Source organism: Rhinoderma darwinii, chromosome 11 (genome assembly GCF_050947455.1).
Source record: "Rhinoderma darwinii isolate aRhiDar2 chromosome 11, aRhiDar2.hap1, whole genome shotgun sequence".
Taxonomy (NCBI): domain Eukaryota; kingdom Metazoa; phylum Chordata; class Amphibia; order Anura; family Rhinodermatidae; genus Rhinoderma; species Rhinoderma darwinii.
In genome coordinates, this window is record NC_134697.1 from 98,089,639 (window position 1) to 98,150,586 (window position 60,948).

The 60,948-nt window shown below is 42.8% G+C and overlaps 1 protein-coding gene across 1 annotated transcript; it reads right to left on the bottom strand.

The window, feature by feature from the left end:
• Window positions 1-28,077: 28,077 nt before the first annotated feature.
• Window positions 28,078-59,846, bottom strand: LOC142663094 (uncharacterized). The gene is made up of 12 exons (XM_075841397.1): window positions 59,743-59,846; window positions 53,537-53,693; window positions 50,753-50,929; window positions 50,579-50,654; window positions 47,046-48,401; window positions 44,908-45,067; window positions 43,694-43,841; window positions 42,076-42,255; window positions 32,627-32,735; window positions 31,801-31,889; window positions 31,454-31,562; window positions 28,078-29,146 (listed from the first exon to the last, which is right to left on the bottom strand). Exons 2-12 carry the CDS (start codon window positions 53,615-53,617, stop codon window positions 28,122-28,124), a joined length of 3,510 nt encoding a protein of 1,169 aa, XP_075697512.1. The 5' UTR covers window positions 53,618-53,693; window positions 59,743-59,846; the 3' UTR covers window positions 28,078-28,121.
• Between the last annotated feature and the right edge of the window lie 1,102 nt (window positions 59,847-60,948).

A 60,948-nucleotide genomic window follows, 5' to 3' on the forward strand; every position in this document is an offset into this window, starting at 1 on the left:
GCACCTCCCGCAAATGTGGCATGCTCTGCAGTCAGCGAGGCCCCAGATACCGGAGACCACCGACCAGCACATTATTGAGTCACTCTCCGCCCATCTACTGCTGTCCGTGCTGCCCATGGCGGTTACTCTGGATAATAGCTGCTGGTCAGAATAATGGGACTCCACTGTGTATAAAGTGGCACTAGACCTGAAGGATGTATATCTGCATGTGACATTGGTTCACACCCACAAGCCGTTCCCGAAGGTGGAAATCAGGGTCAGATTGCCAACGTTTCCAATTGTGGGTATTGTCCTTTGGCATTTCCAAAGCCCCCAGGGTTTTTACCAAGCTTGTCCTGGCGATGGTAACCAGACTTTATCTGGAGGGCATAACCATGTACCCTACCTAAACAACTGACTACTCAAAGCCATATCAGGCACGTCCTCACAGAAACATTGTAGTCAAGCCATCACCTTCCTCTTCTTCCTAGGATGGATTCTGAGTCTGGAGAAATGTAACCTCAGTTTCTGGGGATCATCGTAGATTACAGAAAGTAGGACGCTCAACCTAACCGCAGGAAAGGCGGACGTGCTTATTCTCCAGGTTCTAGATATATTGGAACTCAGATCAGTATCATTATGTCTGTCTTTGGCCTCACATCAGCAGCTATAGATCGGCATCTCATACCCCTCCTGTTGAAAGCCTTTCGCGAGGTGGAAAAGATGGCAAAACTTGCTGGATCAGGTGTGGCTACTGTCCGAATAGACCAGGGACTCCCTCCACCGGTGAATAGATCCCCAGGGACCGGCAGGACTCTGATCAATCCTCAGTGTGCAGTCCTAACTACCGCCACCTATAACTCAGGATGGGGTCCTCACGACCTGGCGAGGTTGGCTTAGGGTCTCCGAACTCCATAAAAAAAGTACCTTGTTGTCCGAAGAGGATTGACTTGCAGAATTTACTGTAGATAAGTGTAAAACCATGCTTTAAATCAGTGGGAAAGCGACTGCGGGAGCTTCCAAAAGTGTTATGATCTAAACGTGTGTGTGTGTGTGTGTGTGTGTGTGTGTGTGTGTGTGTGTGTGTGTGTGTGTGTGTGCGTTTGACTGACAGCGTACCTGACTTTTCTGGTGACTTTTCATGTGTGTACTAGGGTTGCATGATGCATTGAAATATCCATACTGTTTCGATGCCGTGCATCCTGAAACGGTTCAATACCGCTAATTCAGGTCTTTCGATACTAAGCTGTGCGGTGGCAGTATTGTAACACAGATGTAGTCAGAGCGGGGCTGCGGCTGTGTAATACATCCATTGCCCCGTTCCTGACAAGTATGTGCGCGCAGCCAGCACTGAAGACAGAGAACATGGTAGGCGCACTGCAAAACGCCCCCATGTTCTACCTTCTAATGAGTGCAGCGCTGGCCACATCACCTCATGCTGACCGCAGGTGCACACACTTGTTGTCAGGAGCGGGGCAATGGCTATTTTTATATACAGCCCCGTTCTCACCTCTGATCTCCACCGTTATTCCTTCGAATGCTGTGATAAAAGCTGACCGAAGCATTCAAGGGGAAAAATGACAAAGTGAACCCCTGTGACGAGATGGAGGGACATACCATATATGGGCAGACAACCCAGGGTCCAGTGAAGTACCCCAGGGCTGTCTGACCATATTTCCTGTTGTTAGGGCATACTTAGGTAACAACTGCCTGTGTATTATCCATGTATCAATATAGGCCAGTACATTAAAATTAAAAAAATAAAATAAAGTCATGTTAAATTTAAAAAAAATATATGTAAAAACATTTTTTGTTTTACAATAAACATTAACATACGTCTCAATACATAAAATATACATATCCGGTATCATCGCGACCGTAATAACCTGCACAACAAGCGTCATTTATGATGTTTATGCTGTAAAAAAATCTAATAAAAACTGCTTTCTTTCACTTATTAATGTGAGGCACGAGGTGTGATGAATTTAGTACCTCCAATGTGTCTCACATTAACCCCTTCACGCACCAGGACATCCCGAGACGTCCTGGTGCAGGGTGATTAGTATGGAGCGTATCCCATACGGTGCGGAGGTCAGCTGTGTATCACAGATGACACCCGAGACTAACGGCCAGGAACAGCGATCTCGCTGTTCCTGGCCATTTATCCCCTCAAATGCTACTGTCAATCGCGACCGCAGCATCTGAGGCGTTGAAAAGAGTGGGGCGGCTGCCTCCGACGGCCCCAGGACGGCCTTCACTCTGCCTCTGTTAAGCTCTGCCTGTAAAAACGACAATATACGGCAATTTATTAGTATTGCAATATATTGTACCAGCGATCTAATGATCGCTGGTTCAAGTAGCCTAGGGAGCTAATAAACTGTGTCAAATAAAGTTTTTAGTAGTGAAAAAAAAAATTTAAAACAAAAACCTTCTAACCTACCCAATAATAAAGCGCCGGGTCCTGATGGTCTATCGACGGAATATTACAAACTATTGCCTGATATTGTACCGACATTGACGAGGACCTTGCAAGCCATCTTTAGTGGGGAGATCAACATGCCTGACTTTCATGAGTCCAGGACCATATTGCTTCCCAAACCTGATAGGGACCTAACTCTCCTTTCCTCTTACCGCCCGATCTCCCTCTTAAACCAAGACTATAAGCTCCTAACAAAGATTTTGGCTGACCGTCTCCAAACCATGCTAGGCCTGATCATTGCCCCAACCCAGTTAGGTTTCTTGAGGAATAGACATTCCACTAAAGGTATTCGACAGGCTGTAGCAGCCACGGTGTCTGCCCTAGACCCTTCCTCCCCAGTGACCATGTTGTTGGGACTTGACGCGGAAAAGGCGTTTGACTCACTTTCATGGCCATTTCTCACAGCGGTGTTGCAGTCCCGGGACTTTGGGGATAGTTTTCTAACCTTCCTCTCCTGCTCACAGGCCTGCTCTGTCACATCCCTTAACGTCAACGGGCTTAACTCGCCTCCTATCCCTATTTTCAGGGGCACGCATCAGGGGTGTCCTCTCTCACCGTTACTTTTTAACCTGTCCCTAGATCCCCTTCTCCGTCACCTTCAGTCCCTAGCGTGTTTTCAGGGTATACAAATTGGAGGCTCTCAAATTCAATTATCGGCATTTGCAGATGATATTTTGCTGTTCATATCCAACCCTGCCTCTACGCTACAACCAATCCTCCAGGATATCTAGTTTTATGGCGCCTTGTCAGGTTTTAAAATCAATATACAAAAATCAGAAGCCCTAATACTCAAGGCTCCCTCCAGGCCACTCTGGTCTTCGAAACATGCATTCAAATGGAACTCTGACTACATTCCCTATTTGGGGGTGCGAATAACGAGACGACCATCACGTTTATATCAACAAAATCTTACTTCCTATGTAGAATGTTTGGAATCCCAACTCGTTGCTTGGAGGCACTTTAACTTATCGTTTTTGGGTAGGGCAAATCTATTGAAAATGGTTGTCTTCCCTAAATTGTTATACTTACTACAATCTTTGCCTATATACTTGAGACCAGTGGACGTTGGGCGGCTGAATGCTCTTTTCCGAGGGTTCATATGGAACCAGAGGAGACCAAGAGTGAGTCTATGTATACTGCAACAGCGCCGTGAACATGGAGGGGTTAACTTTCCCCAGATTCATTTATACAACATGGCAGCTCAACTGCGAGTGATTGGGGATTGGATAACCGGCAGCTCCTGCTTTACTGATTCGACATTAGATCTACAATTTTCCAGACCCATTTCCTTAACATGCCTTCTACACACTCCCTACTCGGCCCTAACGCCTGATCAATGGGCTAATCCCCTAATCATGTCCGCCTGGAAGACGTGGACCAATGTCAGACAACATTTAGGATTAAACCCTAGATTCTCCCTACTCCTCCCCTGGACCCATAACTCTGACTTCCAAAACGCCAATCCCCATGTGGTTTTTCGTGGATGGGCTCGGAGGGGGTTGACATGTATTAGTCAGATAATTAACACGCTCACCCGCCGTCCCTATTCATTTAATGAACTACTTATTCAGTTTGATTTTTTTTGCCAACACCCCTTTTACTACATGCAGGCCTGTAGCTATGCTCATAAGGTCATTAGACAGTTACAAGACCAAGACTGGGATGACTTCTTCTGTCAATTAACTCCATCTCACCAATGCCGAAAGAGACTAATCACTACATACTATAATGTTCTAAGACAGCCCCTGGACTACGCTAAATCACGATCGGGTGTATCTTATTGGGTTGACCACCTAGATGACATCACACATGACGATATCTTATCATCTGTAACCACGGCAGCCAAATACCTCCCATCAGCCATGTACTGGGAGATGTCCTTTAAAATAGCTCATAGGGCTTTCGTGTCCCCTTACAGGGGCTTCCTCATGGGTAATTCCTCTGACCATTCGTGTTTGAAGTGTGGAGCCCCGCATGCAGACCTGTTACATTGCCTCTGGTCATGCCCAACTATTGTTGAGTTTTGGCGTAAGATTCAATGTTTTATGTCTAATACCCTGTCCATACACTGCCCCTCAACCCAAAAGTGGGGTCTCTTTGGGATCCTGCCGCCTTCCATGCTCTATATCCCAAACCATCACAAAAAACTGCTGTACTATGTCTCTGCGGCTGCTAGGAAGGCGATTCTCCAGGTCTGGATAACTAACACCCCTACACATCGTATCTTCCTAGAAAAACGATCCTACCTTTTCAGAATGGATTGGGTGGAAACCTACCTTCGGAAAGAGCACAAAACCGAGGGATTTTTTAAGCTGTGGGAGAATTTTATACCTCTCTTGCCACTTCACATTAAACAAAAGCTGATTGCATGTTTTGGCTCCTCAACCTGGTACCTGGAGCATCAGTTGTCTGGTGTGACACCAATCAGGCTATGAATCCTTGTACATCAGTGTGGAATTGTGGTACTGCGGGGGGTACACGTGTCCATCCTCTTCCCCCCCCCCCTCTTCTATCCTTCCTTTCCCCTTCTTTATGATTTCCTTTTTGTGTACATCTCCTATGAACATTGATACTCTTTTTTTCTTCTCCTCGTTTTTGGGGTAAAATCTCTCGTACCGTTTTAACGAGGATCATTTGTAATAATTTATATGACTTGTAGGATATATTTTCTGCAACATATTGATATCAGTGTTCAGAGATGTTATTGCCATGGGACATGCTGTTGAATTTTTGAATATTGGTTTACTTGTCTGTAATTGTTGAAAAATAAAAAAATACGTATTTAAAAGAAAAAAAAAAGAAAAAAACCTTATCCCATTTTTCCTCTAAAGTCATATAAAAAATAAAAAAGTCAACAAAATTTGCATCGCTGCGTCCGTAAAAGTTTGAACTATTACAATATAGCGTTATTTAATGTACACGGTGAACAATGTAAAGTAATGAAACATTTAAAACGGCAAAATCGCAGTTTTTTGGTCAACTAAGCTCCAAAAATTTTTTTTTATAAAAAGCGGTCATAAAGTTGTATGTACAAAAAAATTGTACTGCGAAAAATAAGCCCTCACACCGCACAATCCACGGAGAAATAAAAGTTATGGCTCTCAGAATGTGGCGACACAAAACAATGTTGTTTTTTTTTTACAAAAACTTGTTTTTTTAACCCCTTCCCTCTTTAGCCGCTTTTGACCTTCCTGACAAAGCCTCATTTTTCAAATCTGACATGTTTCACTTTATGTGGAAATAACTTCAGAATGCTTTCACCTATCCAAGCGATTCTGAGATTGTTTTCTCGTGACACATTGGACTTTATGTTACTGGCAAAATTTGCTCGATACATTCAGTATTTAAAGAGGCTCTGTCGAGACTTCCGGTTCCGGCGCTGGAGATGCAGGACGCGAGTAACTGAGCTCCCGCTCCCGTCCAGCCTATTTGCTTATAATAGTCGCTTCGGCGGCGACAATCAGCGGCGAAGTCACCAGCCCTGCACACGGAATCATCACAGGTGGTGCCTGTATGGACAGGTACCTCCTCAGAAGCGCGCAGAAGCCAGCCATGGAAGACTCAGCCGCGGCCGTGGTAAAGGGAGGTAAGATGGCGGCGCTTCCCGCCACTGCGACCCTGCTATACACACAGGAAGATGAGCTGCAGCACCATCAGTCCCAGCTTTCAAGCCCGACAGAGCACATAATGTCCGCTCTTCCTGCAGCCATTGATTATGTAGCCCTGGCCCGAGAAGTAGCCAAACAGATAGCGCCAGACCTGCAAAAGGCGCTGGAAAAAACGGTGCAAGATTCCCTACACCGCGTGCATGCGGAGCTGGCACAAGTCACTACCAGAGCTGAAGAGTTAGAGCAGCGTATGACGCTGCTGGAGGAGGAAAATGAGCGTCTGAAATCCAAACTCAGAGGGGTGCTGTCTGTTACTACGCAGTTGGGGGACAAGGTGGAGGATCTGGAAAACCGCTCCAGGAGGAGCAACCTACGACTGGTGGGTCTGAAAGAAGCGGTGATATCTTCTGATTTGCAACGAGTGTGTGAGAGAACATTGCCAGAAGCTTTAGGTCTTCCCCGTCCCTGCCGGGTGGAGAGGGCGCACAGAGTGGGGCCGGACCCCAGAAACCTCCCAGCAACAGACGACCACAGTTCGCTTCGTCCCAGACAAGTAATCTTTAAGCTGTTGGATTACAATGATAAGGTGGCACTTATGAAAGCTTTCCGCAGCAGATCGCGTCCCTTGGAAATACTGGGCATGAAAGTGCTACTTTTTGAGGATTTCTCGGCGGAAGTTGCAAAACGAAGGCGGGCTTTCAGCAAAGTTTGCACCGCGCTGTTCCAAGCGAAAATACGTTTTAACCTGCAGTACCCAGCAATCTTGCGGGTGTTTCAAGAGAACGGGCGGAACAAGGTTTTCACCACGCCACAGGAAGCGGAGGACGCACTTACGGAGCTTTGTAGGCGCAGACCACAGCAAGAGGAGAGTCACAGTCCAGTACAAAGTCCGAATCGCAAGTCGAGAGAAGCCAAACGGAACCGACTAAATATGGAGCGAACCTGGACAGAAGCTTTAATGCCCACACCTGGAAGATCCCGGGGGGGTCGAGACGGAAATGGAGGGGTACGCGGGACCGCACCCGATCCACGTCTCCTGATTGAAGGACGAAGATCTTTTCAGCACATTTTATTTAAGCTGATGTGATGATGATTTTGTGGACGCTGTAGACCAATTGCAGATTCTGACCAGATACAGATAAGTTTACAGATAATTTGAAAGTTTTGAGGGAGATATTTGGCGGTAGTATACGGCACTCTGTATCGGTCAACAGCTGGCCTATTGTTATAATGTTACAAGGTTATAAGGTTGAAATGTATGCACTCTGGTATTTCCCTGCATTTTCACTACAGGAGATTAGTGAGGGAGTTAGATCAGGCTCTGAGATTTTTCCTTGTGGGTGGGATTGACCGGGAATGAGACAATGCTTCCTCCACGCAAGGGATTAGCTGTATCTGTCACAGATGGCAGACTGGGGGAAATTGTGATAGAAGATATGGGAAAAGGAGGTAGGGAAACCTTGAGGCGAAGCAAGATTCATGTGGATATGTGATTTTAAGTCTGTTTGCATAAAAGTCATGAAGATATAATCCAAATGGACGCTAGGATGTTAAAATTGATGATATGGAAATGTATAAGAGTGTGCACAGGCGACAAAGAGGTATTGAGGGGGCAAGGGCAGGTGTTACTTCCTCAAGGAAGGAGTCATATGTGCAGGCTGGGGGGGAGGGAGGGGCGTGTTCTGACATAACAGAAAAAAGTGAAGTCACGTACACCAGTGGGTATGAAGGGGCTGCTAACCCTTGCCGCATGTGATTTGAGGGTTTCGTTAGATAAGGGCCGGTTGGCCTTGTTGGTTCTGGCTTATAAGCCGGGTTTTGGTTATGTTGTTATTGTTTATACATGGCTCTTGGAAAAAGACGGATCTGACTCCCCGAACTTAGCACAACTTTTAGGCACTTTAGCTCATCTTATACATGGCCCAATAACATGAAAATAGTCTCTTGGAACGTTAAAGGGCTGAGATCCCCACAGAAACGGACCAAACTTTTACGACACATGAAAAGATTGCACCCAGATGTGGCCCTATTGCAGGAAACTCACCTTACCGAGCCGGAGTTTAAGTATTTGCAAAAATTCTGGGTGGGGCAGGTTTTTGGCTCGTCGGCAAGGGAGGGTAAGGCGGGAGTTATAATTTTGGTACATAAAAATTTTGTGTTTACACTGGTGTCCCAGGAGCGGGATGACGAGGGCCGTTGGATCCATCTAGTCATGGAGCATGCAGGGGAAACCATCAGTATTCATAATGTGTATGGCCCAAATACGGTTAACACTGGTTTTTTTGGTCATTTGGAAACCCAACTCCAGCAGGATCGCACTAGGTTTTTGATTCTAGGGGGAGACCTTAACACTGTAAGATCTTCAAAGGAAGATAGGAGCGCAGGGACAAGTTCGCAGAGAAATAGAGATAAGATCTTGCCCGACTTTTTAAGACACACGGCCCTAATAGATGCGTGGAGGAGTCTACACCCAGATGCGCGGGAATATACACATTTCTCCCATGTTCATCAGTCATGGTCGCGTATTGATTACTTGCTAGTTAGTGACACATTATCGCGGCGTTTACGTGAAGCGACAATTGAAGATCTAGTCATTTCGGACCATGCTCCGGTTACCATTACCTTGGCCGACACAGTAGCTAGAGGAACGGATTTTATCTGGAGGTTTCCCGCCTTTCTGGCAAAGGATGAGGGCTTTATACAGAAGCTTAAGGGGTGGTGGATGGAATTTGATGGGGATAATGTATCACATCGCTCGGAACCGTCATTGTATTGGCGTACAGCCAAAGCGGTAATACGAGGGAAAATCATGCAATATATGTCTAATCTTAAACGTAAGACGACCGAAGGATACAAGGCAGCGAGCGACAGATTACGGTGTGCATACACAGCATTTCTACACTCTCCATCACTGCCATTGGGGGAGGAATGGAGGGAAGCCAAGCGACAGTTTGATCAATGGTTAGACAAAAGAGAGAGTATTTACCGGTCCCAATTTGATGCCGATTTAATGCGTTTCGGCAATAAAGCGGGCAAATTATTAGCGCGATTAGCAAAAGGGAGGTATGCACCGGCACACATATCAACGCTTAACGAGTCAAATGGGACTTCTACCTCAGACCCAAAAAAAATCAATACCATATTAAGTAAATACTACCAAGCCCTTTACTCAGAAACACCCATAGATCTCCAAAAAGGGAGGGAATTTTTGGAGAAGGTGAAGTTGCCAGGGCTCACCCAGGAGCAAAATGGTCACTTGAGTGCAGAGATTACATTAGAGGAAGTCTGGAGCGCCATTAAGACCTTATCTAACGGAAAAGCCCCGGGTCCGGATGGATTCACAGGGGAGTTTTTTAAATCTCTGAGAGAAGAAATCAGCCCTACCTTGGTGGCATACTATAATATTTTACTAAGCACGGGGGCTTTACCAGCAGAGGCTAAAGTAGCGCATATAAAGGTGCTACCCAAGAAGGGGAAGAATCCTCTTGACCCGGGGTCGTACCGTCCCATTTCGCTGATAGACCAAGATCAGAAATTACTCACAAAAATTTTGGCCAATCGGCTGGCCTTGTATCTACCCATACTGGTGGGAAAGTCACAGGTAGGCTTTGTAAAGGGCAGGGCAGCAGTGACGAATCTACGCTAAGTGTTGACAGTGCTAGAAACAGTCAGGCATGATCCCCAGCCAGGTACCAGGCTGGCACTTTTAGCGCTAGACGCAGAGAAAGCCTTTGATAACATACAATGGGAATGGCTGGGGATGGTGCTGGACAAAATGAACATTCAGGGAGACTTCCGGGTCTTCCTGAAGGGAGTCTACAATAGCCCGCAAGCACGTGTTCACTCCTCAGGGTTCCTATCAGATCCCTTCCAATTACATAAAGGAACACGACAGGGTTGCCCCCTATCACCCCTGTTATTCAATCTGGCATTGGAACCTATGGCTAGATACCTGGAGGAATCGGATATGTTCAGAGGCATTCAAGTAGGGTCTTGTGCAGTGAAATTAGCCCTGTTCGCTGATGATGTCATACTTTTTATGTCGAATCCTCAGGAGCATTTAGGGAAGGTTTTTCAATTTTTGCAGGAATTTGGGCAATGCTCGGGATATAAAGTCAACATAGCTAAGAGCGAACTGCTGGAGTTGGGCAGGCCATTGCCTAAGACCTTTTGGCAATCATTGGGTTGCGGGATATCACCGGTTGAGCATTGCATTACTTATCTGGGTATCAGAATAGGGAGGGTACCAGACACTCTGTATGGCCTAAATTATCCCCCGTTAATTAAAAAAATACAAGCGGAACTCACTAGATGGGGCCAATTGCCGTTGTCCCTCCTGGGAAGATGCCATCTGATTAAGATGGTTAGTTTCCCCAGATTGCTATACCCCTTTCAAACACTTCCTCTATTATTGAAGCATGTGGATGTCTCGAAACTGACGGCTTCATTCACTAAATTTATATGGGCAGGAAAAAGGCCGCGCATAGCACTTACCAAGCTCATGATGGGTAAACAAGAAGGGGGTGTGAACTTTCCGAATGTCAGGGGTTATAACGTGGTCTGTCTTTTTCGCCATGTAGTAGATTGGCTTCATGAAACAAGCAATTATTCCAATTTAGATCTGGAAGGGGAGTATGCCTCACCCTGGAACCTAAAAGCTTTGTTACATTGTAGAGTTGCTTCTCTTCCGTGCCGTCTCAAAACCTCCATTGTATTGAGAGATACAGTTCTAGCTTGGAAAGTGGTACGCAAACAGTTTGGGCTGCCTCACCTGGTCTCGAAATATATGCCGTTAAGCGGTCATCCGGAGTTTTTACCGGGAATAGACAAGGGGGACGGAATTGCCTCATGGGGGAGTGTAGGCATGGGAAATGCAGGGGATCTTATGCACACAGAGGAAAAGAGGTGGTTAACTGGGGAGGAAATCACCACTAAACTCAGACACATAGCAGGGAGGGTCAATTTTTTGCAAGTACTTCAGGTACGAGCATTCTGCACCTCCAGGCTCAGGGATTTGAGTAAGGAAGCTACTACGCACACTCTGGATGAGGTCATAGGTCCAACAACTGGGAGGGCGACCATTTCGGGACTGTATGGAGCATTGAGAGATGGTTTTGTTCGGCCGCAATCAAGGATTAGTTTTAAAAGCTGGGAACGGTGGACTCAGGATCCAGGTATAGGAGAGATCATACTGGGGGGTTGGGAGACGGTACGGAAGAGTGTGATAAATGAGAGCTGGAGGGAAACCTATTTTAAGTTGATGCATGCAGCTATATATGGCTTTAATATTCTGCCTTCACAATCTTTCCCTGACCGCATTACAAGTTGTCCCAAGTGCAATACACCGCTGACGAATTTGTGGCATGGAGTGTGGGGGTGTGTACATACGAAACGATTTTGGGGGATGGTACAGAAGTATATTGAGGACCATTGGAAAACGAATCTCCCAATGACGCCGCAAGCGGTACTATTCCATCAGGCGCGGCCGCCGGAGGAAGAGGGTGCTCGAGGAGTAAGATCACCTCCCTTGCTGGTGCACACGATTCTACTGGTAGCCTTGAGATGCCTCCTGAGTAAATGGCTAGAGGCAGACACGCCGGGGTTAGAACTGATTGTGTCGCGGCTGAAACAGTTATTGGTTCTTGAGAGGGTGGAGGTGGAAAGGAGGAAGGAAACGGGAACCAAGAAGCTATTTGATAAGTGGCAAACATTTATAGAATCGCAATGTACAGCAGCCGAAATAGCGGAAATTGTTAGGCCCTTCCAGTACACAAAGTGGTTTTGTACACAGCTCTTGGCAGGAACTTTAGGGGGGTTGCAACTCTAAATCAGCTGGGGGAAAAAGGATGAGTAGAAATTTATTGATGACCTAGGTCGTGTCGGGGTTGGGGGAAGTCATGCTTTCGGTCCATCTGAAGATAGACAATTATGCCATGTTCATGTGTTTATATGTTTATGTGTTATGTTGAAGTTAATTCAAAGTTAATTCCATGACAGTAGAGTGCTGCGCACTCATGATGTAACTCTTACGTGAAATGTTTGTAAGAAAATGTGAAAACTGATAATAAAAAAAGATATAAAAAAAAAAAAAGAGGCTCTGTCACCAGATTTTGCAACCCCTATCTCCTATTGCAGCAGATCGGCGCTGCAATGTAGATAAGAGTAACGTGTTTTTTTTTCAAAAACAAGCATTTTTGGCCAAGTTATGACCATTTTTATATTTATGCAAATGAGGCTTTCTTAAGTACAACTGGGCGTGTATTGTGTGCGTACATCTGGGCGTTTTTACTTCTTTTACTAGCTGGGCGTTGTGACTAGGAGTGTATGATGCTGACGAATCAGTGACGAATCAGCATCATCCACTTCTCTTCGTTACCACCCAGCTTCTGGCAGTGCAGACACAGCGTGTTCTCGAGAGATCACGCTGTGACGTCACTCACTTCCTGCCCCAGGTCCTGCATCTTGTCGGACGAGCGAGGACACATCGGCACCAGGCGACAGAGGCTACAGTTGATTCTGCAGCAGCATCGGCGTTTGCAGGTAAGTCGATGTAGCCTCTGTCGCCTGGTGCCGATGTGTCCTCGCTCGTCCGACACGATGCAGGACCTGGGGCAGGAAGTGACGTCACAGCGTGATCTCTTTAGGACACGCTGTGTGTCTGTGCACTTCCAGAAGCTGGGTGGTAATGAAGAGAAGTGGATGATGCTGATTCGTCAGCATCATACACTTCTATTCACAACGCCCAGCTAGTAAAAGAAGTAAAAACACCCCGATGTACGCACACAATACACACCCACTTGTACTTAACTTTAAACACGCCCAGTTGCACTTTAGAAAGCCTCATTTGCATAAATATAAAAATTGTCATAACTTGGCCAAAAATGCTCGTTTTTGAAAAAAAACAAACGTTACTCTTATCTACATTGCAGCGCCGATCTGCTGCAATAGGAGATAGTGGTTGCAAAATCTGAATGTGAAAAACACCAAAATGTAGAAAAAAATTGCAAACATTAGCATTTTTTTAAATTTCAATGTATCTGCTTGTAAGACAGGCAGTTAGGCATCATTTACACGAGCATAATATACGCGCGTGCTTTTCACGCGTGTCGTACGAACCTATATTACACTATGGGGCAGTGCAGACAGTCCGTGAGTTTTGCGCAGCGTGAGTGCGCTGCGTAAAACTCACGACATGTTCTATATTTCAGCGTTTTTCGCGCATCACGCACCCATTGAAGTCAATGGGTGCGTGAAAACCACGCAGGTCGCACGAAAGCACTTCCGTGCGAACTGCGTGATTCGCGCAACAGCTGTCGAACTCTGAATGTAAACAGAAAAGCACCACGTGCTTTTCGGTTTACAAACATCCAAACGGAGTGTCATAATGGTGGCGGCTGCGAGAAAATCACGCAGCCACGCATCATATACTGATGACACACGCAGCTGTTAAGTGCATTTTGCGCACACAAAACGCAGCGTTTTTTGCGCAAAACGCACACGCTCGTGTAAATCAGGCCTTATACTACACATAATAGTCGTTAATTAACACCCCCCATATGTCTACTTTAGATTGGCGTAGTTTTTTTTAACATCCTTTTATTTTTCTATGACATCACAAGGCTTAGAACTTTAGCAGCAATTTCTCATATTTTCAAGAAAATTTCAAAAGGCTATTTTTACAGGGGCCAGTTCAGATGTGAAGTGGCTTTGAGGTGCTTATATATTAGAAACCTCCAAAAATTCACCCCATTTTAAAAACTCCACCCTCCTTGTATTCAAAACAGCATTTAGAAAGTTTCTTAACCCTTTAGACGTTTCACATGAATTAAACCAAACTAGAGGTGAAATTTACAAATTTCATTTTTTGTTGTTGCAGTAATTAATTTTTAATCCATTTTTTTTGTAATACAAAGTTTTGCCAGAGAAATGCAACTGAATATTTATTGCCCAGATTCTGCAGTTTTAGGAAATATTCCACATGTGGCCCTAGTGCAGTAATGAACTGAAACACCGGCCTCAGAAGCAAAGGAGCACCTAGAGGATTTTGGACCTCCATTCTATTACAATATATTTTAGGCACCATGTCAGGTTTGGAGGGCTCTTGTGGTACCAAAACAGTGGAACCCCCCCCCCCAAAAGTGACCCCATTTGGGAAACTACACCCCCTCGAGGAATTTATTTAGGGGTATAGTAAGCATTTTGACCGGACAGTTTTTTTGAAGAAATTTTTGGAAGTAGGCCGTGAAAATGAAAATTTACATTCTTTCAAATAAAATGTAGGTTTAGCTAATGTTTTTTAATTTCCAAAAGGACTAAAGGAGAAAATGCACCACAACATTTATAGAGAAGTTTCTCCTGAGTAAAACAATACCCCACATGTGGTAATAAACGGCTGTTTGGACACACGGCGGAGCTTAGAAGGGAAAGAGCGCTATTTGGATTTTGGAGCTCAAATTTAGCAGGAATGTTTTTTGGAGGCCATGTCGCATTTGCAAAGCCCCTGAGGGACCAAAACAGTGGAAACCCCCCACAAGTGGCCCCATTTTGAAAACTGCACCCCTTGAGGAAATTATCTAGGGGTATAGTGAGCATTTTGACGCCACAGGTTTTTTTCAGAAATTATTGGAAGTAGGCCGTGAAAATGAAAATCTACATTCTTTCAAAGAAAATTTAGATTTAGCTAATTTTTTCTCATTTCCACGAGGACTAAAGAAGAAAAAGAAACGCAAAATTTGTAAAGCAATTTCTCCCGAGTAAAATAGTACCCCACATGTGGTAATAAACGGCTGTTTGGACACACAGTAGGGCTGAGAAGGGATGGAGCGCCATTTGGCTTTTGGAGCTCAAATTTAGCAGGAATGGTTTGTGGAGGCCATGTCACATTTGCAGAGCCCCTGAGGGGACAAAACAATAAAACCGCCCAAAAAGTGACCCCATTTTGGAAACTACACTCCTTGAAGAATTCATCTACGGGTGTAGTGGTCATTTTGACGCCACAGGTGTTTCATAGAATTTATTAGAATTGGGCAGTGAAAATAAAAACAATCCTTTTTCCCCAATTTTTAGCTTTAGCGCAAAATGTTTCATTTTGTCAACAAATAAATGAAAAAATGAAAACCCCAACATTTGTAAAGCAACTTCTCCCGAGTACGGCAATACCCCATATGTGGTCATAAACTGCTGTTTGGGCACACGGCAGGGCTCAGAAGGGAAGGAGCGGCATTTGGCTTTTGGAGCACAGATTTTTCTGGATTGGTTTCTTGACACCATGTCGCTTTTCCAAAGCCTCTAAGGTACCAGTACAGTGGAAACTACCCAAAAGGGACTCCATTTGTGATACTACACCCCTTGAGGAATTAATCTAGATGTGTAGTAAGCATTTTGACCCCACAGCTGTTTTATAGATTTTATTTGAATTGGGCAGTGAAAATAAAAAAAAATATTTTTTCCAATAAGACGTAGGTGTAGTGCAAAATTTTTCATTTTCTCAAAAAATAAAAGCAGAAAAAGAACCCCAACATTTGTTAAGCAATTTCTCCTGAGTATGGCAATACCCCATATGTGGTTATAAACAAATTTTTGGGCACACGGCAGGGCTCTGAAGGGAAGGAGTGCCATTTGGCTTTCGGACTACAGATTTTGCTGGATTGGTTTCTGGTCGCTATGTAGCATTTGCAAAACCCCTGTGGGACCAAAACAGTGGAAACCCCCAAAAAGTGACCCCCATTTTGGAAACTACACCCCTCAAGATATTCACCTGGGGGTGTAGTGAGCATATTAACTCTGCAGGTGTTTTGCATAAATAAATTAGTGTGCACTTGATATTGCAGAGTAAAAATGGGATTTTTCAATAGATATGCCAATATGTGGTGCCCGGCTTGTGCCACCATAACAAGACAGCTCTCTAGTAATTATGATATGTTTCCCGGTTTTAGAATCACCCTACATCGGGGACCCTAATCTTTTGCCTGGACATTTGACAGGGCTCAGGAGTGAAAGCGTACCATGCGAAATTGAGGCCGAATTTGGCGATTTACACAGAATTGGTTCACAATTGCAGAGGCTCAGATGGGAAATAATAAAAGAAACCCCCAAAAAGTGACCCCATTTTAGAAACGACACCCCTCGAGGCATTTATTAAGGGGTGTAGCGAGCATTTTCACCCCACAGGTCGTTTCCATAAATGATTGCGCTGCGGATGGTGCAAAGTAAAAATTTATATTTTTCCCCAGAATTGCCAATTCAATGGCAAGTATGTCGTTCCCAGCTTATGCCACTGGAGACACACACCCCAAAAATTGTTAAAAGGGTTCTCCCGGGTATGACGATGCCATATATGTGGACGGAAACTGCTGTTTGGGCACGCTGTAGGGCTCAGATTGGTGGGAGCGCCATTTGGCTTTTGTAGCATGGAATTTGCTTGATGGTAGTTTTGTTTGGAGTATTACTGGTATTTCAGTTTATAATGTGGGGGTACATGTAAGCCGGGCGGAGTATATAAGGGGCATAGTCAGGGGGTATAATAATGGGGTAAACAATAAAATAATCCATAGATGTGTGTTACGCTGCGAGGCAAACATTTCTGCACAGGCCAGTGTCGCACTGATATATGGCGTCCATTCTTATCCCACTTTTGGTCCACACTCCGCACCTTTGCAGTTTTGGGAATTTTGCTAGGAAAGTGTTGCCCTGGTATAATACGTGCCTCCCCCCTTCCTGGTTCCCTAATTTTAGGGCCCCGATAAATCGCCTCTTGAAACAGACTAAATGTTCCCCTCTGATCTGCACAGCTGCTTATTTTTATTTTCTGACTTATTGGAGCCTTAACTCATTTTATTTTTTCATAGACGTAGTTGTATGAGGGCTGGTTTTTTTTGTGTGACGAGCTGTAGTTTTTATTGGTACCATTTTGGGGTACATGCAACGTTTTGATCACCTTTTATCCTATATTTTGAGAGGCAAGGTGACCAAAAAAACTGCAATTCTGCCATAGTTTTTAGTTTTTTTTATACAGCGTTCACCATGCATTATAAATTACATGTTACCTTTATTCTGCAGGTCAGTACGATTCCGGCGATACCTAATTTATAGCACTTTTTTATGTTTTACAACTTTTTGCACAATAAAATTACTTTTGTAAAAAGAATGTATTTTTTCTGTCGCCAAGTTGTGAGAGCCATAACTTTTTCATTTTTCCGTCGACGGAGCTGTGTGAGGGCTTGTTTTTTGCGAGACGAGCTATAGTGTTTATAGGTACCATTTTTGGATACATGCGACTTTTTGATCACTTTTTATCTCAATTTTTGTAGGGCAAAGTGACCAAAAAACAGAAATTCTGGTATTTTTTTACGGGTTTTTTTTACGCCGTTCACCGCGTGGAATAAATAACATTATATTTTTAAAGTTTAGGCCATTACGGTCCCGGCAATACCAAATGTGTGTGGTTTATTTTTTTCAATAATAAAGGACTTGATAAGGGAAAAAGGGCTATTGTGCTTTATTTTATTACTTAAAAATGTTATTATATTTTTTACAACTTTTTTTTTACACTTCACTTTAATCCCACTAGGGGACTTGAAGGTCCAACTGTCAGATTTTTTTTTCTAATACATTGCACTACCTACGTAGTGCAATGTATTAGATCTGTCAGTTATTCACTGACAACAAGCCGATTATGCTTCGACTCCGAGCGGGGCCTAACCGGCCTCCGTAATGGCAGAGCAGAAGGCCATTGTTAGGTCTCCTGGTGTCATAATAGCAGTCAGAAGTCGTTGCAGGGCACAGCTGCCGATCTGCTAGCAACCACAGAGATGCAGCGATCGGATACAATCGCTGCATCTGAGGGGTTAATGGCAGGGATCGGAGCTAGCTCCAGTTCCTGCCGTTACAGGTGTATGTAACATACAGCTGACTTCCACCGCTGATGATGCCGGCTCATCTTCTGAGCAATCTTGCTGGCGGCTACGGAAGCCATTCAGGCCCCGCCTCCGGGCGGGGGCTGCAAGTTTTCCGTGCTAGGCACACCGGGAGGCCAGTATTAGACCTCCGGTTGCCATTGCAGCCACCGACACCCCAGCAATTTCATTGCTGGGGTTTCGATGAGCTGCAAACACCTTAAATGTAGCAATCGCTTTTGACGGCTGCATTTAAGGGGTTAATGGCGGGGATCGAAGCTAACTTCGGTCCCCGCCGTTACAGCAGGATGTCAGCTGTCAGATACAGGTGACATCCGGGGATGATGGCACCGACTCAGCTTCTGGGCCGGTGCCAAGCATTTGGCGTAAGTATACCACATTTTGTGGGAAGCGCTGGCTTTCCATGTCGTATACTTACGACAAATGTCGGGAAGGGGTTAAAGTAAATAAATAAAATTAATTTGGTATCACCGTAATCTTGAGCCACAGAATAAAGATAAGTTGTCGTTTTTACCGCAAAAACGAAACCCAAAAAACAATGGAGGAATCACAATTTTTTTTCCAATTCCAGCCCGCAAAGATTTTTTTCCATTTCCCAGTTCATTATATGGTGCCAATAGAAATTACAACTCCTCCCGCAAAAAAAACCCTCACACCACTCTATTGACAGAAAAATAAAAAAAGTTATGGCTCTTGGACGGCGGGAAGTGAAAAATGAAAAATCCCAAAAATGGTGCAGACCTTAAAGGGTGTCGTGAAATTTTTTTTTTTTTATATCAATTTGCTTTCAGTGTTTTATTAAAATAAATTTTATTTATTTGTGTTTTACTTTTTTTTTTTTTTTCTAACTTTTACTTCTCTATGGGGGCTGCCATTTTTTTTTTCATCTCTGTATGTGTCGATTAACGACACATTCAGAGATGGAATACGTCACATACATCCCCATAGAGAATGCGAACGGGAGCCGTTCGCATTCACTATGGTGTACGCCGTCTGTGTGGGAACAGCGCATGCGCCGCTCCCACACAGTCCAAATGGAAGGTCTTCGGCCGAGCGACATCCGGCGCCATTTTCTTGTGGACCGGAAGCCGCGGCCGAACAGTAAGAGGACTACTTCTGGTCGCGGCTTCCGGACTTGTGATTAGAAGCAAGCACTACCAAGGAAGGGAAGGACCCATCCCTATGCCAGAGTTATCGTCCTATTTCCCTACTGGATGTAGACTTGAAACTCTTTGCCAAGATTCTGGCATATCGGTTGTCTCCACTCCTTCAAACCGTGATACATACTGACCAAGTGGGTTTCATGCCCCTACGGGAAGCGAGAGATAACACCACACGGGCAATTAATTTAATATACCAGGCGGCAGTCACGTCACTCCCCACTTGTTTTTTGTCAACGGACGTGGAAAAGGCTTTCAACAGGGTCAGTTGGGACTTTATGTTGGCCACTTTACGACATATCGGAATAGGGACTCATATGATGTCCTGGATCTCTGGTCTCTACTCCTCCCCGTCAGCTCAGGTCAAGGTCAATGGGCACCTCTCATCCTCCTTCACGATTACGAACGGCACGCGCCAAGGCTGCCCCCTATCGCCTCTGATCTTTATTTTATGCCTGGAGCCCTTGCTGTGTCACATCCGCTCCAACCCGGACATTACAGGCTTGGACCTGGGCGGCAGAGCCCATAAGGTTGCCGCTTACGCGGATGATCTGCTGTTCTTCCTCACAGCCCCTAGAATTTCCTTGCCCAACCTAATGGCGGAGCTGGGTAGATACTGGAGATTATCCAAATCCAAATTAAAAATAAACTACCAGAAGTCGGAGGCCCTTAACATCTCATTGCCACAGACTCTGGTCACTGACCTGTCAGAGTCCTTTTCTTTCAAGTGGGCAAGGGACTCGCTTAAATACCTGGGAGTTCGGCTTCCCGGTGATCTATCTCGCCTTTATGCGGTGAACTTCCCTTTGCTACTTCAGCGTATAAAAGGCGGACGTCGGGCACTTTCACCTGGTTCGGTAGGTGCGCGATTTTTAAAATGAACATCTTACCACGGATTCTGTATCTCCTACAGGCCCTACCGATACATATCCCACGCCCGTTCTTTCAGTCCCTACTGTCACTAGTGCACAAATTCATATGGGCAGGGAAACCAGCATGTATCGCCCGATCGTTGCTATTTCGTGTAAAGGGGGAGGGGGGCATTGGTCTTCCGGACTTTGTCTCCTGTCATCACGCCTCCCACTTGACACGAATCTTAGATTGGTTCCGGCACGGCGGGATGAAAGAATGGGTGTCCATGTAACAGGCGTTTATATCTATCCCACTGCAGGCCCTGCCGTGGATGGGCAGACATGTTCCCAGGGTCGCGCGGTCCCACCCGACAATCGGTCCCACCCTAGCAGTAGCAGCGCGGGTGTTTCCTCAGGCAGAATTCTCGCCGTCCACCTCCCCGCTATTTCCGATTTTAGGCAACCCTGCATTTCCACCGGGACTGGATAGTGGCCCATTTCAAGTATGGTTGCGGGCGGGTAAGGGGCAGGCCCTACAATTTCAGCAGGAGGGGAGGTGGATGACGAGCGATCAAATACGAGCTCTGTCGGATCCGGTCCCTTTCTCGGCGTGGCAGGTTACCCAGTTGCGACATTTCCTGATGTCCCTAGAACATCCTGGAGTGCAGCAACGGGACTACTCCGCGTTTGAACTCCTGTGTACAGGCACGGGCACGATCCGACATGCTTTGTCCAGAATCTATGCGTTTTTAATTTCGCCCTCCAATTTGCCGCCATCTCCGTACTTGCGTAGCTGGGAGAGGGACTTGGGCGAAACATTCACCCCTGAACAACAAGACCACCTGTTCACCATGACGCATAAGTCCTCCATGGCCAGTAGATTTCAAGAGGCAGGATTTAAGATATTGTCCCGTTGGTACAGGGTGCCTTCCAGATTGCATGTAATGATCCCGGCGGCCTCGCCATTATGCTGGAGATGTGGGGACCAAGTGGGTACAATCATGCATATTTTCTGGGATTGCCCACTCCTGACTGGGTTCTGGTCCGAGGTGTGGCGTATTTCCTCAAAGTTCACGGATTATCCTCTCTCGCGATCTCCGGGCCTCTTCCTGCTTCATTTGTGCAAGGTCCCACTGCCCTCGTATAGACGTTCGGTAGTTCGTCACTTGGTAAACGCTGCTAGGGCATGTGTTCCTGCACTGTGGAGACAGTCCGGTCCGCCGACGGTGGGCATGTGGTTCGGTAAGATCCAGGAAATCATGAGAATGGAGGACCTCACGGCATCAATGAAGGGGACTCATGCCTCCTTCCTAAAAACATGGCGTGAATAGATTCGTTTCCAAACGACCGAGGAATATAAAACCATCATGGCCTCGTGAATTCCCGTCTAGATCCGGTATGTCAGGTCAGCTCCCCCCCCCTTCCCCTATTTCTTGTTTTCTCCCCCCATTTCCTTCCTCACTATTTTGCCTCTCCTTCTTTCTGTCTCTGCATCTCTCTTCTCGTTTAATGCCCCTGTGCGCACTCAGGATATATCATGCACGGCTGCAGGTTCAGGGTGCATATCGGAGATTCCCTAATTAACTGTATTTAGCGACATGGTACTTTCAGGTGACCCCACGTACTTATGTGAGGCCGATAACTGACCTGTGATCCGTTAACTGTTTTTCATTGCCTTTTTTCGCACTATGTTGTGTATATTCTGTACGATTGGTAATATAAAAAAAAAGAAAATGACAAATAAAAGAATTTATAAAAAAGAAGCAAGCACTAGGAGCGGACGGACCGGCGGCGGCAGGAGCAAGTAAGTTTATGTCTGTGTATGTCCGTGTGTGATTACCACTGTATCTAATCCTCCTACACTGTGCATTCGCTCAAAAAATGGCGGCACAGTGTAGGAGGTTTGAACATTCAACCCCCTCCTTTCTGATGGCACTAGCCAGAATAAGGGAGGGGGGATTGTTTGAGGCCACTAGAGCGAGTGTGTCTTCTCCAATAAAGCAATGTGGTTGCTTCACCACATGCCAATGCTGAAATTTTGGGAATTGCTCCCTCTAGTGACCAGCACAGGGAAACGTTATAAATTAGAATCCAATTTATATTTTCTGACTTGTGAAAAATGTAAAAAATTAGAACAATGTCTAATCATGTATATAATAACTGTTTAACGAAAAAAAAATAAACAATTTCTAGCGACACATTCCCTTTAAGGTGTTATAAGTAATTAACCCCATCATAAACCTCACACATTTACCCAATGTTGTCCATTATGACTGTGGAACATGACGGGGTTAATTACTATTAATGAGGCACATGGAGGTTCAAAATTCATCACAACTCGCGCCTCACATCAGAAAACGACTTTCTAGCAGATGCAGCACGTCTGTATCTCAACCTCCGCTCCCTCCATAGACTTCTATGGACAGAGTCTGCTTCTGTGTCTCTTTCTCTCTCTCCCTGTTCCCTCCTCCTGCTCTCCCCCTCACCTCTCTATAGACTTCTATAGGCAGTGTTTGTGTCTCTCTCCCTGAACCACCCTCCTGCTCTCCCTCCTTTTTCCAGACTTCTATGAGCAGCGTTTAGGTCTCCTTGCTCCCTCTGCCTCAGACTTCTATGGGCAGCAGCGTCTGTCTCTCTCTGCTCCCTCCTCTCCTGTCCACAGACTTCTATGGGCAGGCTGTGAAGAGACAGTCCTGCAACCTTCTCCACTGTAACTAGGGATGGATTTTACTGGACAGGGAGTAGAGAGCAGATTACAGGAAGGGAGACACCTAGTGGCATGTACAAAACAACTACATATTAAAGGAACAGTGTCACCACAATTTTTTTTAAATATGTTAAAGATGTTAGTGCTTTATTAAAAACATTTGGATTAATTTGTGTGTTTGTGTTACTTTTTTTTATTTTTACACTTTTTCTTCCCTATGGGGGCTGCCATTTTTTTTTCCATTTCTGTATGTGTCGATTAACGACACATACAGACATGGAATATGGCAGCTCCAGTCCCATAGGGACTGCGAACGGGGCCCGTTCCATCCACTATCATGTACGCCGCTGTGTGGGAACGGCGCATGCACCGCTCCCACACAGTTCAATTTGAAATGCGCGCCGTCCGGCACCATTTTCCTGTGGACCGGAAGTCGCGGCCGGACAGTAATATTACTACTTCCGGTCGCGGCTTCCGGACTTGTGCACATGGAGCAGCGGCAGCAGACGGAGCGGATGGACCGGCGGCGACTGGAGCAGGTAAGGGATTTCTATGTATGTTTGTGTTTCAGTGTGTGTTTACTACTGTATGTAAACCTACTCGTGAAAAAAATAATAATTAGAACAATGTTTAATCACCTACACACGAATTGTTTAACTAAAAAAAAAAAAACATGTTTTGCTGGCAACACATTCCCTTTAACAGGAAGTACATGACAAATTTGAGTTATATCAGGTATACTATCAGATTAGCATAAATTGTTTGAAAAGTAAGGCTGGGTTCACACACACTATTTACGGACGTAATTCAGGCGGTTTAGCCCAATTACGTCCGAAAAAGCGCCTCAATAGTGTCGGCAAACATCTGCCCATTCATGTTCTGTTCCGACAGTCATTTTTTTTTACGCCCCGCTGTCAATAGGCGGGGCGTAAAAAAAAGATGCCCGCGTCAAAGAAGTGCCTGTCACTTCTTCAGACGTAAATAGAGCCGTTTTCCATGGACTCCATGGAAAAACAGCTCCATTTACGTCCGTAATGGACGTGGCGAAAAGTGCCTCAACATGTTATTACTGCCATGTGAACATACCCTTAGTGTCCATTTAAGTGTGTGACCCAAGTTTAAGTGGAAAAGTATTTGTGTATCCTGAAATAATTACCTGCACACATTGCTGTTTTTTGTACTTGAGACCAGGTCAGATCAGTGTTATTGCTTGTACATTGTAGCTGTATCTGTTTTTATAAGAAGTTAAATACATTGTGTTTGATGGATACATTGTAACATTTACAGTGTTCAGTTTCTCAGGGGTATTGCACAGGTAGTTAGTTTGGGGCGTAGTTACATCATAAGGTGTGCACATGCCAATCCCGTAGTGACAGATCTTAAAAATAATTGTCACCACATTATAAGTGGCCTATATTGTACATGATGTGATCGGCGCTGTAATGTAGATAACAGTGGTCCTAGTAATAGAGGCTGTCACCACATTATAAGTGCCCTATATTGTACATGATGTGATCGGCGCTGTAATGTAGATAACAGTGGTCCTAGTAATAGAGGCTCTGTCACCACATTATAAGTGCCCTATCTTGTACATTATGTGATCGGCGCTGTAATGTAGATAACAGTGGTCCTAGTAATAAAGAGGCTCTGTCACCACATTATAAGTGGCCTATATTGTACAGGAAAAGGAAAAAATGATCCAGCGCTGAGTCGTGCTCTTGTTAAAAAGGAAAAGATATTCCCACCTTTATTGGAGAAATGACATTAAAAATTGAAAGGAGACGCAGTCCCAAGATGTGTGGTGGTTGCGGGCTGTTGCCCGAGCCTACGCGTTTCAAGCACTTACCGTGCTCTTAATCATGGCAAAAAGATGTGGCCTATCTTGTACATGATGTGATCGGAGCTGTAAATTAGATTACAGCAGTGTTTTTTATTTAGAAAAACGATCATTTTTGACCGAGTTATGACCTATATTAGATTTATGCTAATGAGTTTCTCAATGGACAACTGGGCGTGTTTTTACTTTAGACCAAGTGGGCGTTGTACAGAGGAGTGTATGACGCTGACCAATCAGCGTCATACACTTCTCTCCATTCATTTACACAGCACATAGTGATATAGCTATATCGCTATGTGCAGCCACATACACACACTATAACATTACTGCAGTGTCCTGACAATGAATATACATCACCTCCAGCCAGAACGTGATGTCTATTGTCTATTCAGAATCCTGACACTTCTGTAGCGTCTCTGTGATTTACAGCATAGCAGGCGTAGTCTCGCGAGATTACGCTGTAAACTGTCATTTACAGCGAGATCTCGCTGTGCTGTAAATCGCAGAGAAGTGGTCAGGATTCTGAATGCACATGCCGTCCAGGCTGGAGGTAATGTATATTCATTGTCAGGACACTGCAGTAATGTTATAGTGTGTGTATGTGGCTGCACATAGCGATATAGCTATATCACTATGTGCTGTGTAAATGAATGGAGAGAAGTGTATGACGCTGATTGGTCAGCGTCATACACTTCTCTCCACAACGCCCACTTGGTCATATAGTAAAACACGCCCAGTTGTCCATTGAGAAACTCATTAGCATAAAGCTAAAATAGGTCATAAGTCCGTCAAAAATGATTGTTTTTCTAAATAAAAAACACTGCTGTAATCTACATTACAGCGCCGATCACATCATGTACAAGATAGGCCACTTATAATGTGGTGACAGAGCCTCTTTATTACTAGGACCACTGTTATCTACATTACAGCGCCGATCACATCATGTACAAGATAGGGCACTTATAATGTGGTGACAGCCTGTTTAACATTACCACATGAAATACAGCGTAGGACTTCCCGAGCTGCTGCCCCTTTTCCACGGCTGCCCCCCCAGGCACCGAGTGGACCGTGTCTGGCCTTCGTGTCTGCCCAGGCCCAGATCATTCTGGGGAACCCCCCCCCCCAAGTGTGATGTCACCACGCCGTGTAGCTAGTGGTAAACTCGCCGTGATCCACCACCAAACTGTGCAGTGCCACGATACAGGGACGCCAACGTTCTGCTCCTCGCGTCTTGGCTGAGCCCTTGCCCAACCCTTCAACACCCTGATCACAAAAGCTTTAGTAAGGTCTTCCTCTCCTCTTAGGCTTATAAAGAAGAAAACTGCCAATACCTTCTGTGAGCCCATCCCTCCACGATACCCAGTAGTTTCCACAAGCACTGGATTCCCGCACTCGTTCTTACCTTAAGAGTTCTCCCCCTTCTTCCATCTGTACTTGTAGGTCTTGATTGGCGCCAATGACCTGACCGGGTCAATACCTGTCAAACTGTTACACAGCTGGTGGTGCTCAAAACCGCAACACCAGACAATCGCTATCCTCAGTATGTCCTAACAACAGGAAATATGATCAGACAGCCCTGGGGTACTTCAACGGACCCTGGGCTGTCTGCCCATATATGTTATGTCCCTCAATCGCATCATAGGGAATCCCCCCTTCTTATTTACCCTTTGAATGCTGCGGTGGTGGTCAGCTTTCATTGAAGTATTCAAGGGATTAGCGGAGGAGATGAGGTTTCTCTGATCTCCGCCATTAGAGCGGGGCTGCGGCAGTGTAATACAGCCATTGCCCCGCTCCTGACAAGAAGTGTGTGTGCGGTCAGTATGAGGTGATGCGGTCAGCGCTGCACTAATGAGCGGCGGCGCAGGCACTGAAGATAGAGAACTCGGGGGTGTTTTGTAGTGCGCCCGCCATGTTCTGTCTTCAGTGCCGGCAATCATTAGTGCAGCGCTGGTCGCATCACATCACGCTGCATGCACACGCTTGTCAGGAGCGGGGCAATGGCTGTATGACATGTATTACACAGCCGCAGACTCGCTCTGACCACATTCATGTGTTACAATTCTAAGCTGGTAATTCAGAGCAGGGTAAGACAACAGCTTGGCAGCCGACCAAACGCATAGGAAAGGCAAACAAACCAGTGGAACTACTAATCCCAGGATACACACAAAATCACTATACAAAGACTAGATCTCTCAGAGGACCATTTAGAGATTAAAAGGGAAAATGAAGCGACATTTGTATTTATAGGCCTTTATTGCTTGACTGTATTGGGATTTTATCTCCAATAATGTAATATTTAAATAGTAAAAATGAATTTCCTGGCATCTTTTCACTGTATGTCTCCACTTACTTGTAATAATTACCTTGTTTTCAGCTACTGAACCCGTGACGTCCCCACTAGTAACAACGTGCTCCGTATTTAACAATACTGTCCAGGGTGCAATGTATACAGTTCTTGAACAGCCGTTTGAGGGTGCGGTCTACTGTGCAAAACGTGTGCATGCTGCACATTGGGAAGGTCCTCGATCTAACAGTGGGGTCGAGGGAAGGGTGTCAGCATAGTCTCCATCTGGCACACCCCAACGAGTTTCAGCTCAGGAGTAGCACTGCGGCAGCGAGACACCTCCTCTGACAGTCAAGGGAACGCATGCTCCAGAATTTAGGTCCTTGCAGAACTGTTGGCGAACGGCTCTTCTGTAGGGATAGGCTGCATCTGAACGGGGAGGGGGCAGCCGTGCTTGGGGAAAGGACGGCTAGGAGGTAGGAGGAGTGTTTAAACTAGGGATAAGGGGAGGGCAACTACATACGTAAAAGGGCAAGACAGTTTACATTGAGAAATGGGACTTCTTAATAAAACTGCGGGTGGAACAGGTGGAGAGCTGAGAAGTTAATAAAAGAGATTTCCCACAAAACACCTGTACCCCTATCCACAGGACGAGGAGAACAGGGGACTGAGAGTCTCCCGAAGTGCTCCATGAGACAGCTCGGCCAGCGCTCCATTCATTTCGATACGACTTCTAGGACCACCGTCTCCGGCAGCTCCATAGAATTAAATGGAGCGCTGGTCGAGCTCTCTCATGGAGCACCCTAGGGGGACTTTCGGTCCCTTTTCTCCTCATGACTGCGGATCCCAGCAGCCGGACCCCCAGCGATAACACATATATCCTCTAACCTGTGGATAGGGGATACATGTGTTAGTGGGAAAACCCCTTTAGGTCTAAATTAAAAAATGACCAAAAAATTTCTACATTTGTATGCTAACCAACGCTAGAAGCCTGACAAATAAAATAGATAAACTGGACTTAATGTAAAAAAAAAGTATGAAATAGTGGGGATACTACAGCTTTGACCAATCATGTTCACTGGTGGTGAGTAGAATATATGAAGGAAAAAAAACAAAAAACACCCAAAAAAACAATATACAGAGAAAACGTTACATAATATAGTCTAAGGTATTGAGAACGGAGGAGACCCTAATATTCATATGAGGCTTTTTCTTCTTCTGAAGCATAAATGACATTTATGAAGACTATGATGTACGTTATTAGAAGAAACGAGCCAAAGGATCTTTATTGGAGCGCTCCATCATGATTTAGGCAAGAACATACAAATATAGCATTTTACCAGCTGCTCTTTAAGAGAATTTCCCCCTGTGAAAGTTTTATGATGTATGATGTCGTCTGATTTTAGATTAAAACATTTCCCGCATTCTGAACAGGAATATGGCTTCTCCTCTGCGTGAGTTTTCTGATGTCTAACAAGACCGGATTTTAGACTAAAACGTTTCCCGCATTCAGAACACGAAAAGGGCTTCTCTCCCGTGTGAATTCTCTGATGCGCCACAACAGTTGATTTCTGGGCAAAACTTTTTCCACATTCTGAACATGAAAATGGTTTCTCCCCCGTGTGGGTTTTCTCGTGTTCAATGAGAACGGATTTATAGGTAAAACATTTTCCGCACTCCGAACAGGAATATGGCTTCTCCCCTGTGTGAATTCTCTGATGCGCAACCAGAACCGATATCCGAGTAAAACATTTCCCGCATTCAGAACAGGAAAACGGCCTCTCGTCTCTGTGAATCCTTTGATGTCTCTCAAGATGATCTTTCCGCGTAAAACATTTCCAACAATCCAGACACGCGAATGGTTTCTCCCCTGTGTGACTCCTCTCGTGCTTAACAAGAGCCGACCTCTGGGAAAAATATTTCCCACATTCTGAACACGAAAATGGCTTCTCTCCCGTATGAATTCTCTGATGTTCAACAAGAATTGAATTCTGGGTAAAACATTTCCCGCATTCTAAACATGAAAACGGCCGCTCGTTACTATGAATTCTCATGTGCATAGAAAGACTCGAGTTCTTCTTAAACAGTTTCCCACATACAGAACAGGGAAATATTTTACCTCTGCTGTGTCCCACACGATCGTTGGCAATCTGTGACGGCTCAGGAAAAGGTCCGTCAGATGAAAGCTCTGGCCTGTGGAGGAATACAGATGTATTGGGCGTAATACGACGTTTTCTAGAATTATCCTCTGGGATATCAAAATCTTCTGCTTCAAAATCTGGAAGTAAAATAATTTGATCTTCTAAATTCCTGGCGCAGTCATCTGCTGGAAAAAAATAGATTCTTGCATTAATATCTACTGTATTTTTTGGGTGAAAAAAATTCCAAAAAACAAACATTCCAACTGGAAAGATTTCTGTTCGGCTGGAGATAAAGTTTCCAGTCCCTCATCGAGATAGCAAATTCTTTGTTGCAAAACATCCAAATTACCCAATCTTATCTTAAAGAGTTACTCCAGGCAAAAACCCAAAATTCACAAACCTCGCCAAGGCCCCACATATTATTTTACCTGAATGGTGCCAGTGCAGAGATCCCCTGCTGTCCCGCCACAGACTACAGAGGAGACCCTGCAGGACACCATTGATGATCACATCATGTACAAGACAGGGCACTTATAATGTGGTGACAGCCTCTTTATTACTAGGACCACTGTTATCTACATTACAGCACCGATCACATCATGTACAATATAGGGCACTTATAATGTGGTGACAGCCTCTTTATTACTAGGACCACTGTTATCTACATTACAGCACCGATCACATCATGTACAATATAGGCCACTTATAATGAGGTGACAGAGCCTCTTTATTACTAGGACCACTGTTATCTACATTACAGCGCCGATCACATCATGTACAATATAAGCCACTTATAATGTGGTGACAGAGCCTCTTTATTACTAGGACCACTGTTATCTACATTACAGTGCAGATCACATCATGTACAAGATAGGCCATATCATGAACGCAACACTTGGTTCTTCCACCGTACACGAAAACCGGAGTTATAGCACCAAAGCCTTCTATGGTGCTCTAACTCTGATTCTCCATGGTGCATAAAAGCAGGGAACGCAAAAATAGCAAACAACGCAAAAAAAAGCAAGGAACGCAAAAAAAGCAAAGAACGCAAAAAGAAAAAAAAGCAAGGAACGCAAAACGAAAAAGCAAGGAACGCAAAAAAACAAAGCAAGGAACGCAAAAAAGCACTCCCACCATACAGTGGTCGGAGCCTTCTGCTTCTGGAACCGACCCTGCATAGCTTCCAGGTGCCCGGAGGCAGCCGGAAGAGCTGATTGGTGTGTAGTCCGTGTGTTGGACTTCAATGGGTGTGTGATGCGCGAAAAACGCCGACACAGAGAACATGTCGCGTGTTTTACGCAGTGGACTAACGCTGCGCAAAACTCACGGACTGTCTGCACTGCCCCATAGACTTCTCTAGGTCCGCGCGAGCCGCGTGAAAAGCACGCGGCCGGCACGGACGCAAAACACGTTCGTCTGAATCAGCCCTAAGGCTGGGTTCACACGACCTATTTTCAGACGTAAACGAGGCGTTTTACGCCTCGATTTACGTCTGAAAACACGGCTCCAATACGTCGGCAAACATCTGCCCATTCATTTGAATGGGTTTGCCGACGTACTGTGCCGACAACCTGTCATTTACGCATCGCTGTCAAAAGACGACGCATAAAAAACACGGCTCGTCAAAAGAAGTGCAGGACACTTCTTGGGACGTAATTTGAGCCGTTTTTCATTGATTCCAAATTATGGCCGTAATTGATGCCTCGTAAAACGCGAGTAACTCACAGAATCCTCTGAGTTACAGCATAGCAGGCGTAGTCTCGCGAGATTATGCTGTAAACTCATTCACAGCGAGATCTCAGAGCGGTCATTCACAGAGACGCTACAGAAGTGTCAGGATTCTGAATACACGTCCTGGCTGGAGGTAATGTATATTCATTGTCAGGACACTGCAGTAATGTTATAGTGTGTGTATGTGGCAGCACATAGTGATATAGCTATATCTCTATCTGCAGAGTAAATGAATGGGGAGAAGTGTATGACGCTGATTGGTCACCGATTGGTCAGCGTCATACACTCCTCTGTACAACGCCCACTTGGCCATATAGTAAAACACGCCCAGTTGTCCATTGAGAAACTCATTAGCATAAAGCTAATAAAGGTCATAACTCCGTCATAAATGATCGTTTTTCTAAATAAAAACCACTGGTGTAATCTACATTACAGCACCGATCACATCATGTACAATATAGGGCACTTATAATGTGGTGACAGAGCCTCTTTATTACTAGGACCACTGTTATCCACATTACAGCGCCGATCACATCATGTACAATATAGGCCACTTATAATGTGGTGACAGCCTCTTTATTACTAGGACCACTGTTCTCTACATTACAGCGCCGATCGCATCATGTACAATATAGGCCACTTATAATGTGGTGACAGCCTCTTTATTACTAGGACCACTGTTATCTACATTACAGCGCCGATCACATCATGTACAAGATAGTGCACTTATAATGTGGTGACAGCCTCTTTAAAAGACTCACCTGGGCTGATGTCTACAGGAATTTCCTCTTCCTTACACTGCCGGTAACCCTTCATATACATCTCTTCTTCTACAGATATATCTTCAACTTTAATAGTCAGATCTTGCCCCTGATTCAGTATACGGGCAAATAACGTATAATTCAGAAGACAGAAAAGCAACCCTTATGGAACATCAAAAAGGTATAAAAACTACCGACCAGCCATAAGTAAAAAATAGCAACAAGTAGTTGGGTAACTCAGACTCACAAGTGTTTCACGTCCCGTTCTATACAAAAAAAACTGGAGAAAGTTGAGAATAAAAAGGAAAAGGCCCACAATGCTCCTTCTTCACACCCTACAGATCTACCTGATGATCCTGCAGGAAACTCTCATGTTCTTCTGGGGACTCCAGAGGACTGGAACATCTCGCTGGTGTATTTCTGTTACTGGATCCATCTGTAGGAGAGACACACATGGACTGAATACTTTTTATATGTGGTTATATTCAGATGATGGTCGTTTCGGGGGTGACCCTCAAAACTGATTCTTCCTTTAACTGGTTCGGGACCGCCTGCTGTCTATTTACGTTAGACGGCTCTGGTCCGCGATGCCTCTCGCATTACATATTTACGGCGGCAATTCAGGGATCGCATGCACACAGCCCTGTGCCCTCGCAGTTTGCACCAACCCTGGGCACTGGGCTGAGAGCGGGGACCAATCTGTGTGGTCCCTGATCATGTGACAACGTATCGCAGCGATTACATCAGTAATCATTTTGAATACCTCGGTAGCGAATCTCTTCTCCTCACACTTTGTGAGGAGAAGAAAGGGAGAGACTCACTGCCAGAAGAAAACGACAGCACTACGTTGTTTTAATACATCGCACAAATTGTATAGATTTCTATCCATACATCTACCCTATATATGCATCTGATGGAACCTTTTTAGGACCATGCTTCCATACTTCATAATCACGGATCGTAATTACGGGCATGGTCGTGGGCACGGGGACTCACCCATCAACTGCTAGGACACAATGAGAGGAGTAATGAAGGCATGTGAACAGAGGCTGATGGTCCTGACTTTATCACTAGGCAGATCTTACCGATAGAAAACGGTGTAAAATAAGAGACTGTTGTAGTGACTGAGTGTGGAGTATACGGGACTCCTCTTCTGTATTGACCGGTCATCACCTGTGCTGATATCTAGAGGAACGTCCTTCTCCGACTGCTCGTCACACCCCAGACACGTCTCTTCATCTCCCGATAAAGCCTCGACTTTAATATTGATCAGATCTTCACCCTATTTTCATTTGTAGACAAATAATGTACAATTTAGAAGACAATGGGGAAAAACAAAACTTTTTGAAACCATATCTATATATATGACAATTGTTAATGGGCTGAGCCCGAACACGAGAGCAGGATCGCTCTGACAGAGTATACATGTGACACCTACAACCCGAGCTGTCCGGCCCTCAGACGCATGGCCAGACGAAGAGCGCTTGTCCCTCCTGACATGAAATGCTCTCGCACCGCGGTGAAAATTTGGCGCATGTTCTAACTGCGCGGTCTAAGGTTGCGCGGTCTAAATCTTAGTAAATCTGCCCCTATATTTTTTGATGTGAGGACATTGAATGGAGGGCCGGTTGAGCGTGTGCCTGCCGCTCCATTCAACGTCTATGGAATTGATGGAAATTCCCATTTCCGTCATACCCATAGGCTTTCAATGGAGCGGTAACGTGCAAGCTTGACCGCCGCTCTGCTCAATGTCCTCCTCACTGTGGTTCAGGGAGGGGGGAGGTCCCAGCGATCAGACTACGATCTCCTTTCCGGTGTTGTAACAAGTATTCGTTCTAGGAAATTTCCTTCACGTCACACAGATTTCAATAGCACTTATAGGTTAACACTCTACGGCCAGGTTCATACGTGGCGTAAACACTGCGGATTATCCCTAACGGATTTCACTGCAGGAAATCCACAGTAGCATCAAAAATCTCAACAACTCAGAAAAAAATAAATCTTAGACTTACCGAGATTTTTATGCACTGATAGTAATGTACTGTATATATATCTATACACTGATAGTAATGTACTGTATATATATCTATACACTGATAGTAATGTACTGTATATATATCTATACACTGATAGTAATGTACTGTATATATCTATACACTGATAGTAATGTACTGTATATATATCTATACACTGATAGTAATGTACTGTATATATATCTATACACTGATAGTAATGTACTGTATATATATCTATACACTGATAGTAATGTACTGTATATATATCTATACACTGATAGTAATGTACTGTATATATATCTATACACTGATAGTAATGTACTGTATATATATCTATACACTGATAGTAATGTACTGTATATATATCTATACACTGATAGTAATGTACTGTATATATCTCTATACACTGATAGTAATGTACTGTATATATATCTATACACTGATAGTAATGTACTGTATATATATCTATACACTGATAGTAATGTACTGTATATATATCTATACACTGATAGTAATGTACTGTATATATATCTATACACTGATAGTAATGTACTGTATATATATCTATACACTGATAGTAATGTACTGTATATATATCTATACACTGATAGTAATGTACTGTATATATCTATACACTGATAGTAATGTACTGTATATATATCTATACACTGATAGTAATGTACTGTATATATATCTATACACTGATAGTAATGTACTGTGTATATATATCTATACACTGATAGTAATGTACTGTATATATATCTATACACTGATAGTAATGTACTGTATATATATCTATACACTGATAGTAATGTACTGTATATATATCTATACACTGATAGTAATGTACTGTATATATATCTATACACTGATAGTAATGTACTGTATATATATCTATACACTGATAGTAATGTACTGTATATATATCTATACACTGATAGTAATGTACTGTATATATATCTATACACTGATAGTAATGTACTGTATATATATCTATACACTGATAGTAATGTACTGTGTATATATATCTATACACTGATAGTAATGTACTGTATATATATCTATACACTGATAGTAATGTACTGTATATATATCTATACACTGATAGTAATGTACTGTATATATATCTATACACTGATAGTAATGTACTGTATATATATCTATACACTGATAGTAATGTACTGTATATATATCTATACACTGATAGTAATGTACTGTATATATATCTATACACTGATAGTAATGTACTGTATATATATCTATACACTGATAGTAATGTACTGTGTATATATATCTATACACTGATAGTAATGTACTGTATATATATCTATACACTGATAGTAATGTACTGTATATATATCTATACACTGATAGTAATGTACTGTATATATATCTATACACTGATAGTAATGTACTGTATATATATCTATACACTGATAGTAATGTACTGTATATATATCTATACACTGATAGTAATGTACTGTATATATATCTATACACTGATAGTAATGTACTGTATATATATCTATACACTGATAGTAATGTACTGTATATATATCTATACACTGATAGTAATGTACTGTATATATATCTATACACTGATAGTAATGTACTGTATATATATCTATACACTGATAGTAATGTACTGTATATATATCTATACACTGATAGTAATGTACTGTGTATATATATCTATACACTGATAGTAATGTACTGTATATATATATCTATACACTGATAGTAATGTACTGTATATATATCTATACACTGATAGTAATGTACTGTATATATATCTATACACTGATAGTAATGTACTGTATATATATATCTATACACTGATAGTAATGTACTGTATATATATCTATACACTGATAGTAATGTACTGTATATATATCTATACACTGATAGTAATGTACTGTATACATATCTATACACTGATAGTAATGTACTGTATATATATATATCTATACACTGATAGTAATGTACTGTATATATATCTATACACTGATAGTAATGTACTATATATATATCTATACACTGATAGTAATGTACTGTATATATATATCTATACACTGATAGTAATGTACTGTATATATATATCTATACACTGATAGTAATGTACTGTATATATATATCTATACACTGATAGTAATGTACTGTATATATATATCTATACACTGATAGTAATGTACTGTATATATATCTATACACTGATAGTAATGTACTGTATATATATATATCTATACACTGATAGTAATGTACTGTATATATATATATCTATACACTGATAGTAATGTACTGTATATATATATATCTATACACTGATAGTAATGTACTGTATATATATCTATACACTGATAGTAATGTACTGTATATATATCTATACACTGATAGTAATGTACTGTATATATATCTATACACTGATAGTAATGTACTGTATATATATCTATACACTGATAGTAATGTACTGTATATATATCTATACACTGATAGTAATGTACTGTATATATATCTATACACTGATAGTAATGTACTGTATATATATCTATACACTGATAGTAATGTACTGTATATATATCTATACACTGATAGTAATGTACTGTATATATATCTATACACTGATAGTAATGTACTGTATATATATCTATACACTGATAGTAATGTACTGTATATATATCTACACACTGATAGTAATGTACTGTATATATATCTATACACTGATAGTAATGTACTGTATATATATCTATACACTGATAGTAATGTACTGTATATATATCTATACACCGATAGTAATGTACTGTATATATATCTATACACTGATAGTAATGTACTGTATATATATCTATACACTGATAGTAATGTACTGTATATATATCTATACACTGATAGTAATGTACTGTATATATATCTATACACTGATAGTAATGTACTGTATATATATATCTATACACTGATAGTAATGTACTGTATATATATCTATACACTGATAGTAATGTACTGTATATATATCTATACACTGATAGTAATGTACTGTATATATCTATACACTGATAGTAATGTACCGTATATATATCTATACACTGATAGTAATGTACCGTATATATATCTATACACTGATAGTAATGTACCGTATATATATCTATACACTGATAGTAATGTACCGTATATATATCTATACACTGATAGTAATGTACTGTATATATATCTATACACTGATAGTAATGTACTGTATATATATATCTATACACTGATAGTAATGTACCGTATATATATCTATACACTGATAGTAATGTACCGTATATATATCTATACACTGATAGTAATGTACCGTATATATATCTATACACTGATAGTAATGTACTGTATATATATCTATACACTGATAGTAATGTACTGTATATATATATCTATACACTGATAGTAATGTACTGTATATATATCTACACACTGATAGTAATGTACTGTATATATATCTATACACTGATAGTAATGTACTGTATATATATCTACACACTGATAGTAATGTACTGTATATATATCTATACACTGATAGTAATGTACTGTATATATATCTATACACTGATAGTAATGTACTGTATATATATCTATACACTGATAGTAATGTACTGTATATATATCTATACACTGATAGTAATGTACTGTATATATATCTATACACTGATAGTAATGTACTGTATATATATCTATACACTGATAGTAATGTACTGTATATATATCTATACACTGATAGTAATGTACTGTATATATATATCTATACACTGATAGTAATGTACTGTATATATATCTATACACTGATAGTAATGTACTGTATATATATCTATACACTGATAGTAATGTACTGTATACATATCTATACACTGATAGTAATGTACTGTATATATATATATCTATACACTGATAGTAATGTACTGTATATATATCTATACACTGATAGTAATGTACTGTGTATATATATCTATACACTGATAGTAATGTACTGTATATATATATCTATACACTGATAGTAATGTACTGTATATATATCTATACACTGATAGTAATGTACTGTATATATATCTATACACTGATAGTAATGTACTGTATATATATCTATACACTGATAGTAATGTACTGTATACATATCTATACACTGATAGTAATGTACTGTATATATATATATCTATACACTGATAGTAATGTACTGTATATATATATCTATACACTGATAGTAATGTACTGTATATATATCTATACACTGATAGTAATGTACTGTATACATATCTATACACTGATAGTAATGTACTGTATATATATATATCTATACACTGATAGTAATGTACTGTATATATATCTATACACTGATAGTAATGTACTGTGTATATATATCTATACACTGATAGTAATGTACTGTATATATATATCTATACACTGATAGTAATGTACTGTATATATATCTATACACTGATAGTAATGTACTGTATATATATCTATACACTGATAGTAATGTACTGTATATATATATCTATACACTGATAGTAATGTACTGTATATATATCTATACACTGATAGTAATGTACTGTATATATATCTATACACTGATAGTAATGTACTGTATACATATCTATACACTGATAGTAATGTACTGTATATATATATATCTATACACTGATAGTAATGTACTGTATATATATATCTATACACTGATAGTAATGTACTGTATATATATCTATACACTGATAGTAATGTACTGTATATATATCTATACACTGATAGTAATGTACCGTATATATATCTATACACTGATAGTAATGTACTGTATATATATCTATACACTGATAGTAATGTACTGTATATATATATCTATACACTGATAGTAATGTACTGTATATATATCTACACACTGATAGTAATGTACTGTATATATATCTATACACTGATAGTAATGTACTGTATATATATCTACACACTGATAGTAATGTACTGTATATATATCTATACACTGATAGTAATGTACTGTATATATATCTATACACTGATAGTAATGTACTGTATATATATCTATACACTGATAGTAATGTACTGTATATATATCTATACACTGATAGTAATGTACTGTATATATATCTATACACTGATAGTAATGTACTGTATATATATCTATACACTGATAGTAATGTACTGTATATATATCTATACACTGATAGTAATGTACTGTATATATATATCTATACACTGATAGTAATGTACTGTATATATATCTATACACTGATAGTAATGTACTGTATATATATCTATACACTGATAGTAATGTACCGTATATATATATATATATATATATATACACTGATAGTAATGTACTGTATATATATATCTATACACTGATAGTAATGTACTGTATATATCTATACACTGATAGTAATGTACTGTATATATATCTATACACTGATAGTAATGTACTGTATATATATCTATACACTGATAGTAATGTACTGTATATATATATCTATACACTGATAGTAATGTACTGTATATATATCTATACACTGATAGTAATGTACTGTATATATATCTATACACTGATAGTAATGTACTGTATATATATCTATACACTGATAGTAATGTACTGTATATATATCTATACACTGATAGTAATGTACTATATATATATCTATACACTGATAGTAATGTACTGTATATATATCTATACACTGATAGTAATGTACCGTATATATATATATATATATATATACACTGATAGTAATGTACTGTATATATATATCTATACACTGATAGTAATGTACTGTATATATCTATACACTGATAGTAATGTACTGTATATATATCTATACACTGATAGTAATGTACTGTATATATATCTATACACTGATAGTAATGTACTGTATATATATATCTATACACTGATAGTAATGTACTGTATATATATCTATACACTGATAGTAATGTACTGTATATATATCTATACACTGATAGTAATGTACTGTATATATATCTATACACTGATAGTAATGTACTGTATATATATCTATACACTGATAGTAATGTACTATATATATATCTATACACTGATAGTAATGTACTGTATATATATATCTATACACTGATAGTAATGTACTGTATATATATCTATACACTGATAGTAATGTACCGTATATATATCTATACACTGATAGTAATGTACCGTATATATATCTATACACTGATAGTAATGTACCGTATATATATCTATACACTGATAGTAATGTACTGTATATATATCTATACACTGATAGTAATGTACTGTATATATATCTATACACTGATAGTAATGTACTGTATATATATCTATACACTGATAGTAATGTACTGTATATATATATCTATACACTGATAGTAATGTACTGTATATATATCTATACACTGATAGTAATGTACTGTATATATCTATACACTGATAGTAATGTACTGTATATATATCTATACACTGATAGTAATGTACTGTATATATATCTATACACTGATAGTAATGTACTGTATATATATCTATACACTGATAGTAATGTACTGTATATATATATCTATACACTGATAGTAATGTACTGTATATATATCTATACACTGATAGTAATGTACTGTATATATATCTATACACTGATAGTAATGTACTGTATATATATCTATACACTGATAGTAATGTACTGTATATATATATCTATACACTGATAGTAATGTACTGTATATATATCTATACACTGATAGTAATGTACTGTATATATATATCTATACACTGATAGTAATGTACTGTATATATATATCTATACACTGATAGTAATGTACTGTATATATATCTATACACTGATAGTAATGTACTGTATATATATCTATACACTGATAGTAATGTACTGTATATATATCTATACACTGATAGTAATGTACTGTATATATATCTATACACTGATAGTAATGTACTGTATATATCTATACACTGATAGTAATGTACTGTATATATATCTATACACTGATAGTAATGTACTGTATATATATCTATACACTGATAGTAATGTACTGTATATATCTATACACTGATAGTAATGTACTGTATATATATCTATACACTGATAGTAATGTACTGTATATGTATCTATACACTGATAGTAATGTACTGTATATATCTATACACTGATAGTAATGTACTGTATATATATCTATACACTGATAGTAATGTACCGTATATATATCTATACACTGATAGTAATGTACTGTATATATATCTATACACTGATAGTAATGTACTGTATATATATATCTATACACTGATAGTAATGTACTGTATATATCTCTATACACTGATAGTAATGTACTGTATATATCTCTATACACTGATAGTAATGTACTGTATATATATCTATACACTGATAGTAATGTACTGTATATATATCTATACACTGATAGTAATGTACTGTATATATCTATACACTGATAGTAATGTACTGTATATATATCTATACACTGATAGTAATGTACTGTATATATATCTACACACTGATAGTAATGTACTGTATATATATCTATACACTGATAGTAATGTACCGTATATATATATATATATATATATACACTGATAGTAATGTACCGGATATGGTCAGACGGTCCTGGGGTCCTTCACTGGACCCGGGACTGTCTGCCCATATATGGTATATCCCTCGATCGTGTCACAGGGGTTCCTCTTCTAATTTTTCCCACGAATGCTGCGGTGGCGGTCAGGTTTGATCGAAACAGTCAAAAGAATAGCAGCGGAGATGAGGTTTCTCTGATGTCCGCCATTAGAGTAGGGCTGCGGCTGTGTGTTACAGCCATCGCCCCGCTCCTGACAACAAGTGTGCGCGCGCTCAGCATGAGGGGATGTGGCCAGAGCTGCACTAATGAGCGGCGGCATCGGCACTGAAGACAGAACATGGGGGTGTTTTGCAGTGCGCCCGCCATGTCCTGTCTTCAGCGCCGGCCGCATCACATCACATCACGCTGACCGCACGCGCACACTTGTCAGGAGCGGGGCAATGACTGTATAGCACACCCGCAGCTCCGCTCTGACTACATTCATGTGTCACTATACTGCGGCCGCACAGCTTAGTATCGAAATGCGTGAATTACCGGTATTGAACCGTTTGAAGGAGCACGATGCATCCCTACACTGCACAAGATAGAGATACGGTTGTGTTCACATCTGCGTCGGAGGAGACGTTAGGAGCCGTCGCAGATTCCATCATTATGACAGAAACCTGAAACAAGCCATTCAAGTAAATGGGGCGCCGTTGGTTTCCACCATCCAACAGATCGGGCGCTTCCGTTTTTCTCGTCGTTCTGCTCTTATAAATGGAGCAGAATAGCGGAACAAAGAACGCAGACGTGAACAGGGCCGAACATCATTTGTAATATTATATAAAAAGGAGGGACACTTTAAGAGGCTGCCGATACCGGATGAGTTTCGGCTAATGTTTGTGGGCAAATTTAATCTAATGTGCTGGCTGGCATCACATGAGACTGTCACGAAACCTCTCCTCACAGGCTGTTATGCACTGATCTGTACGTATCATTTCCCAACATCTTCACCTCTCCAGTCAGCAGATCAATGATCTTGTAGGTGAGGTCCAGGATCTTCTCATCATGGATCACTGAGTGAGGTGGAGGCGGTGTCATGGGGCTCTTGGTCTTGCTCCACCCTCTTGACACACAGGGACGGCTGAAGGGAGTGGAACTCTCATCAGATTTCTTCTTCACTACGGTGTAGTCCTGTGTATGAAGAAAGTCCCTGATAAATATCATTATATACATCTCCAGAATCCCGCGCCTCTCCTGCCAGGTCACTAGGTCATATGACATCACTTCAGCTGTTAGCGTGATGTCATGCAACATATTTCCCAGAATCCCACAGCTCTCAGATCATATCCATGTTTTATTGAAGGGGTTATTCCACTAATCCAGGAAATTCTAATTTTCATCTTCTGTAGCCACTGCTCCGTTGGTGGCTTGTGGACGGGCAGCAGAGCCGCACAACATTGCGCTTGTGCCGCTCCGTCTCCAAGTAGTTCCTTGCGGTCTTACGTATACGGTGTCCTCAAACATTCAGTCAGTGAACACTTCCCGACATCATCTGACCCAAGGACGACCAGCTTGTATTCAGGCATAGTACAGGCTCAACTCCTCGCCCCACTGTCCTCCCTCTCCTGGACGAGCCCGGGCACTGACTGGGATCCCCACAGCCTCCCACTTGGGACACAGCCCACTGTGCTCTCCGCCATGGATGTGCCCAGGATCCCCGCCGCCTCCTGCTTGTCCTCCTCTAATTAGGAGACACAGCCCATTGTCCGTCCTTGATCTCTTGAATGGGCCCAGCCTGGGATCCCAGTCGCCATCTGCTTAGGCCAGTCCACTATCCGCTCTCCTGGATGGGCACTGCCTGGGATCCCCGCCCCCTCCTGCTACGGCCCACTATCCTCTCTCCTGGATGGGCACTGCCTGGGATACCCGCCCCCTCCGGCCACAGCCACGGACCGTCTCTCTCCTGGATGGGCACTGCCTGGGATACCCGCCCCCTCCGGCCACAGCCACAGACCGTCTCTCTCCTGCATGGGCACGGTCTGGGATTCTTGACGCCTCCTGCTTATCCTCCTCCATTTGGGAGACAAAGCACACTGGCCTCCTTTCACTGGATCGGCATGGGCACTGCCTGGGATCCTCACCCGCTTCTCTTTTCCCGCTTGGCTGTGCTTCACTAGCGGAGAAAGACAAGCGGGAGTCAACGAGAATCCAAAGTAGCGCCTAGGCCCACCCAGGAGAAGGGCGGCGGCTGGCGGAGGTGGCAGAGATCCCAGGCAGGAGAGGAAGGACAGCGGGGGGAGGCGTTGAGCCGACATTCTCGCATCAATACAAGCTGGTTGTGATATCGGGACGAGCGATGGGTTTCTCCAAGGAATTATTTTGAAGTGTGACCCCACAATAGACGATTCCTTCAGAAAGGAAATATAAGGTCCTATGTATATGTAGATTCAAGCGCACGTATGCCCACCCATCTAGGGGGCGCTATCACCGCCAAAGTAAATGACAAAATATCATTTAATGTATTGATATTGTAAACTTATTTTTACACGTTCCGTCCCTTATAAATAATATTCTCCGGGGATAATAGACGTGTGTGATGTCATGTGACCTATTTCCCAGAATCCCTCACCTCTCCGGTCAGCAGGCAAATGATCTCCAGGGTGAGGTTTAATATCCTCCCAGCCATCTCTTTTCTGTCCTTGCCCATCGTTGTTGGGTCAGTCAGGAAAATAACAATCGTGGTGAGGGGGAGACACGTCAACCGGGAAGATCCTTCACTACAAGAAAGAAGTGCGTCCATTTCTCAGTCACCGATCCCTGAATGGGCGGAGCCACGGATCTGTAGTATGAAGCCGCACAGCGGGAGACCGATCCTAGTGCCGGATACGGACGTGGATGAAGCACGCGGCAGGATTACGCCTTCGTTTTGGACGCAGCCAGAATAGGACAGTCCTACAAGCGCACGAGGCGCCGATTTCACAGAAGATTTTTAACAGTTTTTCTCTCCTAGACGGGGCACCTGATTACGACTACAAAGCCATACGAGACTATGTGCCACCATACAGCCTCGTAACCGGTTTATTTAAACTTTTCCCGTTTTTATTGCCCCGCAAGCCGCACCGATTTTACTGATCAGGAGACGTCACCGCGCGTCGTAACTCTGATTCCAGCCGCCTAACCGCAAAAGCCATCGTGGCATCTAAGCCGTAAGACAGAGGGGAGGTCCCCTCCGTCTGACCATCTGCCACCCTGTAACACAATCACGGGGCACCCATGGGTGTCATGGCAGCCTGGGGGTCTAATGAAGGGACCCATATCTGCCATCTTGGTACACCTATTAATAGGAAGCGGTTAATAGTACCATACAGCCCAATATGTAAGTATTACAGTGTACGGTACCAGGGACCAAACCATCGCTTGTTCAGGAGAAGAAAAAAAAAAAAATGTAAGAAATAGTTTTTTTGTAAAAAAAATAATAAAACAAAGTGCTCATTTTTTCCCCTAAAGTAATAAATAAACATAATAACTGGTATCGCCGCGTCCGTAAAAGTCCAAACTAATATAACGCTATTTAACCCGCACGGTGACAGCCGTAATAAATTTTAACAATGAAGTATTGCTGTTTTTTTGCCCACTCAAAAAATAGAATAGAAAGTGATAGATTCGTACCTACCCCAAAATAGCACCAATAAGGTCTAAGCCACAGATGCCCCCATAACAATGCAGATGCCCCCATAACAATGCAGATGCGGGTGTCCTCATAAACATTAGACATGGACTACGTACTTATACACATCTACAACCTATACAGATCACTAATATATACACCAGATATCCCCGCACCTCCACAGACCGGACGCTTCTATCTTCTCCTCAGACCTCCATATATTTACCCCGGAAGTTGTCCGTTCCCTTTCCAGCGTCGTTTGCGGTGATGTCGCAGTCCATAACGAGGACTTCCGCCTTACGGACATCATGTGACTGTCTCTCCAAGCGTGATTGGCTAGTCCCACACGAAGTTTTCTTCACGCCCACATCAAGAATGGCCGCGGCAACACATTTTTATAAACACGCATGCGCATTAATACCTTTGCCTCACTAGCACGGCGGCCATGGTGTTGTAGCGTTTTTGGATAGACTGCAGCGGCCATTTTGTTGTGGTCTTAGGTTCATTATAGGAAGAAATGGGATCAGTATAGGACTAGCAGGGAACACACAATAAACTAATTGTATGATCTGCAGCTGCTTGGTGTCCGTAGGCGCCTCCAGTGTGTTCTATTTGGCAACTGCGCGGCCTAATTTCCCGCTATGCGACAACCCAGCCACAGATGTGGCCGTTCTCAGCTGACAATGAAGATGTGAGTCTATAAGGGGTCAGCGCGTGCGCATAATATCTGAAACGTAACAAATTCCTCCGATCTTTAAGATTGGGCCTTCTAACTGCTGATTTAAAACCATTGAAAACATCCTTGTGGCTTTCGTATGGGAGCACGGCCCGTAAAATACAAAAAATAGGACATATTATATCATTCCCGGCACGGTTCTACAGCACGGACACCCATCCGAATCGCTACGAAACGGTGTCCACAGCCAATGGAACCAAATTGGTCCGTAAAACAGTGGAATGTAGTGTGCATGGGGCCTAAACTGCGTGAGACGGACTGCAAATACGGACAAGAATAGGACCTGTTCTATAATTGGAGGAACAAACATATGGATCCCCAAAAAAAAACCTATTTGTGGATTTTCCCATAAAAATGAATGATTCAGTGTCCTATCCGCATAACGGATAGGACGCTGAAGAAAACAACGGTCGTGTGCATGAGCCCTAATTGTGTTACCCTCTTCCCTGGTCGAACTGCTGGTCGGCCAAGGAGCGTTAGAGGGGTTGTCCCAAGACTAAATGTTATCCCCTAACCACAGGACAGTTAATAACATGCAGATTGGTGGGGATCGGACCACTGGGACCACCACTAATCACGCCAATGGGGTCCCATTTCTCCAAAAGAATGGAGCATACAAGCGCCCCAGCCCCATTAAAACAGCTGATCGACGGGGGTGCCGAGAGTTGAACCCCCACCGGTCAGATATTTCTTATAACTGGACGACCCCTTTAAGGGTACATATGCTTTTTCACAGTGCTGTCATAAGCCCGGCATGGGTGACCCGTGTCTAAACACGGCCGGGCTCCTGATCTAACGGCCGAGATTGCCGCTACCTCCGATCTCAGCTGTTTAACCCCTTAGATGCTGCCGTCAGTAGCGACCGCGGCATCTAAGTGGTTTCAGAGGGAGGACGCTCCCTCTCTATCACCCTGTCAGTCTATCGACGCGATCGCCGGATGCCAATAGTGTCTATGCCCAGGGGCCTCCCAACCTGGTCTCAAAGATTTCAGCAAAACTGCTTGCTTGCTGAAAGTCTAACAGATTTCATCTATGGCGAAAATTTTTAGATCTGTATTTTTTTTCTTTTCGGTTTTTGAGGTTTTGGGTCCATTTAACTGAACATTCCAAAGAGAACGTGTTATAGGCCAGACTTAAGTAGAACTCAAAAAATTGCCACAGATGCTCCGGCCGGAAATATCACCGCTACAGTTCACGGACTGGCCGAAGAAGACTTCATGGTTTATTTCATCTTTTTGACATTTTCAGACCATTTTATATCCAATAAAACTGGTCAAGAAGTTTGCGTCGGGTGTTCTTTCTGAGAAAATTTTCCAAGCCAACCATCAGCATGGAGTAGATAAAGCTTGAAAAACAAAAACCCAAAAACACAGTCGATTGCTTGTACAAATTTTCTTTAATGCACTTACAAGAGGAGTGACTTTAAGACCATAACGCCACCCCTCCCCCACATTCCCATGCACGGTAATACTGACTAGACTACTTTATGAGCGTACAATGTGTAAACTCTAACGATGAGTCTTTTTGTTGAAAAAAAATTCCATTTTTTTTTTCGAAATCAACTTTCCCCACATTAGGTAATGGAATAGGGTCTCTGTCCAGCGTGGATCATCTGATGTTTTATAAGTTGCGAGTTTCGGGTAAAACACTTTCCGCACTCAGAGCACAAAAATGGCTTCTCTCCTGTGTGGGTCCTCTGATGTCGGACCAGTACTGAACTGTTGGTAAAAAATTTGCCGCATTCTGAACAGGAGTATGGTTTCTCCCCAGTGTGGATTCTCTGATGGGAAATAAGATTGGGGCTACTTCGAAAACATTTCCCACAGACGGAGCAAGAATAGGGTTTTTCCCCGGTGTGAACCCGCTGGTGTAGCGTGAGGTTCGTGCTGCTGGTGAAACATTTGCCGCAGTCGGCACAAACAAATGGCTTCTCTCCCGTATGAGTCCTACGATGTTTGATGAGTGAAGCCTTCTGGTTAAAGGACTTCCCGCAGTCGGAACACACAAAGGGCTTCTCCCCTGTGTGAATTCGCTGGTGCGTGATAAGGTGGGCGCTGACCGAGAAACTTTTCCCACATTCTGAACAAGAGAATGGTTTCTCCCCTGTGTGACTCCTTTGGTGCCTTATATACATCGAATTTTTGGCGAAACTTTTTCCACAGTCGGAACATATAATTGACTGCGATCGTCTATGAGCCCTTTGATGTTTCAGCAGATCTGCATTTCTTGTAAAACTTTTTGGACACTCCGAGCATTTGTAACTTTTCTCGGTGGTGTTTTTGGATTTCCCAGATATGGAGAAGGATTGGTTAGAAAACATTTCATTGTTTTTCGTGGCTTTGGCTGAGGAATTCTTCTCTGCTCTTGGTGAATCGCTGTCTTCTCCACTACAATCATCAGTATAAGGTACCAAATAATCGATTTGCGTATAGGTGTCAGTGTCCGCAGCGCTTCCTTCATGACTACAAACCATCTCCTGCTTAATATGGGCCGATGGATATTGTGGTGTTTGACCTACAGTTGCATTTCCTTCCTGACATAAAACAGATTCCTCCTTAATAAGAGATGAGTATTGTAGCGTACAATCTGCGGCTGGACACATTTTTGAGTTTTTGAGATTCCCATCTGTACGAGAGTTGAGTTCTTCCCTGATACTATTCGGCAAATCCTGAGCCTGACTGATGAGTGGAACCAATTCTTCTTTAATATGTGGCGCCCCTTGGTTGTACATGAGCTCGGTAGGTGTGCAGAGGTCATTGTCCATGAGAGTCCTTTCTCCAAAAACAGTTGCGCCTTCCTCAATATGGCCATTTGTATTTGGTGCCCGCGGGTACATCCGGGCATTGACCTCCATATCAATGCCTTCTTTACAGGTCACAGATTCCTCCTTAATCTCGGTAGGAACATGGTTAATGTGGCACCCTTCTGGGGATTCTGCAAAAACAAAAATAAAACTTGTAGATATTCTGTATGTATTCGCAATCCACCAAAGGTTCGGGTGGGAAATCCCTCTGTCGCCCAGGGACTTAAAGATAAAAATATTTGAAGCTTAAAGGGGTTGTCCCAAGATTGAATGTTATCCCCTAAGGACAGGATAGGTGATAACATGTTGATCAGTGGAGGTCTGACCGCTGGGATCTCGAGAACAGGGGTCCCGTTCCTTCGAATGAGTAAAGCGGTAGGTCGCGCATGCGCCCCGCTGCTCCATTCATTCTCTATGGCACTGCCGGCTAGAGCGCTGTACTTGGCTATCTCCGGCAGTCCCATGGACATTGAGTGGAGCAAGCGCGACCTGAGGCTCTATTCACTCGGAGGAACAGGACCCAGGTTCTCGTGATCAGTGGAGATCCCAGCGGTCGGACCCCACCGATCAGCATGTTATCAACTAGCCTGTGGTTAGGGATAACTTTTAATCTTGGGATAACCCCTTCCCAACGTATGACGTATACTTAGTGTAGGGGAAGGGTTAGGGGAAGTATGGACCGGGCTCACGGGCTGAGCCCGTTCCATACAATGCGGGTATCGGCTCCGATACTTCACTGTGGGTTTAACCCCTTTTCCATCCGGAAACGTCCGAACTATTACAATATAACATTATTTATCCCGCACGGTGAACGCCGTAAAAAAGAAATAAGAGTAAGACGCTGGAATCGCTGTTTTTTGGTCATATCTCCCACAAAAAATAAATAAAAATGGAATAAAAAGTAATCAAAAACTCGCTCTCAGAATTGGACGACACAAGATAAACGTTATTTTGTACACTTAGTTTTCCTTGTAAATATAGTAAAATATAAAAAAAAAACTATATAAATTTGGTATCACCGTAATCGTATTGACCCACAGAATAAAGTTAATATGTCGTTTTAATAGCATGGTGAACGCCATAAAAACTAAGCCCAAAAAAACAACGGCGGAATCCCTGTTTTTGTCCCATTCCCCCTTATTTCCCGTTTCCTAGTGGTACAATAAATGGTGTCATGAAAAACTACAACTCATCCTGGAAAAATCAAGCCATCTTACGACTATAATCGACGGAAAAATAAAAGAAAGTTATGGCTTTTGGAAAGTGGGGACGACAAAACGAAAAATGGCTGCGATGGGAAGGGGTTAAAGTGAACCGGTCACATTGAAAATGCAGTCCAGCCTACGGGCAGTACGTTATACAGCAGGATGATGTATATTTTTGTCGGAGAAGACTCCATATAACTTGTAATTTATTAATTTAAACCTCTCCTCCTTCTGGGCTTAGGAGTCCGGTGGGCGGTCCTAATCACTGATTGAAAGATATCTCTACATTAACAGGATCACTGTGGGACCGCCCACTGGACTACTAAGCCCAGAATGAGGAGAGGTTTAAATGAATACATGGTCTAATTTCATTTTTTTTTTACACTATCAGCCCTCTTATAGTCACTATCGTCAATGCTACGGCTGCACTCAGTGGGCGGTCCTCAACTGGTTAAGGCTCCATTCACACGGCTGTATTTATGATCTGCATAGAATCTGTATATTGTTTTAGAAAGACTTAAAGCCACATCCAAACGGAGTGAGGCCTAATGCACACGACTGTATTGGTGTTCCGCAAAACCACTAATCCGTTGCGGCCCATTGGACTGCAAGAAACCTTTGTGTGTCATCAGGATTCACAAGAATTTCACCGTGTGAATCCGCAAACCCAGGCCGTAAAATGACTTGTCCTGAGCTTTTGTGGTCTGGATTCGTGAAAACCCTGTGCGCATGGGGCCATAGAAATGAATGGGTCCGCAAAAATGCAGGTAACGGGCAGACGCAAATTCACAGTCCTAAAGTAGGTAAATCTCAACATGGCTGTCGGACTGTAAAAACCGGTGTGGACCCTACGAGAGAAAAAAAAATCAAAAACATTTATTTCGGGAAAGGTTTCTCCTCTCTCTGACGAGATGAGATGTTTTCGGCCAAACCACAATACGGCTTTGGGAACCCTAATGAATCATAATCTAAGTTTTAGGTCGTGTAATCTTCGAAGGATTATACTCTGTGGAAAAAAGTTTTAGGTGCCTTCACCGTTTTATGGATGATCGCTCTTGACCTTACGGTCACACATAAATGACAAAAAGAGAATGTCCTCTTACCTACGGGTGTGATTTGTGGGTGATGCTCCGATACTTGGTCACCGTGGAGGGTCGAATGACCTAGATACCTCCAGACCTGCATGAAGAAATAGACAATGAGGTCCTGACTACTTGTAGAAAGCCCACACTGATACAGTCATCATCTAGACATCTCCCATGGTCTTATCGCCCCACCTCTCCGGTGAGAAGATGAATGATCCTGTTGGTGAGTTCCAGGATCTTTCGATCATTGGTTCCCTCTGGGATCAAAGTATGAGATGATGGCTCCATGATGGACGTTTGGGTCCTTCTCAATTCTCTTGTATCACCGGGTATCAAGTGATCTCCAGACTTTTTCACGACCATATAATCCTAAAAAAAATTGCCCATTCAAAAAGTTATGTACAAAAGAAATTGCGAGCTCAGCTATTCCCCGGAGATCCAGCATGTCCCTTCTGGTATCAAGCTGGTCATTAGGGCGGTTGCCCACACTCGATTGTAGGCTGCTTAAAGGGGTTGTCTGGTTTAGAAGACCCATTTCCTTATTATAAGGAAGGAGGTCCTAGGACTCCTCTACTATCCAGATAGGAAAAGCCCAACATGTCCACGTATACGGCCCAGTGCTTTCACTGAGAACTATGTAATGTTTCACCACCACTGTGGAAGCCCTACGGGGAAATTAAACACTTGCTACCTGGTTCCCCCACAGATTGCGGCTGCTCGTCGGGATCCCAGGAGCGGGACACCCTGTGGTCAGGTTATAGTTAAAGGGGTTTTCCAGGGACATTTTTTTTCTCAGGCCGTGAAGCGCACAAGCACTTTTACTAATAAGAGGCAAATGGGGCGTGCATTGAGGAGACTGTGGACCAATAGGATGCCTCAAACCCGGGTGTATGTCAGAAGTCCCGGGTTTTGAGGCATCCTATTAGTTCACGGCCTCCTCAATGTCCGCTCCGTTCATTCTTTGCTTGTACTTCGATAGCAGGACGATTTTATATATATGGGCTACATATATTAGGATGGGGATCACATTAAGTCTCCGAGGTGCAGTCACAGGATTCTGTGACCGCACCTCAGATGAAGCAGGTGGGCGGGATAAGCTAAATAGGAAGGGAGAACTAGTGGGAGGCAAATAGACACAGAAGGGGCAGAATAATTAGTAAAGAACAGCCCTGTGTTGTTACGTAGGTCAGTGAGGTATCGGCTGTGTGTATGACTCTCGTATATGAGCCGGTGTCGTGAGAAAAAAAAGAGACAGACGAAAATCAGTACTTCCGGCAGGGCAGAGGTAGGGGGAAGAGGAAGAAAAGTCTACAGACTATATATGAGCAACTTTATTAAATAGTTACATAGAATGTTAGATCAAAAATGTTGTGTCCCTGGAAAACCCCTTTAAAGTCTGATTCATTCAACCATACAAAATCCCCTCTATCAATTTAACTAAACCCTTAGCTCTATGCACATTACCACTAGTGGTAGAGAGAGCAGCAGCAGACACAAACACTGCCTATAGAAGTCTATGTAAAGGGGAGGGGGAAGCAGGAGTAGAAAGCAGACACAGACGCTGCTCATAGAAGTTTATGCTGAGCAGAGAGGGAGGAGGAGGGTGCAGAGAGAGAGAGAAACATAGATGCTGCTGCCTGTAGAAGTCTATGGTGAGGGGGAGCAGAGAGAGAGAGAGAGAGAGACACATAGACGCTGCTGCCCATAGATGTATATGGAGGGGGAGATGGGAGTAGGAGAAGAGTGAGAGAAACATAGATGCTGCTGCCTGTAGAAGTCTATGGTGAGGGGGAGCAGAGAGAGAGAGAGAGAGAGAGAGAGACACATAGACGCTGCTGCCCATAGATGTATATGGAGGGGGAGATGGGAGTAGGAGAAGAGTGAGAGAAACATAGATGCTGCTGCCTGTAGAAGTCTACAGTGAGGGGGAGGAAAAAGAGACACAGATGCTCCTGCCTATAGAAGCAGGAGGTAGTAGAGAGAGACATAGATGCTGCTACCCATAGAAATCTATGGAGAGGGGAAGGGGTGCATGAGGAGGGAGCAGGGAGAGACACAGACGTAGGTGCTTAAAGATGTCTATATAGAGGGGAGCAGGAAGAGGGAGCAGGGAGAGAGGAGAAACAGACACTGCTGCTTATAGAAATCTATGGAGAGAGGTAGGAGCAGGAGGAGGAAGCAGAAGTAGAATGGATACACAGACACAGATGCTGCAGCCCATAAAATTCAATGGAGTAGAGAAAGCAGGGGCAGAAAGACAATGTAGCTGCTGCCTATAGAAGTCTATAGAGAGGGGGGCAAGAGCAGAGAGAGGAGGCCCAGACACGTTGCCTATAGAAGTTTATGGACAGGGGGAAGAAGGGAGAGGCATAGATGCTGCTGCCCATAGAAGTCTACAAAGAGGGGAGGGGGAACAGGAGCAGAGTAAAAGACACACAGATGTGCCGCAGTGCTGGATTCTCAGCTACACTGCTCATCACTGCTGTATAATCTCCTCCATGCTGCTGCAGCTTCTATAGATGTGATAGATAGAGATAGGAGAGCAGGATTCTCCTCTTCTATATATGCTGTGTATAAGAGCCATGATAGCAGTAAGACTCCGCCCACTAGTCAGAGACAACTGAGAGTTAGTGATAGAGTCTGCAGACAAGAAAACTGCTAAATAATGCAGAATAAATGTCATATAATGGCCAGAAATAGTGTTATTCCTCCCGTACACACATATTAAGACACGTGAAAAGTTAGGGACGCTTTAAGGCCATTTTACACGGTCCAATGATTGGGCAGCGAACAGCCGACAAATGAGTAAACGCACGTGTGTCAGCGGATCGGATCGTTTATGCAAAAAATGACGTCATTGGAGAAGAAAGAGCATCGCACAGGAGAATGACTGCAGTGGTGTCACATGGGTCATACAATGCCGTCACTAAACTTGGGGGTGACCACGTGACTACAGCGCCACCATGAGGCCCTCACCTCTCCAGTCAGCAGGTGAACCACTTCCAAGGTGATGGTTATTATGTTCTCGCTCATGGGTCCCTGATCCACGTCCATCATCAGCCATGCAGGACTCTCTTACGTGACGGAGACGGAGGTCTTATGTCCTAGTCCTGGTCCAGCCGCACACTTACAGCTGGGTAAAAAAATGAAAATGTTTGCACATACATAGCTGTATATAATAATACCGGAAGTGTGATGTATGATAGTAAACGGTCCAAGGTTAAAAAATAATGTCAGCTGCCCCATGAAACAGCACCATACCTGTCCACAGGTTGTGTGAGGTATTGCAGCTCAACCCCATTCACTTTAATAGAGCTGAGCTGCAAAACCAGACACCACCCATGGAGTGGAATGGCGCTGTTTCTATATATACTTTATACTGCACTTTAAAATCCGTTATTCTATAGTACTGTATGGTATATTATTACCAGCAGGCTGTTATATACGTGTATACTACTGCAATCCATGCCGCTATAATGTACGGAATAAAATATCGTAGTGCAGGTCATTATAATGTACAGTGTCTACTATTACAATCCAGGCAGTCATAATATCCAGTATATAATATTACAGTCTGCAGTACCACAGCGCGGGGCAGTATAGCATGCGGTGTATACCATTACAATTCTGGCTGTATATACAATATAAACTATTACAGTGTTATAATGGCCGTTATAACGTACAGTATTTATTATTACAGTCCAGGCTGTTACAGTCTCACGGTTATCTATAGTCCAACAGGACCTGTCATGTGAAATCATCCCTGTGTATGGATGACATCATCCCTGTGTATGGATGACATCATCCCTAAATATAAGTGACATCATCCCTGTGAATGAGTGACATCATTCCTGTGTGTGAGTGACATCATTCCTGTGTGTGAGTGACATCATCCCTGTGTATGGGTGACATCATCCCTGTGTATGGGTGACATTATTCCTGTGTAGGGTGACATCATCCCTGTGTGTGGGTGACATCATCCCTGTGTGTGGGTGACATCATCCCTGTGTGTGGGTGACATCATCCCTGTGTATGAGTGACATCATCCCTGTGTCTGAGTGACACCATTCCTGTGTATGAGGCACATCATCCCTGTGTATGGGTGACATCATCCCTGTGTATGGGTGACCTCATCCCTGTGTATGAGTGACCTCATCCCTGTTAATGAGTGACCTCATCCCTGTTAATGAGTGACATCATCCCTGTGTACGGATGACGTCATCCCTGTGTACGGGTGTCGTCATCCCTGTGTACGGGTGTCGTCATCCCTGTGTACGAGTGACGTCATTCCTGTGTACGAGTGACGTCATTCCTGTGTACGAGTGACGTCATTGCTGTGTACGAGTGACGTCATTGCTGTGTACGAGTGACGTCATTCCTGTGTACGAGTGACGTCATCCCTGTGTATGAGTGACATCATTCCTGTGTACGAGTGACATTATTCCTGTGTACGAGTGATATTATTCTTGTGTACGAGTGACATTATTCCTGTGTATGGATGACATCTTCCCTGTGTGTGCGTGACATCATTCCTGTGTGTGTGTGACATCATTCCTGTGTATGAGTTACATCATCCCTGTGTATGAGTTACATCATCCCTGTGTATGGATGACATCATCCCTGTGTATGGATGACATCATCCCTGTGTATGGATGACATCATCCCTGTGTATGGATGACATCATCCCTGTGTGTGCGTGACATCTTCCCTGCGTGTGCGTGACATCATTCCTGCGTGTGAGTGCATCATTCCTGCGTGTGAGTGACATCATCCCTGTGTGTGAGTGACATTATCCCTGTGTGTGAGTGACATTATCCCTGTGTGTGAGTGACATCATCCCTGTGTATGAGTGACATCATCCCTGAGTATGAGTGACATCATCCCTGTGTATGAGTGACATCATTCCTGTGTATGAGTGACATCATCCCTGTGTATGAGTGACGTCATTCCTGTGTATGAGTGACGTCATTCCTGTGTATGAGTGACGTCATTCCTGTGTATGAGTGACGTCATCCCTGTGTATGAGTGACGTCATCCCTGTGTATGAGTGACGTCATCCCTGTGTATGAGTGACGTCATTCCTGTGTATGAGTGACGTCATCCCTGTGTAAGGATGACGTCATCCCTGCGTATGGATGACGTCATCCCTGCGTAAGGATGACGTCATCCCTGCGTATGGATGACATCATCCCTGCGTATGGATGACATCATCCCTGCGTGTGCGTGACATCTTCCCTGCGTGTGCGTGACATCTTCCCTGCGTGTGCGTGACATCTTCCCTGCGTGTGCGTGACATCATTCCTGCGTGTGAGTGCATCATTCCTGCGTGTGAGTGACATCATTCCTGCGTGTGAGTGACATCATTCCTGCGTGTGAGTGACATCATCCATGCGTATGGGTGACATTATTCCTGTGTAGGGTGACATTATTCCTGTGTATGAGTGACATCATCCCTGTGTATGAGTGACATCATCCCTGTGTATGAGTGACATAATCCCTGTGTATGAGTGACATCATCCCTGAGTATGAGTGACATCATCCCTGTGTATGGATGACATCATCCCTGTGTATGGGTGTCGTCATCCCTGTGTATGAGTGACGTCATTCCTGTGTATGAGTGATATTATTCCTGTGTATGGAGTGGTATGGCGCTGTTTCTATATATACTTTATACTGCACTTTAAAATCCGTTATTCTATAGTACTGTATGGTATATTATTACCAGCAGGCTGTTATATACGTGTATACTACTGCAATCCATGCCGCTATAATGTACGGAATAAAATATCGTAGTGCAGGTCATTATAATGTACAGTGTCTACTATTACAATCCAGGCAGTCATAATATCCAGTATATAATATTACAGTCTGCAGCACCACAGCGCGGGGCAGTATAGCATGCGGTGTATACCATTACAATTCTGGCTGTATATACAATATAAACTATTACAGTGTTATAATGGCCGTTATAACGTACAGTATTTATTATTACAGTCCAGGCTGTTACAGTCTCACGGTTATCTATAGTCCAACAGGACCTGTCATGTGAAATCATCCCTGTGTATGGATGACATCATCCCTGTGTATGGATGACATCATCCCTAAATATAAGTGACATCATCCCTGTGAATGAGTGACATCATTCCTGTGTGTGAGTGACATCATTCCTGTGTGTGAGTGACATCATTCCTGTGTATGAGTGACATCATCCCTGTGTATGGGTGACATCATCCCTGTGTATGGGTGACATTATTCCTGTGTAGGGTGACATCATCCCTGTGTGTGGGTGACATCATCCCTGTGTGTGGGTGACATCATCCCTGTGTATGAGTGACATCATTCCTGTGTATGGGTGACATCATCCCTGTGTATGAGTGACCTCATCCCTGCGTGTGTGAGTGACATCATTCCTGTGTGTGAGTGACATCATTCCTGTGTATGAGTGACATCATCCCTGTGTATGGGTGACATCATCCCTGTGTATGGGTGACATTATTCCTGTGTAGGGTGACATCATCCCTGTGTGTGGGTGACATCATCCCTGTGTGTGGGTGACATCATCCCTGTGTGTGGGTGACATCATCCCTGTGTATGAGTGACATCATCCCTGTGTATGAGTGACATAATTCCTGTGTATGAGTGACATCATTCCTGTGTATGAGTGACATCATTCCTGTGTATGAGTGACCTCATCCCTGTGTATGAGTGACGTCATCCCTGTGTATGGATGACGTCATCCCTGTGTACGGGTGTCGTCATCCCTGTGTACGGGTGTCGTCATCCCTGTGTACGGGTGTCGTCATCCCTGTGTACGGGTGTCGTCATCCCTGTGTACGAGTGACGTTATTCCTGTGTACGAGGGATAATGTCACTTATATTTAGGGATGATGTCATCCATACACAGGGATGATGTCATCCATACACAGGGATGATTTCACATGACAGGTCCTGTTGGACTATAGATAACCGTGAGACTGTAACAGCCTGGACTGTAATAATAAATACTGTACGTTATAACGGCCATTATAACACTGTAATAGTTTATATTGTATATACAGCCAGAATTGTAATGGTATACACCGCATGCTATACTGCCCTGCGCTGTGGTACTGCAGACTGTAATATTATATACTGGATATTATGACTGCCTGGATTGTAATAGTAGACACTGTACATTATAATGACCTGCACTACGATATTTTATTCCGTACATTATAGCGGCATGGATTACAGTAGTATACACGTATATAACAGCCTGCTGGTAATAATATACCATACAGTACTATAGAATAACGGATTTTAAAGTGCAGTATAAAGTATATATAGAAACAGCGCCATTCCACTCCATACACAGGAATAATATCACTCATATACAGGAATGACGTCACTCATACACAGGAATGACGTCACTCATACACAGGAATGACGGCACTCATACACAGGAATGACGGCACTCATACACAGGAATGACGGCACTCATACACAGGAATGACGGCACTCATACACAGGAATGACGGCACTCATACACAGGAATGACGGCACTCATACACAGGGATGACGTCACTCATACACAGGGATGATGTCACTCATACTCAGGGATGAAGTCACTCATCCCTGTGTATGAGTGACATTATCCCTGTGTGTGGGTGACATCATCCCTGTGTATGAGTGACGTCATTCCTGTGTGTGGGTGACATCATCCCTGTGTATGAGTGACATCATCCCTGTGTATGAGTGACATCATTCCTGTGTATGGGTGACATCATCCCTGTGTATGAGTGACCTCATCCCTGCGTGTGTGAGTGACATCATTCCTGTGTGTGAGTGACATCATTCCTGTGTATGAGTGACATCATCCCTGTGTATGGGTGACATCATCCCTATGTATGGGTGACATTATTCCTGTGTAGGGTGACATCATCCCTGTGTGTGGGTGACATCATCCCTGTGTGTGGGTGACATCATCCCTGTGTATGAGTGACATTATTCCTGTGTATGAGTGACATCATCCCTGTGTATGAGTGACATCATCCCTGTGTATGAGTGACATCATCCCTGTGTATGAGTGACATTATTCCTGTGTATGAGTGATATTATTCCTGTGTATGAGTGACATTATTCCTGTGTATGGATGACATCTTCCCTGTGTATGCGTGACATCATTCCTGTGTGTGAGTGACATCATCCCTGTGTCTGAGTGACATCATCCCTGTGTATGGGTGACATCATCCCTGGTATGGGTGACATCATTCCTGTGTATAGTGACATCATCCCTGTGTGTGTATTACATCATCCCTGTGTGTGGGTGACATCATCCCTGTGTGTGGGTGACATCATCCCTGTGTGTGGGTGACATCATTCCTGTGTATGAGTGACATTATTCCTGTGTATGAGTGACATTATTCCTGTGTATGAGTGACATTATTCCTGTGTATGAGTGATATTATTCCTGTGTATGAGTGACATTATTCCTGTGTGTGGGTGACATCATCCCTGTGTATGAGTGACATTATTCCTGTGTATGAGTGATATTATTCCTGTGTATGAGTGACATTATTCCTGTGTATGAGTGACATTATTCCTGTGTATGAGTGATATTATTCCTGTGTATGAGTGATATTATTCCTGTGTATGAGTGACATTATTCCTGTGTATGAGTGACATTATTCCTGTGTGTGGGTGACATCATCCCTGTGTATGAGTGACATTATTCCTGTGTATGAGTGATATTATTCCTGTGTATGAGTGATATTATTCCTGTGTATGAGTGACATTATTCCTGTGTATGAGTGATATTATTCCTGTGTATGAGTGATATTATTCCTGTGTATGAGTGATATTATTCCTGTGTATGAGTGATATTATTCCTGTGTATGAGTGATATTATTCCTGTGTATGAGTGATATTATTCCTGTGTATGGATGACATCATCCCTGTGTATGGATGACATCATCCCTGTGTGTGGGTGACATCATCCCTGTGTGTGGGTGACATCATCCCTGTGTGTGTGTGGGTGACATCATCCCTGTGTATGAGTGACATTATTCCTGTGTGTGGGTGACATCATCCCTGTGTGTGGGTGACATCATCCCTGTGTGTGGGTGACATCATTCCTGTATGTGGGCGACATCACCCCTGTGTGTGGGTGACATCATCCCTGTGTATGGATTACATCACGTCACCTGTGTGGATGGAGAGCGGCTGCTGAGATGAGAGCAGGCGGAGGTGATGATGATAACGCTGCCTCCTCTCTGGACCACATGGACCACCAACAAGACGTTCTCTACATAATAGATAGTCACTTCCGGGTCATACGCAGGGCACTTCCGCCCGTGCGGTCCAATTCGACTAACTTCCGGTTTTTGCGTTTCAATTGACATGTGGGGGCTGCGCTTCTTCCTCGCCCCTTTCCACGGTGTTATTGTTTGTGAGAGGATGTTATAAACTCCCGTATCTGACGTCACATAACAGCAGCGAATATGGCGTGAGAAGCATAAACGCCATGTTATACAATGTCCTGCAGGTGATAACACGGGTGTCCGGCACAGATGACCCAGTGTAATATCATATCACCTAGAGGTGCCCCCATAACTGTGTATTATCTACATATACCCCATAACAGTGTATCATCTACATATACCCCCATAACAGTGTATTATCTACATATACCCCATAACAGTGTATCATCTACATATACCCCCATAACAGTGTATCATCTACATATACCCCCATAACAGTGTATCATCTACATATACCCCCATAACAGTGTATCATCCACATATACCCCCATAACAGTGTATCATCTACATATACCCCCATAACAGTGTATCATCTACATATACCCTCATAACAGTGTATCATCTACATATACCCCCATAACAGTGTATCATCCACATATACCCCCATAACAGTGTATCATCCACATATACCCCCATAACAGTGTATCATCTACATATACCCTCATAACAGTGTATCATCTACATATACCCCCATAACAGTGTATCATCTACATATACCCCCATAACAGTGTATCATCTACATATACCCCCATAACAGTGTATCATCTACATATACCCCATAACAGTGTATTATCTACATATAGCCCCATAACAGTGTATCATCTACATATACCCTCATAACAGTGTATCATCTACATATACCCCCATAACAGTGTATCATCCACATATACCCCCATAACAGTGTATCATCCACATATACCCCCATAACAGTGTATCATCTACATATACCCTCATAACAGTGTATCATCTACATATACCCCCATAACAGTGTATCATCTACATATACCCCCATAACAGTGTATCATCTACATATACCCTCATAACAGTGTATCATCTACATATACCCCCATAACAGTGTATCATCCACAT

What these genes read in the sequence shown, in the direction of transcription:
- LOC142663094 (XM_075841397.1), bottom strand. Translation starts at nt 53,617, where the DNA reads ATGATGGACGTGGATCAGGGACCCATGAGCGAGAACATAATAACCATC. An exon ending in CCCACAAATCACACCCGTAG is followed by an intron (nt 48,402 to 50,578) that starts GTAAGAGGACAT and finishes TTGTTTTTGCAG; the next exon opens with AATCCCCAGAAGGGTGCCAC. An exon ending in TTGATCTGCTGACTGGAGAG is followed by an intron (nt 32,736 to 42,075) that starts GTGAAGATGTTG and finishes AAATGAAAATAG; the next exon opens with GGTGAAGATCTGATCAATAT.